This window comes from Tyto alba, unplaced genomic scaffold, assembly GCF_018691265.1.
Source record: "Tyto alba isolate M040663 unplaced genomic scaffold, T.alba_DEE_v4.0 Super-Scaffold_6, whole genome shotgun sequence".
Lineage (NCBI taxonomy): Eukaryota > Metazoa > Chordata > Aves > Strigiformes > Tytonidae > Tyto > Tyto alba.
In genome coordinates, this window is record NW_024881327.1 from 20908466 (window position 1) to 20980554 (window position 72089).

General features: G+C 39.7%; 2 protein-coding genes across 2 annotated transcripts; both read left to right on the forward strand.

The window, feature by feature from the left end:
- The first annotated feature begins 553 nt into the window (after positions 1 to 553).
- LOC104358687 (cytochrome P450 4V2) lies at positions 554 to 18389 on the forward strand. The gene is made up of 11 exons (XM_009964324.3): positions 554 to 930; positions 3868 to 3980; positions 4846 to 4931; positions 6718 to 6908; positions 7316 to 7385; positions 8624 to 8750; positions 10584 to 10775; positions 13591 to 13693; positions 14038 to 14172; positions 15230 to 15409; positions 17520 to 18389. The coding sequence occupies exons 1-11, from the start codon at positions 720 to 722 to the stop codon at positions 17693 to 17695; spliced, it is 1584 nt and encodes a 527-aa protein (XP_009962626.3). The 5' UTR covers positions 554 to 719; the 3' UTR covers positions 17696 to 18389.
- A 5713-nt stretch (positions 18390 to 24102) lies between these two features.
- Positions 24103 to 38856, forward strand: LOC104364370 (coagulation factor XI-like). The gene is made up of 14 exons (XM_042808076.1): positions 24103 to 24160; positions 26856 to 27018; positions 27694 to 27800; positions 29383 to 29542; positions 30123 to 30232; positions 31204 to 31363; positions 32151 to 32260; positions 32349 to 32508; positions 32641 to 32747; positions 33107 to 33281; positions 35195 to 35370; positions 35681 to 35776; positions 37134 to 37273; positions 38701 to 38856. The coding sequence occupies exons 1-14, from the start codon at positions 24103 to 24105 to the stop codon at positions 38854 to 38856; spliced, it is 1878 nt and encodes a 625-aa protein (XP_042664010.1).
- The last annotated feature ends 33233 nt before the right edge of the window (positions 38857 to 72089 follow it).

A 72089-nucleotide genomic window follows, 5' to 3' on the forward strand; every position in this document is an offset into this window, starting at 1 on the left:
TCAGTAAAGGCCATTTGACCTGAGAAGCATCGGTGTGCTTTGCAGTGCTGCTCTTAATCCTGGATCTGGATGTATTCTGGTATGTGTAACCCCTTGAAGCCATCATTCCAACTGATGAAAGCTACTGCTCATCTGAAGCACTTGAAATCCTTCAGGCATTGTGTTGGAGAGCATTAGAACAGTTCTGTGTTGCAAAATAGTGTTCCCTGAGCACCTGAAAACAGATGGAGGAAGACGATGTGGAGAAAACCTATCCTTCCCAAATGAGCAAAAAAGTGGTTTTTCTCTTGACAGCGGTTTGTGTCTTTCCCTCCTGAGGTACTTCATGGGCCTGCGAAGAACTTCCTCACTCTTCACTCAAGTAAGAGGAGCCAAATGGGGGCAGGGAAATGGCACTGTTCCCCCTGGCTGCTCTGCCCTCACTAAGTGCTTGCAGGCAGCCTTTCCACGTGTGTGTGTTTTTTATATCTTTGTTTATTTCCCTGGCAGGAAGCTGTGCCTTGGGGCCTGTGTGACAGCTCCGCCTCCTGCTCTCATGGCCTGGGTTCCAGCACACACAGCTCCTGGCAGAGGAGCTGGGTACAGGCAGAGGAGCTGGGTACAGGCAGAGGAGCCGGGTACAGGCAGAGGAGCTGGGTACAGGCAGAGGAGCCGGGTACAGGCAGTGCCAGTTTGCCGGTAGGGATCAAGGCTTTGGAGCAGGAGGCTGGGAGGTGGCGATGGAAGCCATGCAAGGAGCTGCAGGGGAATCCCAGCTGCTGCACTTGGGGGCTGGGGTTATCACCCTGCTGCTGACGGTTGTGGCTGTGTGCTCCCTGCCCTCCCTGATGGGTTACTGGAGGCGATGGTGGGTGATGAAGCCGATCCCGGGTATCAGCCCCTGCTATCCTGTGCTGGGAAATGCTCTGCTCTTGGAGCGGGATGGACAAGGTAAGGGCAGCTCAGGCTGTAGCCCAGCTGTGAGGTCCCTGCATTGTGTGGGGCTTTGCTTGAGGAGCCAGAGCACTGGTGGAGGTGCTTGGGTGGTCCAGCTGTGGCTGGGAGGGGCGGTAAGGGGTGCCATTGCCTTTAGGTCTCTCTGGGGCGGTGGGCAACCTTGCAGAGGGGAACTGTGTGAGATGTGGGTAGTGGAGGGGAAAGGATAACTGCATAAATATGGGGTTATCATCAGACAAAGATTAGCTAGAGGTTCAGTCTGACAGTGGCTTCTGAATGCTGATGCTGGACTCAGACCCATTTCCAGCTGTTGGTGAGGCGGAGCTCAAACACTGTGGAACATGTTTTTGCAACAGGCAGATATATTGGGGGCTCTTGCAGGAAGTGCTGTTTCACAATGCTGTTGACTCTGATCCAAACAAAGCTTTTAGCTTGTGAAGGAAAAATACTTCTTTAAACAATTATCTTCCCCCAAGTGAGCATGTGTGAAGAACTTTAGCATGCTGAGTTGCTCAATTATTTTCAGAATTAGCTGTCCCTTAGATTTATGTGTTAGATGTGGAAGAACTTGCTGCATATTTGCAATACATCTCTCAAAAACAAACCTTTCTGTTCTCACATTGATCAATGGTACCTTCTTTTCAACAGGTGCCTGAGACAGCACTAGCATGCTACATGTTCCTTTTCCATTTGGTACTCGGTTTTGCACAGGAGCATATTTCTTGAGGAGTCTGCGGTGTGAAAGTGTCTCTGGCTGTGCTGTCAGTGGACCAGCAGTCTCTTCTGGGCATGTTTGGGATGCCTGTGTATGCCAGTCTGCTCTGTCCATGTGCGTTCCTGGCTGTGCTGCCAGAAGGGAGTGTGTCTGGGTCATGGGAGCACAGTGAAGCCAAGGACAAGTACAGCACGGGCGCGTACATTGCCCAGCGCTGACACACGCTGAGACACAGTCTCTCTGTTCGCGAGGGTACACGCTCACATCTTTCCTCTGGATCCAACCCCATAACCAAATACAGATATGAGAGATCTTTCTTTGGTGGAAGCAAGGGCAGGCAGATTTCCCTGAAGTAGACTTTGGGGAAGCAGTGGCAGGATCATAGTTAGGATGTGTATATGAGCCTGACGGAGAGCCAAATCTTCTTTTTTTTCCCTTTTCCTTTTCTTCTTTTTAAATCTTCTTAAACAAACAAACCAAAACAAACCAGAACATTGATGGTCTCTCCAGAAAGCAATTTGATGGAGACTTATGTTCTATGGAGTCTCTAATCTCCTTTGTTAGCAGGAGTCACATAGCCTCCATTCTTTCTTTAAGTCCATGACCATCCATCTTTGTTCTTTTTTATTTATGTAAAAATGAGTGAGGTTTGTTTTTTTATTTATGTAAAAATGAGTGAGGTTTTTAATGTGACAATTAAAAAAGTATAGTTTTTAGAAAAAAGGTTAAGATTTTATAGCAATAAGAAAAATTACTTTTAATCTGTTGGTGATTTTATTTATTGATATTGGTAGACAAATGTTATTTTAATCATGGTGATGTTAGGAGAAAAAATATTTTAAAAACAAGCAAAATAATCTGACACTTTTAAGCCTTTTGGATGAGATGTCATTAGAACTTTGCCTAAGACTAAGGAATGTTGTATTTGGGTATCTATTAGGAAACTAGGTTTTTCCTTTTTTTTTTTTTTTTCCCCTTTGATTTGGGGAATTTGAATTTTCAACTCTGCCGAGGCCTTGGAGGGTATAATTTATTGTTTAATCTGGTTTCTGAAAGGGCAAAAGCATATTTAATCCTTAAACATCCTGATAGCAGCCATGTCCTCTAGAATTGCAGAATGAATCTAATTGCCCTCTATGATGAGATAGCTGGATCTGTGAGCAAGGGAAGAGGAATAGATGGTGTTTAATTTGATTCAGTGAGATCTTTGATACCATCTCCCATGCTTTCTGTATAGCTGAACTGACAAAATGTGGACTGGATAAGTGGATAATAATGTGGGTGGAGAATTGGCTGGATTGTTGAGCTCAGTGGTATGAAGTCCAACTGGCAGCTGGAAAATAGTGGTATCTGTCAGGTGATCTGTGGCATAAATGATCCTGTGAGTCTTTGTGCCCTTATTAGTGGGGACATCTGAACTGCCAAATCCACAGTGGCCCTGTAAGTGGCCACTTACCCTTCAGTAAGGTTTATAAAAGGACAAGAGTAGAGTTTAATCCTGGAGCAGCCAGCTGTCAAGAGCCCCTGCTAGAATTGCAAACCATCACTGCTGGTTAGGGCTGCATGAGAGTGAGAGGATTTAAGCATGTTGGAGTTAGAACCAATTCGTTTGCTGAAAAACAGTAACGGTGTAAGGACTCCAAAGATTTTCTCAGCAGTCCAGCTATTAGAAACTAGACATTTCAAGTGATACTGGTTCCTGCGCAATTCTCTGCCATTACTGTGCATGACATCACTTGTGTGTGCACCACAAGTGTAGTACCTGTCAATGAGGTCTCAGGTGGGAAAAGGCTTGATGTTGTACTTTGAAAGTAACAAAGCCTCTCTAGAGCATTTTTGCTTGTGTCAGATAAGCTGAATTGTAAGCATAGCCTTGATAAAGTTTGATTTGGCTCTAATTGTTACAAAGAGCATTGCAATACAGAAGGCTCATGCTGCAGTGCTTTGAGACTGCTTAAATCAAACTGCCTTATCTACAGCTAGGAGGGGTTTCTCTAGAATAGACTGCCTTCAAGAGTGCAGCCATAAAGAAATGCTCCTGCAGTACAGTTAATAGCTAGGTGCAATATATGCTGTTTGGTCATAGCAGCAAGATAAAACTACAGCAAAAAGATAATTACAGGGCATATGGTGATAAAGAGTTCATTACAGAAGTCATGCTTATTCAGCAAAACACCATTTTTTTTTAAAATTCTAATCTACTTTTTTCATTACAGGTTTTTTTAAACAACTACAAACTTACGTCGAAGAGCTCAGGAGTTGGCCATTGTTCAAACTTTGGATAGGACCATTGCCTGTCATGGTTTTATATCACCCTGAAAGTGTGGAGGTGGGTGTGCTCATCTCCTGTCTACTGTCATGCAAAGCAGTGTCCAACCTGTTAGTTCTATTCTGTTAATGTAATATTTGTGAAAAAGGGCTTGGATTGATTTTACTTGAGATTGTCCTCTGACCCAGTGCTAAAGAAAGGCTGAAAGTGGAATAATATAAAAAGCCTCATCTTGGAAAAAAATAAATACTGAAGATGGCCAGCAAATGAAAGCACCAACTCAGTATGTTCTATACAGACATCATCTCTTTTAGCTTTCTTTTAACATATGCAAAAGCTTCTGCTCCCAAGACCAGAATAGACAAGCAGATAGCAGGGAAGATGGGACCACTGAAATAGGGATAGAACATCATGAAATGCAGGTTTCAATGCTTGTGCCTGTCTGACTGACTTCTGCATTAGAACTCGGTGGGTCTGTCTTGATGCCATGAAATGTAGTCTTCAGTATTGCTATTGGCAGTGATTGTCCTTGAACTGGGAAAGTAGAGTTGCTTCTTTGTTGAAGTGTTTATTGAAGAGGTGGTACTTTTTGTGAGTTTGGTTAAAGCTGGAAACCATTGGATTTTTTCTGAGCTCTGCCAATGACTTCGTAATACAGGTTTTTCTTTTTCAGGAAGATAAGGGGAGTGGTAGTAAACAGTTTTTGAGTATTTCATTGTTTCTCATGATTGGGATATTTACTGAAGGACTTGAGGGTCTGAAATCAACTTTCCCCCTGTCTACCAGCTTGTACTGAAATACTGTGCATTTTACTGAGGCTTGGGACATTTTTTGTGGAGGAACTGAGGTAGTGCGAAGTAATCTCAGCTGAAGAAATCTCCCTCCATCTAAGAAGTGATTTTTCCTCTCTCATTTTTTCTGACAGGTTATTCTGAACAGTTCAAAACATATAGAAAAATCGTACCTGTACAAATTCCTGCAGCCATGGCTGGGCACTGGACTTCTGACGAGGTATAGTGGAATGCACGTGGCAGGTGCATTGCTGTCTTTTTGAAATTTTCAGCGTATATTGTAGGAAGAGGACTTGGTGGCAGGATTGTTGTGTGTATCTTTGGACAGAGATGTAGATGATAGCTGTAGAAATCTTACTCGTTGTGATGGTCTTGGTTGCTCTTTAGCAGCTAGTGTCTGATAAAAGTCTTTTGTCGTTGTCTGTTTCTTGGCAAATTTGGCTTTTGTTACTTTTTTTTGTCCAGAGGCTTGAAATGAATGTGAGTTTTGGGAAGTTGTATCCTATGGCAAGCGGTGTCTCTTAGTCTGCAGTGTGGCACACTGAATGTTTTGAATGTTGTGATGTGTGTCGAGCGGTCAGACCATGGCAGAACTGTGACTGTGTGCATTGCCTATCTTGGTGGTGCTGCAAACCAGTAGGATGGACCTGGAGTTGATGATGCTTTGGAGTAGGATGGGAGAGTATCTCTACCCTGTCCACCATTTGCCTCATGAAGTGGAGACTTATAAGCAGTGAGCCTGGGTAAGAGTGCAAATCAGAAGTGGAAAGGTGGAGAAGCAGTGATGTAAGGGCTTGGAGTCCTCCAGTCTTGGGAGGGTCAAGGAAGGTTTGGTCTGGATGATGCAGGTATTCAAGAGTCAGAGCAAGAGTGACTCTGGTGCCTTTGTGCTTCTTCTGTGTTTGTGCGAGAAGGTCAAGGTCCCCCTCTTAGCTGTGAAGTTTTCTTTCTGGTTTGGAGCCCTCAGAGGTGAACTCCTCGTGCTTTGTGGTGTGACCATAGTGTCGTAAAAGCTAGCTATCATCACACAGTGTGGGAGATGCAAGTTTATGGGCGAGGATGAGGAATGCCCTTTATCCTGAGGTTCATTTGTGGCCCTTAAGAAGGCAGTAATGAATATCAAAGTGCAGAGAGTTGAGGTCTGTGGGTGTCAGGCATGGTGTATCCTCACTGTTAGTTGTCTTCCTTACTGGTTGTTTTGTCTCCGGTAGACTTTTAGAGGTGTTCTCACTTCCCTGTGCTTGCAAAAACATAATGGAGGAGAATGTTCTAGTCTTTGTTGATTAAGGGCAGTAGTGGTAGGCAGCAAACAGATAAGATGTCCTGAGGAGTGCTCCAACAGAAGGTTAACAGGAGAAGTGGTGGGATGGTTCACCTTGTAAGCAGAGCTACCAGTTGTGTGTCTGTGGGGTATGTGATTCAGAAAAAGCAAACAACCCCCAGGAAGCTGGTGTCACCTGCTCTGGATCCATGCTCTTTCACTGACATGTGGGAGTTGGTTGCCTATCTCCAAGGAAGTACTTTGTAGCCAGACCTTGAGGCAATAATTTGTTAAGTCTGTATACCCTAGTTCTCTGCAATTCTCATTTCCTATTCAGTGGATGAAGGCAAGCACGGGTGGTGATTCACAGAGACAGTGGGATGACTGGAGGCCTAGATGCTGAATAGCTGGTTTGTCCTATAGATGGATTCTGCTTGATCCCTCTGAGCCTGTGCACTGAGCAACCACGAGGCTGCATTGCCTAAAGGCTTGTTGGCATCTTTTTTTTTTTTTTTTTTTTTGTCAAGGGCAGCTATAGAAATGGTGGCTTGTTCTTTGAAGAGAGCTGGAGCAAGAAATACTTCCGTTTTGCTCCTTCTGGGGAGTGCTATGTAAAACCTGAAGAGTCATCTACAGCATGTCCATTTGTGAAGGTGTTCCAGGCTGTAGTTTTTACTGTGTACTTCCTGTGATGGTGAGGGTTTAATTTTTCACTTGGAGTTTTTAACCCTGTTAAATTTTGCAGCACCGGAGACAAGTGGCGGTTGCGGAGGAAGATGATAACTCCCACATTCCACTTCACAATCTTAACTGACTTTCTAGAGGTTATGAATGAACAAGGAGGTATTTTATTGGAGAAACTTGAGAAGCATGTTGACAAGGAACCATTTGATGTCATTCTAGACATCACTCTGTGTGCCCTTGATATCATCTGTGGTAAGTCCTCTTCAGTTACTGTGGCGGGGCTGTGAATGATGCAGAGACTCATGAGTACAACTGTGCCGTGTTGTGTGAGGAGACAGTTGAAGAGGAATGTCCCTGCATATTGTGTGAATGCATTTCCATCCTCCCAAGGCCATCCTTTCTCCTAGGGTGTTTGAGCAGGTGAGTTTGTGGGACGGGCAGGGCAGAGGTAATCTGAATTGAGGTTGTGTTGAGGAGCAGGGTTCCTGGGCATGAAAATATAAAGCAAGTTCATCACCTGGAAAGGGATGTGTGTATTTACCTGTTGAAGGGGCTGTGTGGTGACAGTCAGAGTCTGGGAGCAGTCGTAACCTATCGTATACAAGGGCCTCTGCATTTTACTTGGCACTCATGAACTGTTGATTATTTCCTCCTCCTAGAAACAGCGATGGGGAAGAATGTAGGTGCTCAGGAGAATCAGGATTCTGAGTATGTTCGTGCTGTCTACAGGTAAATGGACATTTTCCTTGGCTACTTTGTAGTGGGGCTGAGTTGATGCTGCTGGCGTCAGGCATTCATCTGCTGTGAGCCAGGAGGGAGGGCTGGGAAATCACAGATGGAGGAAGAAAGCCAAAAAGGCAGGAAAAACTCCTGCAGATTTTGATGCATTTTCTGGTATGTGTATCTACAATGGGAGGCTGAGGCTTTGAAGAGGTGTCAGCTGCCATTCAGTTAATCCATTGGTACAAGAAGTTAAAAAAAAAAAAAAATGGAGCTGCAACATTTCATATCGGCATGACAAGCAGAATTGGGAGGGTGCTGTTTTAGACAGCATGTAAAAGCTGAGGTACTGCTGCTCTGCAGTTCATGGCAGTATTTACACCATTCAAATTGTATGTGACTGTCCAGTGCATTAGGAGAAGCATGGTCTATATTCCTACCACACTAGTGTGTCAGCCTAGATGAGATGTAGCTGCTTGTGGCACCTTACCCCTAGCCTTTGATGGGGCTCATTGAGATAGGTGTGTTACAAAAAAGGAGTGGAATTAGAGGATTTGATTGTCATGGGTTCCTTGGCCTTTCCCAAATGGTACTACAAGTGGGCTGGGCCAAAGTCAGTCTAAATGTAGTAATTGCTCCTCAGAGTCTCTTTCTGCAGCCAAAAGCATGTGCAGGAGCTGAATAGAAATGACAATCAGCCCTTCCAGATGTACTCCAGTTGTGTTTTGAGCATACTCGAGGTTTCATAATCTTTATTTCAAATACTTTTCCTATGCTCTCTGGCATATATGGTATCTGGACAGTCAGGTAGGAATGTAATGCTTTTAGATGACTGAAATCATGGAGCAGATACTTTGGAGCCCTGACATGAGTAGTGTTGTCAGGTTGTACATACCTTTTCAGCATGATCAGTACTTTACTCATGTGGAGTGTGACTGGACTGGATGACTTAATATGTCTGTTTCAAGAGTATTCCCACTAAGTGAGAGTATGCTTTCCTTGAGATCAGTGCTTAAAGACATAAATTGGTGATGCTGGGACAGGTTACAGAAATTTTGAGATGGTTTAAAATCAGGAAACAAATATGAACAGCCTTCCTTTCAGATGAATGGGTTTAAACCCACACAGTATTTTAAGTTAAATTTCATTGTAGGAGGTAGAACGTTTTTTTTTTTGGTTCTTGAAAGTATGTTGTAGGTTTACTTTTTGTCAAGAAATGTTACATTATGTAATTGTTGTGCCCTTAGGATGAGCGATCTAATTCACGAGCGACAGAAGAGCCCTTGGCTTTGGCCTGATCTTGTATACATGCTGTTCAAGGAAGGAAGAGAGCATGACAGGAACCTCAAGATCCTTCATAATTTTACAGATACAGTATACATTTTTTTTTTTTTCTTTAATGGTACATTCTAGTTGTTGGAGAGAATCTTGCACTCAGTACAGAACTTCTAAATAGGGGTGAGGTTCAGCCCCCTTGATATGCATCTGTTAAAAGGAGAGCTACCTCTCTGTTGTGATGCTGAGGAATTCCCGGAAAAGAAGACAAGAGCTGACTTCTCTGTCAGGAGCTCTGTTGTATTCAAACAAGGGAGTATACTACTCCAGGGGAGTAACAGCACCTACGAGTCCTTGACAACTGAAACAAACAACAGGCGTTCACTGAACTCTTGTTCTGCCCCAGATACTCCACATCTGAATCACCTGCAGCAGCTCACTGCCAAGTTTGTAGCAGTGAGCACAGGGCTTTCTGTTTGGTAGTGTCACTTGGTGCAGCCCTCAGAAATGGAAGCCTGTACTCATTTTTTCCTATTCAGAGCAGAACTGCTGAGATGAGCAAACACATGCAGGTCCCCACATCAGCAGTAAGACACTTTGACACAGAAACCATTAAGCATATATCACTGACTTGGCATAAAATGCAGTGTTCTCTCACTATGTTAGACTGTGCAAGTAACACCCGTTTCTTTCACCATATAGCCTCTGTGCTGTTCTTGCCAGTGGTTGCCCTCCCAAATCTACCGTTAGGATGTTACCAGGGAGGCTGCTTTCCCTGAAATAGGTGTATGTACCCCATGATGTCATTGTATCAAGGCCCACAACAAAGAAAATAATCTCTGAACTTTCACTACATATAATGAGCCACATTGACTCTGTGTTGTTTTTAAGTAGTTCATGTTTTGATTCCTTTTATTGGGAATTGCAGCAGTGAGGCATGAGAGAGACTCTTAAAGGGACCAAGGTAACACTCGCTCTCTTTCCATGCTGGTCTGCTGCACTGGATATGAGAAGTCAAATCTTAGAAGATGACAAAGGATCAGTAATTAATAATAATAATTTCACCCAGTGTAGGTGCTGACAGAATGCACTGAGGTAAAAGGTGGTTCAATATGTGTTTTTATGTATGTATGTTTGGTGAGGAAAACTCGTCTGTGTGTGTATAACTAATTTTTTTCCCATTCAGTGCTTCTTCTGAAAAGAATTGCATACTCTACAGCCTTTATTTTTAATGATTTTGTTGTTGTTGAGAGCAATACCAATTTATTGAAGGATTCTGTTTTGCTGTTATGACAACAGTGGTGACAGCAGGAAATCTCTGTCTGTCTCTGGGGCTGTGCTTTGACCTAAAAAAGGGAAGTTCAACCATTGTTGTCATACTGAAGAACATTTGGGAAGCTTTAGTGTAATGGCTACAGTTGTGGTATTTGTAGTCCTGATGCAGAGTTGTGGGGTGCCCTGGCTTTTCTTCAATCTTCTGGGTTCCCCCAAAATTGGAGAAGTCATCCTTTCCTTAGTTATCGGATAGAGTAGCGAATATCTTCTTGCTGATGAACCTGTTCAAATTGTAGTGATGTTTTTTGATTTGCTGTTGTTATTGTTGACATTCACAATTGGCTTGTTCTGGATGTGTTTACACTTCTTGATGATCAGCAATAGTTTGCATAGTTTGGCTATCTATTTTCATGATCACACAAAGGCTATTCAAGCTTCATTTTAGTGCTTGGAACGAGAGAGGTTGTTCATATTTCACCTACTAACACAAAAAGTCAGTTAAAGCTCATGAGCTAATTTTGACAGCTCTGCTAACTAGCTCATGCAGACTGCTACAGATGGTTATTTTTGTTTTAATACTTTGGGACAAACCTGTGTGATGTAGACTGTGCGCATGTGCTATGTGTGTCATATCTAATATAATGGTTCTAATCTCAGGTGATTGCAGAAAAAGCTGCAGAATTTGAAAACTCCAAACACACAAAATGTAATACTGATGGCAACTATGAAGAAAGTGGCTCCAAAAAGAGGAGGGCTTTCCTGGACATGCTGCTGAATGCAACAGATGATGAAGGGAATAAATTGAGCTACAGGGACATACGTGAGGAAGTGGATACTTTCATGTTTGAGGTACCCAAGGAACCCATTGGTTTCTTGTTTTTTTGTTTTGTTCTGTTTTTTTCCAGAACCTGAGATTGACCATTTGCAGGTAATGACTCTTCCTTTTATTAGTTCAGGAGGTTGCTTCTAGTATGAAGTTATTTTAGCCCCGGAAGCCTAAGAGGAAATATCTGTAGGATAGAAACATTTGATCCAGGATTGTGTGCCCTGGCAAAATGTTAGGCAATACATATGTGGTAGGCCCTGCCTATGTGAGCAGGCCCTACTTATGAAAGCAGGTGAGTAATAAGAGCTTAAGGGATGACATGGGCTATGGGCTCACAGGTCCTGTTGCAAACTTCATTAATGAGAGCTCTAAATGGTTTCAGTGTTTTGCTATGCATTTTGTCAGCTCCTCACATTTTGTCCCTTGCCACACTGACTATAACCTCACAGCTTTGTCCACAACTGGGCATTGGTACTGTCTTGTCATGTGTTGTGTTTTGAACCTGGTGTTCATGCAGCTGCCACAACTCCTCCTCACAAACCCGACTCCTTCTCACCATGTCCCTTCTTAAATACATTATCGCAGAGGTGCAGCCGATTGGCTCAGTTTGGTGCAGAGGCAGAGTTGACTTGGAGCTAGGAGAGCTTTGAGAAGCTTCTCCCAGGGGGCCACCCCTATACCCCCCTCCCCTGCTACCAAAAGACCCCACCACTCACTCAAACCCAGGACATCATGTCAGGTTACCTGTCCAATGAATTATCTAAACAAGACTTCCACAAATTTTCCACACACCTTCATTAAGTGAACCTGAATTGTATCTCAGAAGAGCTTAATTCAGAGTTATATTACTGCGGTTGTAACCTAGAGAAACTATCTTCCCATTTTATCACACCTGTACTATTTCATAGCTGGATTTTGAAGAGGTGCATCATCCCGAACTTCACAAATGTACCTTTTTTAGTACCAAAATCCATTGGTGGTCAACTTTTCCCTTTTCTCTTTTTTTTTTTTTTTCTTTTGGTTCCCCTTCCCTTTATTTCCTTTCCAAGTTTTTATGTGGTGCTGAGAACTGTAGTAGCTGTTCGCCTTATCATAGGAAACCAAGAAGTATTCCCTCCTGTGGCCACTGTCTGTGTCTCATTACATGCTTTTTTGGACAGTTTTGTAAAGGTTTCAGATTGTGTCTGTTGTAGCTCTCCTGTGGTAGATATTGGCCCCCTGGATGTTCCATTATTGGCTGGACAGTAACCAAAAAGATGAATACATATCTCTTTCATTGTGTAGATACTGGTAGTTCATGCAGCTTCTGGGAGGCTGAGGAGAGAGGGATGTTTGCTTCATTTATTTCAACACTTTTCCCTTTTGGTCAGTTTTCAGGGACCTAACAGATTCATGGGTCATCTTATATTCTGATAATCAGCATGTTAGATAAAGTTCTTCACTCTTGATTTTTGTTTTTCATAGAATCATAGAATGGTTTGGGTTGGAAGGAACTTTAACTATCATCTAGTTCCAACCCCCCTGCCACGGGCAGGGACACCTTCCACTAGACCAGGTTGCTCCCAGCCCCGTCCAACCTGGCCTTGAACCCTTCCAGGGAGGGGGCAGCCACAGCTTTTATAGGCAACCTGTGTCACTGTCTCACCACCCTCACAGTAAAGTATTTATTCGTTATAGCTAATATAAATCGACCCTCTTTCCGTTTAAAACTGTTAACCCTTCGTCCTATCACTGCACTTCCTGATAGAGTCCCTCCCCACCCTCCCTGTAGGTCTGCCTTAAGTACTGGAAGGCCACTCCAGGTCTCCCTGGAGCCTTCTATTCTCCAGGATGAACAACCCTAACTTTCTCAGCCTGTCCTCCTAAGGGAGGTGCTCCAGCCCCCTGATCATCTTTGTGGCCTCCTCTGGACCTGCTTGAGTGGGTCCATGTCATTCTGATGGTGGGGGCCCCTGAGCTGAACACAGCACTGCAGGTGGGGTCTCATGTGAGCAGAGCAGAGGGGGAGAATCCCCTCCCTGGACCTGCTGGCCACACTTCTCTTGATACTGCCCAGGATATGTTTGGCTTTCTAGGTTGTGAGCACACATTAATAGCTCATCTTCAGTTTTCCATCCACTAATACCCCCAAGTCCTTTTCCAACAGGTATTGGAGTGGTTGAAGTCCCCCATGAGGACCAGGGCTTGTGAACATGAGGCTGCTCCTATCTGTATATAGGGAACTTCATCCACTTGGTCTTCCTGGTCAGGAGGCCTGTAGCAGACCCCCACTATAATGCCACCTGTCCCTGCCCTCCCTTTAACCCTGACCCGTAAGCTCTTAGTTGGCTCCTCATCCATCCCCAGCCAGAGCTCCATGCACTCCACCTGGTCATTGACATAGAGGGTGACACCCCCTCCTTGTCTCCTCTCCCTGTCCTTCCTGAAGAGCCTGTATCCTTCCATTCCAACGCTCCAGTCTTAGGAGTCATCCCACCATGTCTCCATGATGCCAGTAAGATCACAGACCTGCAGACATGCTCACGTCTCTAACTCTTCTTGTGTATCTCCCATGCTACATGCATTTGCCTAGAGGCATTTAAATTGGGCTCCCAGTGAAGCCGACTTACTGTCTGGAATTCCTTTGTGCTGCTCTTCAGGTGCTCTCCTGCTGACCTGTGACCCCTCTCCAGGCTCTGGGCATCTATTGCTGACACTGGCATCAAACTGGTCATTCTTGTGGTCATGGGACTAATAAGTCTCACTTTTCATACTATGTGCACACCTAAGTATTTATGAAGCCTACTTGTGCACAGGAATGGTGTTGAAGTGAATGTCTTTGTAAATCTGGACCTCTAGGGCCATGATACAACAGCAGCTGCTATGAACTGGGCCCTGTACTTACTTGGACATAATCCTGAAGCCCAGAAGAAGGTTCACAGAGAACTGGATGAGGTGTTTGGTACGTTTCCATTCCCTCTTCATTGGGGTTGTGGTGGTGGTTGTGTTTGTGAGTGGGGATGTGGTATATTATAAGCCTAGATGTAGAAGGGGAGGTGGGAATGTGCCTAGTGGCCCTTCTGGAGCTTTCAGTAGCTAGAGGTGTTTGGGACAGGTATGGGAAGGGTTGTAGGAGAGTACAGCCAATCTTTGGAGCAAGGCATGCATGTTCAGTGTATGTGTAGCACCTTCTCCTATGTCATCTTGGTACGTGATAAGAGTTCCTGGAGGGAGTTGGGATGAGTTTCTTTAACCAACGATGCAGAGTTTTGGTCTTGCTTATCCCCCTATTTTTTTTCTGGATAGGCAACACAGAGCGTCCTGTTACAATGGACGATTTGAAGAAGCTTCGATACCTTGAGTGTGTTGTGAAAGAAGCCCTCCGGCTCTTCCCTTCAGTTCCACTGTTTGCCCGTGCCTTAAGAGAGGATTGCTGTATTAGTAAGTAGTGTCCTGCGTTTGCCACTTCCTATCTGTTACTGTTTCAGTCCAGAGGGCAACTGAGCATCATGCAGCCACTTGCTTATTCCTTTCCCCTCAGGAACGGGAAGGAGAAAATAAAACAAAAGGCTGGGGGGCTGAGATAAGGAGAGGGAGGTTTGTCTCACCCATTTTAGTCATGGGCAAAAGGCTTTGCTCCCTATTTTTCTACCTTCCCCACCTTAGTGGAGCAGGGGATGGGGGTTGCAGTCAGTTCATCACCTGTTGCCTCTGCTGCTCCTTGCTCCTAAGGGGAGGACTGCAAGGAGTCCTCCCCAGCTCCAGCGTGGGGTCCTCACGGGAGACAGTCCTCCATGAACTTCTCCAACGTGAGTCCTTCCCACAAGCTCCAGCTCTTCCAGAGATGCTCTGATGTGGGTCCCTCCTGCGTGTCACAGTCCTCCCAGCGCTGAACTATAAAAGTAGGGGCTTCTTCTTCCCCCAGACTCCTGTCCTCCTTCAGGCACAGACACCTGCTCTTGTGCGGGGTCCTCCACGGGCTGCAGGTCAGCATCTGATGCAACATGGACCTCCATGGATGGCAGGAGTTGGCCCTGCCGTCTTACCATGGGCTGAAAGGGAGTCTCTGCTCTGGCACACCTTCCCCCCTGCTCCACCTTCCTTCTACTGACCTCAGTGTTCACATAGGTGTCTCCCTCACTACTCCTCACAACTCCAACTCCCCTTCCCAGGTTCCCCTTCTTAAATTCGTTATTGCAGAGGCGCAGCCACTGTCACTAATTGGCTCAGCCATGGCCAGAAGTGGGTCTGACTTGGAGCTGAAGGAGCTTTGAGAAGCTTCTTACAGGTGGCCACCACTGTAGCTCCTCCCCTGCTACCAAAACCCGCTGCTACACACACAGAAACCCAACACACTATCCTGCTAGCATCTCCTCACAGACAGTGTTTCCCAAGTAAAGGGCAGCATTGTTTTATTTTTTATTGTGTTGTTGTGTATAGAAAATCACTTACCTACTGTTGTTCTGACCCTTCTTCTCCCTTTCCCTTTTCTTTTTAGGAGGGTATCAGGTACCAAAAGGAACAAATGTCATTGTCATAACTTACGCTCTGCATAGAAACCCTGAGATCTTCCCTGACCCAGAGGAGTTCAGACCCGAGAGATTCTTCCCTGAAAATTGTAAGGGAAGGCACCCATATGCTTACGTGCCCTTCTCAGCTGGTCCCAGGAACTGCATTGGTAGGTAGCTGAAGAGGAAGAGCTTGTAATGTGACAGTGCTGATTTTGTTGTGGTAAGTGTGGCAGCAGTGAGTGTATGAGAAATTTAAGTCTTGACGTGCCTGCTTGTCTTTTTCCCCTCATCTCCCCCCTTTCCCATCCCCAACAAATTCTGGGTGCTGTCTTTCCTGCAAGTCTCGTGCTTGAGCTGCTGTTGGAGAATGGCTCAGAGACAAGGGTCCTGAGCCCACCGAGCAATTGTATGATCAGAGCCTGTTCTAGGGGCTGATGCTGCCTCGCTGATGCTGGGCCTCACTAGGGTTTGCCTGCAGCTGCTCGCAGCTGCTGATACATGAGGAATGTCAAGGATGCTTGGGCCTTGTGTACCGTGGTGTCTTGAAAACAGGTTAAGAGGAATTAGAAATAGTGGCATGAGAAACTTAGTGTTATGAGAAGCTTGTGCTGTAAGCTAACTGCAAGTAGGTGGACCGTGCGAATACGACCCTTAGAGCTTAAGCCAATCAGCTAGTGACTAGTAGGCATAATAATTAGTGTTGTCTGTATAAATATATGTACCCTGGACCAATAAAGAGATACGATACAATATGATAAATGATGCTTTATCACCCACATTGAATCCGTCTCGGCGTGTCGTTCTTCCGCGCCTCCGCAAGCTGCCACATTTTGTTTCTTCCCAAGGGCTTCCTTTCTTCCCAGGGGCCAATGTCTATCATGTTGGTGTTTCCTCCTCACTACCTGGCAGCATGTTAAGGGGCTCCTGTGCTAGGACAGGATTGCTTCCAAATTTCTGATCCTCAGTGTCAGCAAGACAGAGTGAGAGAAGGCAAATGTCCTGCCCTTGTTTTGCTTTAGAAGCTTCTCTTCTGTCTGTCTCGTGATCTCAGCTGGGTGTCCCAAACATGCAGTCTGCAACAGATGTCTTCCTTCCCTCTTTCTGACACCATTGTTGCTCTAGTGTTTTCACTGTCATACCAGGACTTGTTAGCTCATCAGGTGCCGCTGAGACACTTGACATTTTTCTCTACTCAGAGTAGAGGCATTGCTGTTTATGTTGTAGAACCTGTGAAAAGACTGTTCCCTGCACTGTTCTTAAGAGCAGATGGGGCACAATGAGTCATTGTCATGCTGTTTACAAGAATGGGAAATAGAATTTCTTCTGGGTGTTTGGTTTTGTTGTTTGGGTTTTCTTCTTTTTTTAGTTTGGTTTATTTGTTTTTAATTTGTCTCACTGGGAATAGGTGCCCTTCCCATAAGAACAGCAGACAAGGTCTTCTCATGTTCCAAAGAGGAATCTAATTTAGTATTACATATTTAGCCGCTTTCTGGATGTACAGGAACATGTGCAGGACAGGTGGTTCATTCATATCAGTGCAGAAATACATCACCATGTACAGACATCCATCTGTGCGTATTACTCAGAGGGGAGCACAGAAAAAGTTTTGAGCACTGTTTTTTTTGTTCTGTTCCATTTTCCAGTTCAGTTTGAGTGAACTGCCTGGATTGTGACACTTGGTTTGGCTTACATCATATTTCACTATTCTCCCCTTTCTTCCTCCACCATTCTCTGAAATGTAAATTGAACTTTGACCTCTGTGCTAGCAAAGCATCAGTGTGTATTCTCTGAAGGAAGGTCTATCTGTCATTCTGTTGCAGTTGTATCTCCTTTGCTCCTCCCTGCATATATGAAACAGTGAGATTGTCTCTCCTTGAGGTCCCTGTGCTGCATCTTCTCCCACTCTGGTCTGTCATCCATTCCACCGTGCCTACTCCATCCAACATACATGACAAGGCTGTGTTTTGCATTAGTTCCGTATAAAGTGTTGACTGTTTCTTCTTTGCTGTTTGAGTTCTGTGTACTGTGGGAAAGAGGACATGCTGTGGATTGTCCCAGAAAGTCCAGAGTTGTCATGCAGAGAAAAGTGCTAGTTTCAGTAGTATCCACATGACCTCAATTTTGGCCTAAAGCCAGTTTTGTTCTCAAGGCAGAGTCACAGTACTTGCCATCCTGTGTTTCTAGGGGTATCACTGTGAGCATGCAAATACAGCAACTGTTGATGCAACCTGACAATAACATCTTTTTTGGGTTTTTTTGCTGCCCTGTAACTCGTAGGTCAGCGCTTTGCACAAATGGAGGAGAAAGCTCTTCTAGCCATCATCCTGCGGCGTTTTTGGGTGGACTCATGTCAAAAGCCAGAGGAGCTTGGTATAACTGGAGAACTGATTCTTCGTCCAAATAATGGCATCTGGATTAAGCTGAAGAGGAGGCCAAACGCTGGATCAGAATGAAAGGATATTCAAGATTTTATTTTTCCAAAAACTTCCAAGCTATTTATGCTGAGATAGGTTTTAAAATCAGATATTTTAATGGTAGTTCAGCAATTTGTTGAAACTAAAGGTGTTACTGGTTGTTTCGTTAATGAAGATGTGTAATAGCCCTAAATTGCTCTACTTTTCTGATACCTCTGAACTTCACGATAATCTTTGAAGTGCAAGTCTTTAAACATCAAATCTGAGTGCCTTATCTGCTTGGATGAAACTATTCTATTGCAACAGTGCAAAAAAACTTAAATTATGGTAGTAGCAACAGTAATGTCCGTGATGGAGTTATCTGGATATATTCCATAGCATCTGGAAGATAACAGCTAGTCTCAAATCTTTGTAGGTTTCAGGTTTCCTTGATTCTGAAAGGTACAAATGATCAATTCTTCTACATGGCACAGATTTTTTTCTGTTTTGATGATGACTGCATCTATGAAGACAAAGCAAAAATCTCTGATAATTTCACTCCTCCTTTGTAAGCATTTACAGTAGTTCCTAAGTAGTGAGTGCTCTGAATTATTGTTTAACAAAGTGTACCATAAACATTAATCTGTATAATCATTCCATGAACTAGATAGTGTGCAAATTACCACAGGATTTCATAATGTTGGAAACATTGTATTATTACAAATTTTGAGAATAAACTTCTACTGTGCCTCAATATGGAATGAAATTTTATCTGTAAAAATTACATGCCTGGGTGCAGGTAAATTACTGATGGATAATTATTTCTTGTCACGAATTCCTCTGGGAATCAATCAACTAGATTTTACTGTTAGTCAGAGCTGAAACAAGCCAGTCTGCTCTTGCCTTCTAGGGTCCTGAAGACACCATAGAGAATTTCTTGCTAATTGATGTTAAAGGGGAGTTACAGCGATGGAATGAAGCACCTGTGAAAGTTTCTGACTGTACCTTCAGGACAGGTCAAAATCTGCAACAAGCCACACAGCTGAAGAACAGACTCTCCATGAATTTGTAAACACTGAAGAAAAAGCTGCTGCTAGACCAAACTGAGGTCCTCTAGCTGGTCTGCCCTTTGCTTCTACCCTATGTTTTGGCACTTCATTTGACTGGTGTGTGTTACCCCAGCATGATCCTGGCACTGTGTGAAGAAAGGTGCACGCTGATAACCACACCTCTGCCTTTATCTACTGCTGCACAGTTGAGCTTTCCACTGTGGGTGGTGGTGGGGGTTTTAGGGGTGCTATTGCCTTTAGGTTGTTCTGGGGCTGTAGACAACCTGCAGAGGGGAACTAGATGCGAAGCTGGAAGTCAGAGCTGATATGGCTAATATGGACTGGTTCATCTCTAATGATTAATGTGTTACAGAGTAAAAAATGAGTAATCTGTCCCTATTGGTTTTGTGACATTTACAGATTCTTTTATTTTGTCTGTTTCCATGTACCCTTTTAACACTTAGTGGTTTAATACCTGGGATACTGCTCTGCTTTGTAGAACATCAGAATAGAGAGAAAATAATTCCTGTGTTTTCCAAGTTAAATTAGTGGTTTCCTTCAACCTGCTGAATTCCTTATATTGTGATAAACCTAGGTTTTACCATTTTTCTGAGGATCTTTGTGCTGGGTTTGTGTGTGTGGCAGGGGGTTCTAGTAGTGGAGGAGGTGGCCACCTGTGAGAAGCCTCTTGAACCTCCCCTGGCTCCAAGCTGAACCCGCCTCTGGCCAAGGCCAAGCCAATTAGTGGTGGTGGCTGCACCTCTGCAATAACATTTTTAAGAAGGGGAACCTGGAAGAAGGAGGTGGAGTTGTGAGGAGGAGTTGCAAGGAGGACACCTATGCAAACACTGAGATCAGTGGAAGAAAAGAGGAGGAAGCAGGGGAGGTGTGCCAGTGCAGAGACCCCCTTTCAGCCCATGATGAGACAGCAGGGCCAATTTCTGCCATCCATAGAGGTCCATGGTGCATCAGATGCTGACCTGCAGCCCATGAAGGACCCCACACCAGAGCAGGTGCCTGTTTTTAAGATGTGGTAATGATTTGCACTGTCCTACTCTGTCTGTTAGGTGGTGTTGTTGTTAGTATCTGAATTAAATTGATGCTCTTTTTCTTCCCTTAAGGAGTCTGTCTTTTGCCTGTGGCCATAATGGGTGAGTTATCTCTCCCTGTCCTTACCTCGATTCCTGAGCCTTTTGCTTTGTTTCCTCCTTCCCATTCCTGAGGGCTAAGGGGTGAGTGAGCGCCGTTGCATGGTGCTCAGTTGACCTCTGGGCTCAAACCATGACAGTCTTATAAAAAGAAAGGTTTAACTGCTTAGTTTACAGAAATGAAATCACAGACCTTGAGAAATAGTTCATAGTAATTGCTATCTTTCTTTGGCCATTAAGAAAGCAAAAGTCATGTAACAATTATTATATGGTTACATTCTTCAGCCTTCATTTTCAAAGACAGGTTTCATTGCTAGATAATGACAAAATTTAAGTTTACAGGCCTGATTGTAAAAAGCCTGATTGCAAAAAGCCTGATTGTAAAAACAACTGGGTTGTTGTGGTTTAAACCCAGCTGGCAGCCAAACACCATGCAGCCACTTGCACATCCTCCCCCACCCCGGGGAATGGGGGAAGGAATTGGATTGGTAAAAGTAAGGAGACTCATAGGTTGAGATAAAAACAATTTAATAATTGAAATAAAATTAAAATAATAATTATAATAATAGTAATAATAGAAATTACAAATGAGTAATGCACAATGTAATTGCTCACCACCTGCCAACTGATGTCCAGCCCATTTCCAGCTAGAGATCCCAGAGAAACCAAGATCCCAAAGCCACAATCCCAGAAGCAAGAGAGAGCCCTCCCCCTTTTCAGCCAACCTGATTCTATACACTGAGCGTGACATTACATGATATGGAATATTTCATGGGCTAATTTGGGTCTGGTGCTCTGGCCGTGCTCCCTCCCAGCTCCTTGTATACTTGTGCACGGGCAGGACACAGGGAGTTGGAAACTCCTCGATCTCTCAGCAACAACTGAAAACAGCTGTGCATTATCAGCATTCTTCTCATACCAAATCCTATACCGAATCCAAAACACAGCACTATTCTAGCTACTAAAAAGGGGAAAAAATACCTAAATAAAGGAATGTTAGATGGTTTTGTATTCTATGCACTTTCAATTTCTAGCTCTTCTAGTTTATATCATGTAATCTCTTTGGATTTCAGTGAAGCTCAGTAAACTGGTCCCAGATGAGAATTTGTCTCAGCGTATTTTTATAATTTGTCCTATAATAAATGTGTCCTATTATATAATAAACAAGAATCCATTCAGGAACATAGTTTGTAACACATTATTTTCTCTGTACAGAAGTACAACTCTGCTGATTTGAGCAATAGTGCAGCAGTGTAAACAGGGGAGCATTTGTCACGTGAGTAGCAGGTCCACTGAAAGAAAATGCATTTTCCGAAGTGAGCATGCTCATTATGATTCTCTTTGAATAGCATTGCTGCCTTATTTCTTAGCTTAACCAGCAAATCCAATTGATGCCCATATAGATGTAGTTAAAATAATGGTTTTGGAAGGAGTGTGATATCTACATTTGAGAACTGCTGCTTCAAGAAAGTTTTTTGTTTGTCTTGGTTGGGTTTTTTTTGTTTTTTTTTTTTTTTTTTACTAGTTTGCTTATGAAACAGACAGCCATTACCAAAATATTCCTTGTCCTGAGACAAGTTTCTAAAATAGACGTAGTGTACTGTAGAAATGAAATCTTACAGAAGTTTCTGATAAATGGGTATGACTACATGTTGTATGACCTTGGTGAATTTTGTGATAAATCTACCCTGTTTTTTCTGTGGATTTGAACTGTATCCCTTATTTTTCCAAAAGTGTAGGGTTGGATTTTTTATGTTTTTGTTTTGGTTTGGTTTGGGTTTTTTGTTTTGTTTCATTTTTTTAATAAGACAGTAATGAATTAGAATAACATTGCCCAATATCTGAGCTGGAAAGCCCAGATGAGAAGTGAAAAGTGAAGAAATTAAAAGTTCTTGGAGAAAAGTTCTAATCCTTTTGTGCCACTGTGTGAAATGCACACACCCAAAAAAGCAGGGGCAGGTGAGAAATAATTATTTTAATTGATTACTAATGCAGGCTGAGCAACACAAAATCTTCTAAGTTCAGTTTGCTTTATTTATAAATATTCAGATACATGATAGGTTTTGTTATTGCTTTCAGGATTATGAAAATTCTGTAATTTGAAGTAAAGGTGATAATTTTTCCAGAGGTGTAAAAGATTATAATAATTTTATAGGTGAGAAAAGAGAGACCAAGTGACATACCTGTGGTTACACAGAAAGGCTTCAGTGATGTTGGCTGGAGATGGTGTGCTATGCTTTCCCAGAGCCGTACTCCCATGACACCTCTACACCCCGTGGCTGATGGAAAATTTCTTCTGAGTTGAAGGTCAGAGCTGTACAGACATCTTAGTCTCAAAACACTTTGTGTTACAGGAATAAACTATCAATGTGTTTTGCAGTAAAGCCTTCCAGCACTCTCCCTTGTCACTGTTACACACTTAAAACAGAAGAAAGCACATAAAAATGAAAGCTGCTGTACTGAAAACATTTGAGTCCCCTCCTACAAGCTTGTTGGGGCAAAGCAAATCGATACACAGGAGAATATGAAGACTTTCTCTGAGACAGTTATTCCCCTCTAAGGAGGAGTTGGGAGATCTTGCTGACCCATAAGTCACAGAGAAGTCATTTCAATCATCAGGATGCTCAAAAGGGTCACAGGTGGGTGAAGTGTTTTGATTTAGGTATTTTTTGAGTAGAGCATATGTATTTGTCTTTCCAGCATATTCAGTCTGAAAGAAAAGGGGACAAAGAGTGGAGAGGAGACAAGAGTTGTCCCTTTGGCAGTTTCACTGTGAAATGAAACACCTTTTATTTTTTAAGATTTTTTGTTTGTTTGCTTGTTTGAAATGTATTTTGCTTTGGTTACACATGTTAAAAAGAATTGTAGAAATCAAGCCAAGTGATTCAGATCACTTGTTGTTGTGTTTACATTTCATATATTGGCAGAGGATTGTTTTTTTTTCTGGTTTCTGGCAAACTGAAGATGCTCTTAGTTGCATCTGACAACAAAATAGAAGTGTGGAAGGGGCCACAGTAAAACTACTTGGAAGACATAGACAGAATAATTTCTGCGGAGTATTAAAAAGGAGAAATAAAAATTTGAACTGGTGTTAAAGAAAACAGAGCACAGAATACATAGTTGAAGAGTATAGCTGTCTCTATTTGCCAAGGGAATGCCTCAAGAAAATGGTGTAACAGTAAGAAAGCAGAGGAGACAATTCTATCTTCAGTTACAGGAGTTTCATAATGGTGCTGTTTACTTGGGTCTGAGTCACTAGTCTTACTGATTTCATGTGGATTTCCCCACCTACCCCAGCTCAGGATTTACTCTGGAGGTGAATTTCATTCCCTATTTATGTAGGTTCTGGTGCTCGTAACAGATACTCTGGCTGTTCTGAACCAGGGATTCACCTTTTATTTTAAAATGTCATCAAGAGGCAGATGCTCAGATGGTGTAAAACCTGGACATCGATTTCAGTGTGGTCTAGATGATGTATGCTCTGAAATTGTGGCCCAAGGTCAGTAACAATATTGACAGAAAGAGTACCCGATCAAAGTAAATATAAAAGATAAGTTAGCACTGCACTGCAGGCACAGTAATATTTAACACAAACTGTTGACTTATTTTTTTCCCTTTTTTTTTTTTTTTTTTAGTAGAGCATAAGCCTTATCCATTCATCCAGACCTACTGTGTGTTCAGGTATGTAATCATTGCAACTGATATTTAGTGAAAGTTGTTCATAGCAACAAGAATGTGTATGTTGATTTATTTATGGATTGTGTCATGTGGTTAATTTATTTGATTCTTTCACAGCTTAAGTTGTAGCACGTGGAAAAAAAAAAAAAAAAGAGAAATGGTTTAAAATTCATGTAACATATACCAGAAGCAGTAAATGCGAGTCATTTGTTTGCTAGGTTGATAATAGTATCCACTTAACTACCAGGACAGAGTCAGTATTAATAATAATGCTTTGATGGAATATTGCTCCCAGTCTTATCAATAATAAATATTCTGCTGTAAAATGAAACAGAAATTCTCTAAGTGCTTGTAAGCTTTATTGTTTCTTGCAATCATAATTAAAGGAAAAACTTTCTTTTGTCGCTTTTATGCTACTTCATATATGCCATAACTGCGTATAACAGCTGTAATTTCTAATTCTAAATGTCATTTTGAATTAATGGTGTAACAGTACAAGTGTAAATCAGTGATATGCCTTGTGGTACTTTATAAAACTAATTATACATCCTTTATAAAACATATCCTAAAGAATGATTTTGTGTTTTTTAGGATGATTTGGATTTATCAGACTTTTAATTTCATTTTCTTACTTGCTTCCGTTTACAGTGGTAAGTGAATATGTAATTCCTAAGAGAGGCACGCTGAGTAATGCAACTCTTCTAGAAGGGGAGACGATTAGTAGCTTCGGTCTGGTCCTCAGAGACCTGACTTGATTCTGCTGGGTTACGTTTCGTTAAGTTTGGGTAACTCACGTAACCCTGTTGCCTGAGATGGAACTTCCTAACGGGGCTCCACTGACATTGTCCTGCCCCCCCCCCCCCCCCCCCCCGCCACGCTGTCACCTTGCCCAGCGCACACAGGACCATGCTACGGGCAGTTTTCTCTATTGGACTGAGGCAACATCCAGCTCGTAACTGTGAAATCGGGGCTGTGGTCAGTGCCTCACACCCACCAGCGAGGTTAGCGGCCTTAGCAGCGGCTCGGGAAGGGAGGGAGCCCTTTGGGGTCGGTGCGGGGTGCAGGAGGTGCAGTGGCTCCCCGTGCTTCTCGGCTGGCTTTGCTCTAACCTAGTTCCCCCCGGCACGAGTTAGAGCTCTCAAGTTTGCCGTGAGGCTCGCTCGGGCAGTGCCAGGGCAGGCTGGCTGCCTCTCCCCGGCCCCAGAGGAGCCTCAGCCCCTTCCCCGAGCTCTGCCCAGCAGCCTCGCTGGGGGACGGCAGCTGAGCTGCAGAGCCAACATCCTTTTTTTTTATTTATTTTTTTTAATAAGTAAACCCTGCCAACCTTCAGTCTCATTCGCGCATTGCCTTTGAGTGAAGTTACTAATTCAAAAAGTGGCTGTGTAACACCTACGTATCATCATGCTTGAAAGATGATTACAATAAGTGTGAGTAACTCCAGAACCAATTGTTTTACTGTAAATTATTTTCTAGAATTCTCTTGATACGTTGGAAAATTAGTGATTGTGTATGTTTTTCAGTGTTAGTCTGTGTTAATGATTCACCTTGTTCAGCTAGCCAAAGTCAAATTACACTGCATTTCCCTGAAGCTGCCTGTGCTGATAAATTATAACTAAGTCCTCAGACAGGTTTATATTCGGTAATGTATTAACTCTTTTCTCAGAGGACAATTAGGTAACTGAGATTTTTAGCAAAATCAGTTTGATAAATGTAGTATTATTTAAGGATATCTTTTACATTAATTGAAATATCAACAAAACTAATATGTCGTAACATTTCCAAGGCCTGGAAACATATTTTTATTAAATTAATAATTTAATAAAATATTCAGAACTGGCATAGTTTTGCAGCATAAATAATTTTTTTGTCTGTGTTAATTTACACTAGAAGAAGGTAAGTAAGATCCAAAATGTCTGATACAACAAATAATTGCAATATTATTTTCTTTTGTCTTTAGAATTTGCTTAGTGTGTTCTAAGAAATAGAAAATGCTTTTCTGTTCATGACAAAGCTGGGCAAACTACTGAGAATAATAAATATAAATTTTTAGAAAAAGATCTTGAAAGTATATATACAAGTATTAACAAGAATTTAATCTTTAGGAGATATTGACATATCTTGCACATATATCTAATAATTCTTTACTGTTTCCTTTTTTTTCGAGTAAATTATGTATTTCACCCATGGGCAAGAAACATAGAATTACCTAAGTATAGTATATAATCACATTAACAAATAAAATTGGCTTGTAATATTTTAAAACTGTAAAATCCAACATGATTAGTTCAATTTGTTTTGATTTTAAATAGCTTTTGATACAGTATGATTGCTCTACAGTAATAGACTAAGCTGCTAGGTAAAATGTTTTCAGTTGGGGTCCCTCCCATTCTGTAAAAATACAGTATTTTTTCTTTATCTTTTAGCTAAGAAAAATCACTGTTTTTTAGATACGGGAATAAAAATCAGCATATTTGCTACCCCTTTGGAGGGAAAAAGACAAGAAGAGAGTGGGCTCCTCTGTGAAGCCAGTCCTCTTGTAAGCTTTAACACTGAGATCTTACAAATGCCTTCATTTTGAAAGATGGGAACAGGTTGCTGCTTAGGTATCTTCATTGCACAGCTCTGCAGCAGGAATGTGTTTCATTACAGAGTCCAATGTGGGATTGATGATGATTCCTGCAGACACAGGTTGATAGTTGAGCTCATTTTTCTTTGGGACAGTTCCTGAGACACTACCTCTGTAGCTGTATTTTCTTCATTGTGAAGCAAGTCAGAGGGAGTTCAGGGTGGAGTATGAGGGAGCAGAAGGTTTATAAAATGCTGGGAGCCATTGATGCTATGCACGGTGGCACCACCTGTGTCTCTGGCCTCAGAGCATCCCTAAAGAAAATAGGACAGTCTTCATATACACCTTTATAACTTTTTGGTCTCTGCACTTCCTTCTTCTGGTTTCCCTCTTAATGGAGCTCCGTCCTGGTCTCAGAAGAGGCATCTGCTCCTGAGATCTGACATGAGAAGGTCCTTCCCTCTCTGCCGTGCAGATTCTACCTTGTGGCCCATCCTGCTGCTCAGGCTTCTGCCTCGGCTCAAGCTGCCCGGCTCCAGCACTGGGTACGAGGCAGGGAATGATGGGGGGACACCCCAGAGAGTTTTATTTCTGCTGGAGAGCAAAGATGAGACTCTCAGAGGAACTGTGCTACTCGTCCCCCTCACCCACTTCTCCTGCCGAAGGGCTGTCTTGAAAGCGTAGTCAATGGTAAAGAGGAGCGGTGGCTTCACCTTCTCCTGGTGAACTGTGCATGCTCCCATCTCTAATAACTTTCACATTTTGTTATTCTGTGTCAGAGTGTGTGACTCAGATCTATGAAAATACATACTTCCAAGGAGGAGACCTCGCTACGGTTTTTACACCGAGTGCCAATTACTGCCAAGTAGTGTGTACTTACCATCCTACCTGTCTGCTCTTCACCTATTTGCCAGAGGCATGGACTAAAGATCCTGCAAAAAGGTAAAATGTTCATGTTCATGTGTCTTTTCCTGGTCTCCTGTGATAATTTTAGTAACTTGGTAACCTTTTAACAGAACACAGGCACAGGGGGAAAGCTACAAGGTTGCCATGGAAAGCAATGTCATGTATCTTTAAAACTGGTGATCTAAAAGAGTATTTGCTTAAATTCAAAAGACGGACTTTGTCAATGTCCAATCTTTTGGACTTGCATACCAATCCTTTTGAGGAAACAGAACTGATTGTGTACTGTCTTCTCTGTGCCACATATTTATTGTTGAGGGACAATGTCAGCAATTTCACATCTTCAGTGGTCCCTTCTACTGTCCCCCTGCCTTTCTCTTAAGCAGATTTTTCTCACAGTTAAGAACTTCAATAGCCAGAGAGGACGAGGTTGTCCTCCCTCTCTATGCCCAGTACATTTCTGTCCTTGAAATCCTGGTCTCTGCTTCTCACTTTAATGAGACCTCTTGGAGCTCCCACATACACTGAGTAATCTCATCTGTCACCAGTGCCAACAAAGCAGATGCAGCTCTACCCTATCTTTCTCCAAATTGCACTTCTTAACTAAATTTTAATGTTGAGGGATATTGGACAGCCGGCATTATGCCTGAGAAATAATTATGAAAGTCTGTGCTGTACTGCAAAAGCTGTGAATTGCTGCATTTTAAAACACAGGTTTTCGTGCTACTTAAAAGACAGTGATACAGAAATGCTGCCGAAAGTGCATATGGAAGGAGCTATCTCTGGACATTCTTTAAAACAGTGTAACATCCAAATTAGTGGTAAGATTATTCACATATATGCATTTTATGTTCTGTATCATGTAGCAGATATTAGAAAATTAGCATTTCAAAACCAGGAACAGAATCAGGGAAGCAGTCAAGCAGTGATTTGTATGTTCTTTGTCAGGTTTCCTTCAAACACAGATTACAAAATCTTCTACTGGTTTCACCCTTCAGCCCCAACTATCCACCACAGAGGGTCCCCCAGGTGAGGTAACAGGGAAATCATGCTCCTGCAGCCACTATCTAATTTGCTAGAGGCAGATGAGAGCTCCTGCTTTAACTGGGAGCTCCAGTTCTAAAGATTAATTCACTACTACAATTCCATTCCAGCAAGCTGCTGGTAGGGTGTGTATGACCCTACTTTGTAACTTTGTAGAACAGATGCCCAGAAAAGCGAAGTACATGGTCACAAAGTAATGTTGCTACCTTCATGATTCTGTGTAATAATTTACTATCAGCTCCATCCTTTAGTGTATGTGTGCTGTGCACAGTCTTAGTGCCAGCATGCCATACCTGCGAGATACCAGTGGGCATATTTAAAGCCTATCAAATGTGTTGTTTTACATGTTTTAAAATTGTACCATCATAATGATGTCATTAAGAGGAGATCAGCTTTAAGCGTAGCATGGTACTGCAGAAAAACAGAATAAGCAAGAATATATTCACTTCCTGACTTTGAGGCCAAATAGTGTCTTATGAATGTCAGGCTGATTCTTTAGTTTCATTGGTATAACACCTCAGTATGCCAGGCTAAATGAGTCTTTATGCAAGTTCTCTACTGCAGCTAATGACAAACCAGTTGTGCTTGCTTCTGCTTGCCACTTCCCTTTCAGGGCAGCCAGGACTTCTAAAGGTCCTTTCCTCCCAACATCCTGTAGCACTTACATTTCTGAGTAGCTTTGTCCCAGCAAAATAGATTTCAGTGGGATGTTATCCTTTATTCTATATGTACTAACTGATATCACTGGAGTTACTCTAGAATCAGACTAATGTCACTAACGTGAAAACCTATCCATATATGTTTTAAAAACCTCACCAGTGGTTGTCTGACTTGTGTTCTGTGAAGAGACCTCACTGACCATGAGGCAAAACCTGCATCCTGCCTGGGGGAAAAGCTGTTTCAAACTCCACAGCCCCAGTCCTCCCTCTGTGGAACGTAAATTAAATCTTCTGACTCAAATGGGAGATGTCTGTTCCTTATGAGGACAGAATTTGTCTTTTAAACTGCTCTATGAATTTGGAATCGGGAAAGTATGTTTTAGTATTAATCCTGAGTTCTTGCTTTGATTAATGTCATCATGGTCTCAGTCATAGTAGCTAGAGCTCCTCTCTTGTGTAGGCAGAGGCACTGTCAAAGTCTGTCGTCTTTTTCCTCTGCCATGCAGTAGTATACCTACATTTCTGATTTTGTTACTAGAAGTATACGTGAAGTATGATGTAACTGAAGTGAGCATGGGATGTGGAACCTGGATTATGGGGACTGGGGTATATGAACTGCTATTGTTTGGGCAGTTTGGGGTGTTGGTTGGGGAAAAGAACAGAAGCATGTTTTCAGAACTCGGTCTCTCTTTTTTTACAGCTTGCAACCCAGATGTCCACAGAGGACTGGATATGGAAGGGAAAATTTATGATGTTACTATGGCTGACAGCTATCAACAGTGTCAAAAAAGATGTACCAATGACAACCATTGTCAGTTTTTTACATATGCCTCAGAAACATTTCACAATGCAAGTTTTTGGTAAACACAGGTTTGATCCCTTTCCTTGGACAGTGCTGTGCTTTAGTAGAGCAAGTCTCAGAGCACTCTAAGGTGTGAGAATTTATTCAAGGATATGATTTTTTCTTGACTTGTTATCCTTGCCATGTTTATACAGATTTACAGATAAGAAATTGTCTGTAGTAAAATATCTTTAATTTGTCCAATAGCAAGAAGGGCAAACTTGATTACCATAGCACTGAAAATAATAAAAACTCTCTAGAGATATTGAAATGCAAATTATTTTGGTAGGTGTGCAGCATTATTGCTCTGTTAAATCTTGCTCTGCTTACTGCTCTGAAAATAACATCAGCAGAGCAGCCAGAGAAATTATTTCTTTTTTATCAGGCCTATTTTTAAGATGTTAATCTGCTCAAATTTACAAGTTAAACATCGTTCAGCTGGCTCTGTTCCTCATTTGATGATTGTTATGGAGACTGGGGATTGGTCTGGCCTATGGCCAGAACATGCATCATGGTAGGAATTATGGGGCCAGAAGGATGGTGTAGACCAAGGAACATGGCCTGTTTTCTTACCACTTTCTTTATTCTTTGTCACTCAGTAGAAAATGCTTCTTGAAATATACCAGTGTAGGAACTCCAACCAGCATAAAGGTGCTTGATGAGGTTGTGTCTGGATTCTCTTTAAGGCCATGCCAGCTTTCTGAAACAGGTAACTATTTAAAATCTCTGATTCAGTTTAGTTTTAAGGGTTATGGATGATGAGCTGCAGTCTATCTCTGACATGTATAAATGTTTCTGTAGTAAGATGTTCCCAGTATTTCTATAACTCATTGGGTAGTGCCAACTTGGCTGCTCTACTTTCTCAACAGCTGAAGTTCTCTGCTGCCACCAGGTCCTGTGTTTTGGTTCATTTCATTGTTTTTACTGTCTTTACAGCTTGATAGTTTCAAGAAACATTCTCCATGCTGGTGGTTCCTTTTTTCCTCTTTTTGTTGTTGCACTGGGATTTTAACTAGGACTTCAAGTATATCTTTGCAGAAGGCAACTCATTCTTCTCTTTCTAAAGATGCTAGTACTTGTAACTTCTGTATCAATATTCTCGTTGTGTGAGTTATCCTGCCAAGCCTCTGTTATGTTATTTTGGTCATGTTAAAGGGCAGACAGTACATTACTCCTGCTTATTCTGCCTATTTTTCAAATAACATTTAATGAAGTGTTAAGAGGATCACCCCACTATTTTTCTTCTGGTCTTCCCATGATCCTCTTAGATATACCCCTTTTCTTTATTTTAGGCTTTGCCTAGACTACCATGATTTATTCCTAACTGTGGATTTGTACACTGATCTCCACTGTTCCTAGTTAAAGTATTCCCTATTAGATTAGCAAATCTAAATTCTAACATTTAATTTATCCTCCTTTCTATAAGAACTTTATCCCTGTTCAATAGTCCTCTCCATGAGTTTACACACTCAGAAATGTTCTTGAGTGTATAATAGTGTGTCCTGGGTTGAGAAATGTAAGAAATAGTTTTTGGTTAAAATGTGGTGTTATCTTTCCACCTTATTAGTCACAAGTGAAGGAAAATGTGAATAGGGATAGAAATTAATAATCTTTAAACCTTAATATGCTGATGTCAATAAAATCTTTGGAATTTTGATATTTTGTTCTTGTTTTATACAGATTGTCAAATGGACATTTTTGAAGATCAAGAATTTTCAGGAATAAACATTACAAGTTTTTTCACTCCTGATATCTCTGTCTGCCAAACTATTTGTACATATTTTCCAAAGTGCTTATTCTTTACATTCTTTACCAGGGAATGGCAAATAGAATCCCAAAGGTGAATATGACAACTAACTTTAATTCTCTGAGTAGATCTTTTTTTTTTTTTTTTAAAAAAACACACAGTCTTTTTTTAACTACTGTTTCTTGTACTCATGGAAATTTTTGTTAAAAAAGTTATTTTCTGTAAAGCACAGACTTTTATGTTTTGTATTCATAAGTTTATAATTTCCTGCGGGTGTTTCATCTGTTCTCCAGTGTGATCAGGGGTTTTGTATTGCAATTGAGTATTTGGTGTTAATCTGAAGTTATATACATCAAAGAGACAGTGATCCTCCAGATTGCTGTAATGATTTCAAGCTTAATTTTATGAAATTATCAAAAGAGTCATCTGGCTTCCTAGCAGTATTAAGTTATTTACTTGAAAATATTTTTGTTAAAATTGTCAGGTTTAAAAATGTTTCTGTTGAGCATCCTTTTTTCATACATAGTAGTAAGAATAGTTAAAAATCTACATTCCACACAAAACGGAAGAATAAAGTGTCAAAGGAATGTCAGACACAAGCAAAGCTGAGATGGCATATATCATCTAAAGTCACCTCTTCTATGTATGTATAAATACAACCTTTAGTAGTACAGTCATATGCCATTTCACAAAACTACAAAAGCTCCCTCAATTTAGTGTGAACTAGTGAATTTAGTGAATGAATTTTCATATGAAATACAGATAGAGACTTGGGAGAAAAAACACATTTAAGAATGAACCTTCCCTTATGAGTTTCTAAACACTGATTTTTAGAATGTGAGAACAGATTTAGTTAGAGCAAAAAAATGTTTTATTTTAGAAATCTTTGCCTTCTGAAGACATCAACAAGTGGGATACCAGAGGCACTTACATCACGAGAAAATGCTGTATCAGGCTTTGGTCTCCTAAATTGCAGAAGATCTTTTCCTGGTAAGCAATAAATTACAATAAAAATACTAACTTTGAATTAATCAAATTAATAGGCTTTCTGATGCTTTGAATGCACTCATTCTTACAGCCTGCAATTCTCGCACTTATATGCACATGAATTTTTTGGGAGATGAGCTCAATGTCACTTACACTAAAGGACACAGAGCCTGTCAGCAGGTTTGCACAGATGTGATCCGCTGCCAATTTTTTACCTACTTTCCCCTCCAAGATTCATGCAATGAGGAAAGGTGAGATATATTTTTTAAAATGTTCAAAGATTGCTGACATAATCATTCCACAGACTCGGTGAGGGGATAATATATGTGTTCTGCTTAAAAAAACCCCATAAAAACTGAATCTTTGCATTAATTCATTGACAGAAAGTGTGAGTGTCACCTAAGAATGTCCTCGAATGGATCTCCAGTAGAAATAGTACATGGGCCAGGAAGGATCTCTGGATACTCACTAAGATTATGCAAAAAAAAAAGCCAGTACTGGTAAGTAAAACTTCTTTCATGTAAAAGAGACAATGCTTAATGGATTTCAGTACAGGAAGACAAAACCTCTTTTTTTTTTTTAATTTGGTTTCTTTGAATTGGCTGCATTGTCCCAGTGGGATGCCTTATGAAGTCTGAAAAAGTGAGGTTGGTCAGGTCTACACATTGTAAATGCCAACAGCAGCACTGTGAACTTGGTTTTCATAGGCTTTGTGATCATAAATCATAAAGGGATTAGAATGTATTTTGTATCACCTTCCTTACAGTAGATTGGTCCCTATTTAGGGATCAGCAGCAGTGTTATCTTCATTTTTTATTGGTGAGTGCCAGTTTTAAACTATTTCTATAGTATGTATGCAGCATTCTGCAAGAACTATTAGGATCGTTGGAGGGACAGACTCTTCCCCTGGTGAATGGCCGTGGCAAGTCAGCTTGCACGTGAAGTTGTCTCGTCAGAGACACCTCTGCGGGGGCTCTATCATCAGCAACCAGTGGATTCTTACAGCTGCTCACTGTGTCATGAGGTGAGGCCTAAATATAAATGTACAAATAAAACAAAAAAAAAAATTCATCCAGTGTGTGAGATAAGTTGAGATCTACCTTTCAGAAGAATAAAAGTGAGGGCTGGAATAAAATAAATTGTTCTAATGTAACCAAAAGGTGAACTTCTAAGGTAGACTATTCACATCCTTAATGTAACTGGAACTCCATACTCCGTCCCTTTGTAATATAGGAAAGTACTACTGATGCTAAATTATTTTAATGCATCTAGGAGATGAAATTCTAAAGCAGATACCAGATACCTACAGAAACTTAGACATTCTCATGCAGTATAAGAGTTTTCTTACTGTATCATCTATCAAGGAAAATCTGCTGCTATATTCCATTTCATGAACTTCAAGTTGCTTATCTCAGAGATTTCTCTCTGTCACTTAAGAAACGGTACTAATCTGATAGCTTCAGCAAAGGGTGCTCAGCAAATTGACTTATTTGACCAGGACACAAAGTAAATCTCTGTGGGTGTTCAATTAGGCTGCTTCTAGTACCTGAGCTGTTACCTATCTCTGCATTATGTGTAACATCCAGATCCTAGTTGTCCTAACTGCCCTGGTTTTCCTTTAATAGTCTTTTGTTGTTGTTGGGGTTTTTTGTTTGTTTGTTTGGTTGTTTTTTTTTAATAGAGTTTTCAGCTGTAAGAAAAAAATGTAAAGCAGGCAATACCTATCACATTGTTAATTTGCACTGACACATATAGTCTGTATTGTTAATAAAATTACCATCAGATTTGGGTCATGAAATTACTTGTATTGTGAAGAGCTGATTTAGTTGTTATATGGGTGATTCATTTCCTTTGTTAGATTGTCATCACCTTTAAAGCAGATTATCCTGTCACTTACAGAGTGAAAAGTGTGAGGCTCTAATGCAGTCTGATGGGAGAAAAAGGACAGGAAAGAGATAAAATGCTTCAAAGAAGAGGATTTTGACCCAGCAACATAGTCCAAAATTAGCCATTTTTACTCACACAGTGTAGTACGTTACTCATTATTCTTTTTGCAAGGAATAGTATTGTCAATATTTTGCCTTCAGTGGCAAACTTTAATAAAGTGGTTTAACTCCCTAAAAACCCTACATAAAAAGTATCTTTCTCTACCTGCTATCCAGTGTAGAAGTTACCAGTATTATAAAAGGCAAAGGGAGAAAATATCCTTGCAGAATAAAAATAAAATATAGACTTAGTTAATTGAAAATTATTAAGCCTAACTGATATTTATGAATTCATATATAAAATCTTTAAATTTTTTTGAAAGTTTTTTTAAAGACAAGTGTTTCATCTTCTTCATTGCATGTACCAAAACTTCTAGGTTGCCTTAATGGTAGAATATCACAATGAAATATCTCTTAAACTTACTCAAAGTAAAGTTGAAATTGTAAAGATTAACTGGAACTTTTCCCATAGGTCTATGATATACTTTCTAATCAATATTTATATGACTAGTGTCATTTTCCTAACAAATAAGTTTCAGGATAGACTACTTGAATTTATATTCCCAACCTTATTTTCATTAAAATTAAAAAAAAAAAAAAAAAAAAAAAAAAAAAATAAAAAAGAGAGAGAGAGAAAGAAAAAGAGTAAATAAAGGCAAAAGGGGAAGGAGGATGAAGAAGGATCACAATAATGAGAATCTGAACATAAAGGAGAAAGAAAACAGGTGTGGGGGTGAAAATATGAAAAGGGAGAGTAACAGAAAGAAGAAGTGGAGAAGATGGACAAAATGAACCTTTTTTTTGTTTTGAAAGTGTGAAAAAAAGATGGAAAGACAGACCTCAGTGCTACACTGTACACTCAATAGTAATGGCAGATGTTGGCATCTGCACACAAACTCTAAATCAGTGCAAATCTTTTGCCACAGACTGACTGTTTGTCTTTTTCCCTCAGTCTTGAGAATCCCAACATTTGGCGTGTTTATGCTGGTATTTTAAAACAATCAGAAATAAATGAGGATACACCCTTCTTCAAAGTGGAAGAGATTATTGTTCACCCTCAGTATAAATACGCACAGACTGGATATGACATTGCTTTAATGAAACTTGATAAGCCTATGAATTTTACTGGTATGTAGTGTATTTCAGAGGAATTCTGAAAATGTGCAGGATGGCACAGGGCTGGCATTGGTATGGCAGTGCATGACACCTGGGCTGGCTTCCATTAATATGCATTTATTGGGATTTGAAGAGAATCTCATTATGTTGGCTTTGAAAAGAAAATGGGTGGCTTTTATTTATGTGACTGGAACTATATGTAGTGTACATAGAGACAAAGCATAACATGGAGGCTATCATCAGGGGTTGTGTAGGTGCCCACAAAACCTTAATGCTGAAGTTGTCTCTGCTGGTCAAACTAATATTTTTGATTGTATTTTAGATCTTCAACTACCTATTTGCCTGCCATCGAAAGAAGACGCTAATATATTTTATACTGACTGTTGGGTAATTGGATGGGGTTACAGGAAAGAAAAAGGTACAGATAAATATTTAAACAGTAAGTTCTTGTATTTGCAAAATTCATGTAGTTAAAAAAAACATTCCCTCCTCCATTTTTTTTTTTTTTTCCTTTAATGAAAATCCCCTTCTTTTCTAAAAGAAAAATCTACTGTGTTCTTGGCTACCATTATTGCTATCTGGCCAGCACTGTAATATAATTGTTAATTAGAATCTACTTCTATTAAGACATCATAATACATATATGAAAGATGTATGAAATTATCATTAAATAACTTCATGCTTTGACATAAATATTCAATTTTATAAATTGTTTGATCCAATAATTTGAAATATATAACAGCAACCTTAAGTATATCCTGTACAGCCCTCAAATACTTTTCCGTAGTTTCTAGCTTAATCTACTGGCAAAACCCAGTATATATCTGGAATGCATATTCCTTTTCATGCTCCCAGCAGAAAAAACCCAGACTTATCACTGAACTGTGAGGTTTTGAATTACAATCTGCATATAACCCATGCCTTTTTTTTTTTTTTATGTGATTGTATTCCTATGACTTTAAAAATCAAAGATTGAAGTATGTTGCTTTTATGATTCTGAAGGTTGATTATAAACAATGTCAATTACTTTTGTGTTTTGATAGTAGATGGGATCTGAAATTCTCTGATTTTATATAGAGGTAGGCCATATGGCTGTTAATTATCAAAGTCTGTTTTTACATGTATTTATTTATATATTTTAGTGTATAATATTTGTGTGTTTATATATATATATACACACACCTATTTAAACAGTGTCCTTTCCTTTATACACCTTTCTATTTGAAGGTTAGAGTTCAATGTGAAATCTTAACAGATTTACGCAGACACTTTATAGGCTAATTTCTTCTGTTAAGTTCTAAGAAAAGGCTGCTCTCAAATACTCTTATTTATTCTATGTGCAAATTTCTCCATCCTGTAGACTACTAGGGCATAGAGCAGCACAGATTTGGCAACTGGAAGATCTGAAACCATTGTATTACATTATTAAGAAATAATTGTTCATAACACAAAGCAATGCTCTTAATGAGAGGACAGGTTCCAAGGGCCAATGTCCTGTGCTCATATGAGGATCCATTGCAGACCACAAGGGAGTTTTGAAGCTTACCCAGTCATGAGACATAAAATGACATTATAAAAACATTCAAATTAGCAGGCAATTCACATTGTTTACTAACACAGAAAAAGGAAAATCAGTGTCATGAACATCTAATAACACTCTAAAAGCAGTGGTCTCCAACTTCGTAATATCACTGTATAGGAATTTCTAGTGTTTAATTTTAACTTTTATTTTTCTAGAACCAAACATTTCTCTGTTCATACCACCTATTACATAGGTCGTGTAGAAGATATCCTTCAGAAGGCTACTGTTCCCCTTATGTCAAAAGAGGAATGCCAGGCAAGGTATCGGAAACGCAGAATAGGTGACAAAGTGATCTGTGCTGGCTATGATGAAGGTGGAAGGGATGCTTGTAAGGTAATGAGAAGAAGTAGTATATAGTCGTATGTTCCAACCATTTGTTTAAATATATAATTGAATGCTGTAATTATTTTTTAATTGCCATTAGAAAAATAGTTATCAACAGAGTTGGTGATTAATTTCTCACTTTTGCATGTCAAAAGCACTGAAAACTGAGGTATATACAACACATTTCTTATGTGACATTGAAATCCTTAGGGATAGATTCCATGGATAAGAAACTCTGAGTGTATGTCTGTGTGTATATATATATATAGATATATCTATATATATATCTATATATATCATCCATTTAGGGTACAAGCCAGTATTCCTTCAGAGTATCAGAAATCCACAGAGAGCAAGTGTAGTGTCTCAAAGCATTTCTCCAATAAAAGCAGATTTACTATGTGTTGTTTTTATTTCTTGGCATGAAATACAGTACGTGAAAGCTTATATTAAATCACCCACTGTGCACAAACCAGAAAGGAGTGTGCTAGCAATGTATTAAAATGCATGGCAAATGGAAGAGTAAAGACAACCTGAGCAGACTGGTGTGTTTATTATTAGAATTGAAAATGTCACAACAGCATGAGTTCAGTGAGCCAAATTCTCTGCTCGAGTGTAAACTCATGCACGCACATTAATCTAAATATTCTGAGTTAATTTATGCAAAAAGAAAATAGTCTGTTTAGTGAGATTAAATTCTCTAGCAAATACAATATTTTCACTTGAAACATTTAACAGTTAACATTTTTATGTTAAAATTTTACTATAATTGGTATTGAGTAATTAGGAATAAAAATGCTTGGAGATGGGAAGTAATTTTTTCCTCTATGCCAATTAAGCTTTCTGTATCTGATACAGTGTACCAGAACATGGAGATGCTGTTTTATAAAACTAACGCACTTGTTATTGTCTCAACAACTCATGACAGCTACACTAAAGAACCTTATGTTCAGGAAGATCAGTCAGGAATAGGAAAAGAAGAGAGAGATGTGTTTTGTCCAAGGGAGGACAGTGTCACTCAAACAAGATAAATTGTGAAGAGAAATGAGGTTTGCATACGAAAACTGAGGTCATAAGAGAAAACATTGGCAAATTTACTATTTTTTTCACTTGCACATGTCATCTTCCTTGGGTTTTAAATAATGTGTCTGTAGATAAATTAAAACAAAACAGACCAAAATACAGTAGTTTTGAACCTTAATAGGAAGTGGAAAGTATTTGCAATGACTGGAAAGTATTTAGAAGTCAGTTTACTAGAAAAACAGAAAACCAGCTTCAATGCTCTGTTAATTAACCAAAGAAAAAAGCAATTGAAATCTAAGCAGTTATGCTGATGTTAACGCTGAATGATGCTAATTTTCATCAAGGCTTTCTTTGAGAGAGAAATACTGACAAGAGCTCTTCCTTGCTTGCTCTGTCTTTCTCCTGTGACACAGGGAGATTCAGGAGGGCCGCTGTCATGCAGGCACGAGGAGGTGTGGTATCTGGTGGGCATCACCAGCTGGGGCGAAGGCTGCGCTCGCCCCAGGCAGCCGGGTGTCTACACAAAAGTTGCTGAGTATTCAGACTGGATTCTAGAAAAAACTACATAGCATGAGAGTTACCTACTGGCTCCAAGTGATGTCATGGAATAATAACGCTAGGAGCAATGCGATGAAGTGTATTAGCGTTTTTTAAATGGTCTTTCTTGCTAGTCTGGAATGTAAAAGACTTGATTAAAAAGGTAGATCAGTGGAAATTAATGAACTTTTCCATTACTAAATGAAAAACAGTAATAAAAATAAAATCTGTGGTCACTGATATGGCAGAAAAAAAAAAGATGATGTCTGAACCATTGATTTCTTTCTGTCCTTGCTAGCATAAAATGGGACTGGATGACGTTGCAGGGCATGTATGGACCTGGGAGCTGGAAACTGCTTCTGAATTCTGAGGTTTTGGACACAGGAACAGATATTTCCCTCCCTTGTCCAAAATAGGTTGAAATGGGCCAACCAGTTGCAAACTTATTAAAGGGCTTGGGGAAGGGAAGGTGAGGCAGGAAGAATCCTACACAGTTATACAAACCCTTTTTTCTTAGGGAATTAGCCAAAAAAGTGGGAATACTAATTGAGAAAACAAAACTAGAGGCCTTGGAAAGCTCTTCAGTAACAATTTTGCAAGTATGGTAACAGCACTGTCTTTCACTTATGTTATTCTAATTTCTGTGGAAAGATTTGTGATAAGAATGATAATGTGGGTCTACTTCCCTTGAAACAGAATATCCAGAAAGTCGATAAAAGAATCATCCCCTTAAGACGAATGCCATATGATGTCTCTATGGCACAATATATTTTAATTTTCCAAATACCTAGCTCTCACAGAACGAAGAAACAGCTTTCTCCTTTTCCTTTTTCTCATTTTTTTCATAGAATCATAGAATGGTTTGGGTTGGAAGTGACCTTAAAGATCATCTTATTCCAACCCCCCTGCCATGGGCGGGGACACCTTCCACCAGACCAGGTTGCTCCCAGCCCCGTCCAACCTGGCCTTGAACCCTTCCAGGGAGGGGGCAGCCACAGCTGCTCTGGGCAACCTGTGCCAGTGCCTCACCACCCTCACAGTAAAGAATTTCTTCCTTATATCCAATCTAAATCTATCCTCTTTCAGTTTAAAGCCATTACCCCTTGTCTTGTCCCTACAATCCCTGATAAAGAGTCCCTCTCCATCTTTCCTGTATGCCTCTTTTAAGTACTGGAAAGCTGCTATAAAGTCTCATCAGAGCCTTCTCTTCTCTAGGCTGAACAATCCCAACTCTCTCAGCCTGTCCTCATAAGGGAGGTGCTCCAGCCCCCGATCATCTTCACGGCCTCCTTTGGACCTGCTCGAGCAGGTCCATGCCCTTCTTATGTTGGGGGCCCCAGATCTGGACACAGCACTGCAGGTGGGGTCTCAAAAGAGTGGAGCAGAGAGGGAGAATCACTTCCTTTGACCTGCTGGATATACTTCTCTTGATACAGCCCAGGATGTGATTGGCTTTTTGGGTTGTGAACTCACATTGTTGGCTCATAGTGAGTTTTCCATTCACTAATACTCCCAAGTCCTTCTCCACAGGGCTTCTCTCAATCCACTCATTGTCCAGCCTGTATCTGTGCATGGGATTGCCTTGACCCATGTGCAGGACTTTGTACTTGGTCTTGTGGAACGTCTTGAGATTTGCACAGGTCTGCCTCTTAAGCCTGTCCAGGTCCCCCTGGATGGCATCCCTTCCCTCCAGCGCGTTGAGCAGTCACCTTCCCTGGGCCCTAGCATAGTTTCCAGGAGAATCCACTCCATGATCTTGCTGAGCAGAGGTGAGACTGACTGGCCTGTAGTTCCCTGGGTCTTCTTTTTTTCCGTTTTTAAAAACAGGGGTTATGTTTCCCCTTTTCCAGTCACCAGGAACTTTACCAGACTGCCACAACTTCTCAAATGTGATGGATAGTGGCTTAGCTACTTCATCTGCCAGTTCCCTCAGGATCTACAGATGCATCTCATCAGGTCCCATGGACTTGTACACCTTCAGGTTCCTTAGATGGTCTCAAACCTGATCTTCTCCTACAGTGGGCAGATCTGCATTCTCCTAGTCCTTGTCTTTGCTTTCTGTGTCTTGGGTGATGTGGCTGGAACACTTGCCAGCAAAGACTGAGGGGAAAAAAGTCATTGAGTACCTCAGCCTTCTCCATGTTGTGGATAACCAGGTCTCCTGTTTCATTCTGGAGAGGGCACACATTTTTCCTAGTCTTTCTTTTTTCACTGACACACTTATAGAAGCTTTTCTTGTTGCCCTTGACATCCCTGGCCAGATTTAATTCTGCCAGGGTTTTGGCCTTCATATCCTAATCCATGGCTCCTCAGACAGTTTCTCAGTATTCCTCCCAGGCTACCTGTCCTTGCTTCCACCCTCTGTAGGCTTCCTTTTTGTCTTTGAGCTTGTCCAGGATCTCCTTGTTCAGCCATGCAGGCCTCCTGGAGTTCTTACCTGACTTCTTCTTTGTTGGGATGCGTCACTCCTGAGCTTGGAGGAGGTGATCCTTGAATATTAACCAGATTTCTTGGGCCCCTCTTCCCTCCAGGGCTTTATCCCATGCTATTCTACCAAGCAGATCCCTGAAGAGGCCAAATTCTGCTTCCTGAAGTCCAGGGTAGTGAGTTTGCTGTATGCTCTCCTTGCTGCCCTAAGGATCTTGAGCTCCACCATTTCATGGTCACTGCAGCCAAGGCTGCCCTTGAGCTTTACACTCCCCACCAGCCCCTCCTTCTTGATGAGAACAAGGTCCAGCATAGCACCTCTCCTTGTTGGCTCCTCTGTCACTTGGAGGAGGAAGTTATCATCAATACATTATGGGAACCTCCTGGATTGCTTATGGTCTGTTGTGTTGTCCATCCAATAGATAGCGGGGTGGTTGAATTGCTCCATGAGGACCAGGGCTTGTGAACGTGAGGCTGTCCCTATCTGTCCATAGAGGACCTCATCCGCTTGGTCTTCCTGGTTGGGTGGCTTGTAGCAGGCATCCACTATACTGTCTCCTGTCCCTGACTTCCCTTTAATTGTGACCCTTAAGCTCTCAGATGGCTCCTCATCCTTTCTCCTTATTTTGTATCAGGTAGCAAATATGTTTCGTGGCCAAAATTAACATTCATGTGAGGAACAGCAGTCAAAAATTTATTACTTTCCCACAGTAGGAGTCAACATTTCACACTAAGTCAGAAAGAAAGGTGCAGGACTTAGCATTGTCTTTGCCAAACTTTGTGAGCTTGTTTCCTAATCATCTACATTACCTTAATTGCTGAAAATGTGTTCTAGAATGCTACTCATAATTGTCACACACCCACACTGGGTATGTTGTGGAGGTGAGGTAAACAGCAGGAGTGGCTTTACAAGTAATTGAGGTTGTGAAAACTACAAATTAAACGTGTCAAATTTACAAGAGTATCAAGCTACTGAAAATGACTTCTGTGTTTAATTTTTTGATACTTTATTTACAAATATCACTGAGATAAAATGTAATTCCACAGGCACAAGCTTACAAACAGTTGTATCTGTGTCTAAAAGTCCAAAGACCCCCTGTGGTCAGATTGCTTCTCAGGGTTGCCGTTCTAAGCTGACTGCAGTGAACACACCTGAAATTCCAACTCTGTATTCAAAGGCTGGGAGTTTGGTTTTGGTTGTTTTTAAAGAATCAAAATTCAAAGAAAGGATGAAAACAGTCCAAATGTAATAGGAGAGAGGGAATGGTGTTGCTGCAGGCACATCTTAGGAAAGGACTCTGCCTTCCCTTCACCCTGTGGAGGATTCCCTGGGCCAGGAACTTGCATTGCTGGGGGGGATGGTGCTGAAGGTCTCCTGCTTTGGGAATCCCTGTGCTGGCTGTGTGTGTTCAGAGAGTCTACAGGCAAAGTCTGGCATGCAGTGGGAGGATTGGTTCAAGGGGGAGATGGAAGGCATATCACTGTGCTGGGACTTTTTGCCAACACTGCAGAAGCAGAAAAGGTGGGGGCTGATGTCCTTTTCGTGCTCTGTTTAATCCACAACTGGTTTAAAATATCAGCAAACCTCAGACATGCTGTCAAAACCCTAGAGAATTAAATAAGGCAGCGAGAGTAGAAAAAAATAGAAAACACAGCACAAAAAGAAAGATTCCTGGCATTCAAATGTGGTACTATCCTCATGGGGAAGGAATGAGACAGCTGGAAAATTGCTGCTGAAGAAACAAAGGAATCACTTCCGTATGAAAAGAGAGACTGAAACTCTCCAAAGAAGAATCATCAAGAGACCATCTGAAATACCCATCTGCCAATACTCAAGCTGTGTATTTGCTAAAGAGCATATGCAATGTCAAACTGATAACCTTTAATTCTTTCTCATAATAATGCTATCATCAGCTTCTTTTTCAAATACACATGTGCTTTTTTTTTTTTTTTTTTTTTTTTTTTTTTTGGTGTTTGTGTGTTTTGCTTTGTTTTCTGCTATGAGACTTTCCAAATTGTGGTTATTGGAGTAATGAAGAGGAATGGCAGCTTTGTAGACCTCTGGAGCTCCATGTTTTTGTTCTCAGAGGTATGCCTGGTGACAGCAATATACCAAAGGAAATTTAGCTGTTTCAACAGAAAGGATAAGGGATCTCAGTGATTGCATACATCCTTCATGAGCAGTTGTTGGCCAGATAAGATATCTTATTCCAATATATTTTCACCTAGAGCAGATATTCTTCAGTGAAGTTTTGCATTTGTTGTCTGTTCATCCATGACAAATTCCTGATAGCTAAAAGTGAGTAACAGGAACAGATATTATGTGGACAATACAGGAGTTTCTGGTAGCTATATAAAGTCCTTATGACTTCATTTAAGAAGAATTACTTGATGGAAACTCTGACCTTTTTGTGGATTTATACACCAGCATAATATGTAATTCACTGAGACCTTTAGACTCATAGATAGAAATATATTGGTGGTATTATTATGTTGCTTAGGCTTTTTGGTATCAATAAGTAACTTGCACTAGATGAGAGGCAGTTTATGACCTTTATTTATTCTCCCTTCTTCTCTGCCTCCCTGGGGAAAAATAATTTTTAAAAACGAACAACCACAAAACCTATCTCAATCTCATTAAAGAGAAGCCTGGCTTTATAGTTTAAATCTTTCTCTGTTTATGCTGGTACAGAATATAAACATCAATGCTTTAGTTGCTCTTTTGATTAATGGTAAGTGTCAAGTGTCTCTGGCCATGTCTTATATTCAGCTCTAGTTACACTGAAAATCAATAAAGCTCTTAATTTTACTTACTCTAGATGGGCAGAAATCTTGTAGGGGGAAAGCACCACCGTTGATGTATTGAATGACAATATTCATCTGTCCTGAGATTTTGTACAAATAATGTCCCTGATCCCAGAAAATTACAGTTTCATTTGGGCACAGATGAATCACTTTATATGTGCCGTGATAGTCTGGATAGCAATTAGTTCAACATAAAGTAAGGCATACTGTGGTGCTGCTCAAGTGGAATCTAGCTTGTAATAGCCTTCTCTGTAGTCATTTTAATAGAATTGTAAACTTAACAAAACCAGCTTCCTATTAAACCAGGATTGCACTGTGTTTCCTACCACTGGTGGTGCTTTGCCTAATTTCTGAGACTAAAGTATGTCCTCTTGAAAGTGGCCTGAGTGGAGAATAAGATGATAGGAAGCCTCTCATTTCTCTGCCTAGGAGAAGTAAAAAGTCTTACAGTGAAGATGTACAGAGATCACCAAGTATGCCCATTTCCCCTGCTTTCCCAGCAGAGGGCAAGGGAACAATTTGGTCTAAGCTTTTAGTATGAATTTATTTGTTCTGTGAAAAATTATTTTTCTGCTGTGATGAAAAATGCATCTCAGATGCTGAAAAATAAGGAACTGGATGGAATGAAAATAATTCATGGCGGCGGTCTTCATAGTAGGAGAACTCAGTTAAATTAAAGTGTAGATTCTTATTCTCTGCCAAATTTCCAGTATATATGGAGGATTTTTTTGAAAACTATTGCTAGCTCATTTTGTTTATGAAATACCTGCATTATATGATATATTAAAATATATTAAATATATTAAAAATGCATTTCCACTTCAAATGGAGAGCAACATTTACTTGCCTCTTTGAACAATAATAGCAGATATGAAGTATTACATATTTATAGTCGAGCATTTCTTGGAATAGTAAATTAATTGTTTTTCCTGTGGTCTTTGTGTTGTAAATCATGTTATTGATATTGATGGATGTATTAGAGTTACTGTGAAGTGTTGTAAAACAGTTGTTTTGCATCTTCTTAATGTTTCTTAATTTTCATAGGATCCTAGAAAAGAGAGCTGGAAAAGGTGTTTAGAGATTAAGTAGTACACCATCCTGCCCTCATGCACAGTCAAAACCCCCTGTATCATTCATGACTAGAGTTTCTCTAGCCTTTAGCAGCAGAGGTTCTGCAGTCACCTTGTACAAGCCATTGCATTGCTCAACAATCTTTACTGCTACAAAGTTTTTCCTTGTCATTGGCTAAAATAATCTTTCCTGCAGTTTAATTCTAGTACTTCTTGTGCTACCTGCCATGGAAATGGAAAATGGGGAGGGATGAGGTTGGGTTTTTGTTGTTGTTGATTTTTGTTCTTTTTTTTTTTTTTTTTTTCCCTGTAGTCATCCTTCATACATTTGATACTCTTTTCATGTCACAATGTGATATTAGCCAGTGTTGAGTCAGTTCCTACATTTTTATTAGCTGGTTTCTGTGTAAAGACCAGGAAGGGGGGATGGAAACACTGAATAAAGAGGACTATATGCACGGGGCATGCAAGAAGAGATTAAAAGGAACTGATAGGAACTAAAGCTGAAGTTACTGAGAGAGGAGTTGAACAAAACAAGAATCAGTGCAAGATGAAGAAAGACCGGCCCAAACAGTAAGTACTCATCTAGAAACCTGGAACTGAAAACATGATGGAGCACCTAGATCCCTTCCAGGTCCACGCAACCATACTCCAGGACCTGAAGATTAATGACATATGGTGCAGAAATGGGCTAATTAACTCTTTGTGTGGTAGGAAGCTGTAGAGCTGGCTGAAGTGCAGTGCTGCTCTAACATGACTGTGCTCTACTTGGACCTGAGCTTATTGCCATGCACTGTGATTTGCTACACTGCTGTGATTTGCTCCTCTACATGTGTGTAGTGGCCCAAATTATGTCTGTACTTCCACACCTTTCTCCACTGATGTTACCATCTGGTAGATTTTGTCCCCTGATGATCTCTTCACTCATTTTTGTCCCCAAAGGTCACGTATGGTGATGTGAAAAGTGGTCTGATTTTAAATATCATAGGAGACCTGGAGAAATCACTATTCTGGGGTGTTAATGGATGATGTGGTCTCCCTGATGGTTATTGCATTACATGTCCCTAGTACAGCATCACTTTTTCAATTATTCCTATTGGCTGAGTGCTGCTTATGGAAAGGTGCTGCTTACGGAAACACCATGTATAGCACTCCTGTAGCTTTTGTGTTTCTGTGATGTGATTCCTTTTTCCTGTGCACAGTTCACCATTTAAGAACTTTAAGCATGAGTATTTTAGTTTTGAACTTGTGCCCAACACTGAGTAGGGAACAAGATGTATTCAACAGATGACCCAATGTGACTGTGGGAGGAGGGAGGAGCAGTGACATCCCATGGTGCGTGGGAGGAAGGTGTAGAAAGGAAAAGACAAAGGTATGTCAGCTTTAGGGCTGCTTCTCTCTTCTGGGCGTCCTAATTTGGATGTTTTGGCAGATGACTTGAAGCCATAAACCTGTGGGCGATCACTGAGTGCAGCTACTTTTCTGAATGCTTTTGTTGGAAGGACTAAAGTGAACAGTAAATAAACAGTTGATAAAAAATTTACATGGTTCATAGTGGATGAGTCCGAATAACCCAGAACTTTGGGCTTCAGAGGGTCCGAAATTAAGATAGGCATAATGGGTTGGTGGGAGCACTGAAATAACTACAAACATGAAAAAGAAATGGAATAAAGAAGTTGTATTTTTCTTTACAGCAAAAGTATTCTGATTATCTACAGGAAGGTTTTTATGTCTCTAAGCATGCCTTTATTTTCTTTAACATCCACTACATGTTCAACTAAAATTTCAGGGGATGTTAAAGAAAAAAAGGCATAATAAACGTGTTCACATATTTAAAATAACTTTCTGTGGTTTTGTCACTAGGTGGCACTTTTGCTCTATTTTGTCTTGTGTTTAATAGCTATCGTGAAAAAAGGAACTTGTATAGCTTTGGTAAGTGTGATTAGTAAATCTCAAAATGATATTTTAATCTCTCTAGCTGATAAATAATAGTAAATAATTAAATTAGTATCTTCATTTGTAGAACTTGGAGAGTTCAAAGACAGCAAATGTGTTTAGCTCCACTTTTCTGCACAGTACAGGGACATTAAGAGACAGTAGGATGTGAAGGCTGACAAAATCAAGCTAAGCAAGCACTATCTGCCCACAGCTCCCTGCCTGTGGAATCCCATAGTATTCCACATTTTAATAAATAGGCATCAAAGCCATTGAAAGCTATAATCAGGGCCCCAGGCACATCTGCTCACGCTGGGGGATTGGCTCAAGGTCAGCCTGGGCACAATGCAGTTCTCTGGCCCTGAACCAGGGAGCTGGAGGAGGCAGAGTTAGGGAAAACCTCAATTTGGGGAGCTGTTTGAGCCTGGCCCTCACACACTACTGAGCATTATAATCTTAAAGCAAATTTAAGCTGTACTTCAATAATATACGACTGGTTCTTACCACCAAAACTATACCTAGCTGTTAAGAATTCCTCTGTCAGATTTTTATGACTGGAAAAATCTATAGTGACATTGTCTGAAATGGATAAATTTTTCAGAATTGAGCAGAGATGAAAATCTGAATTGTTAGTCTCCAGCATTTGCTCTGGACACAACTGAAGGGGGACCATGCAGAACGATGTCCCAGGTGCTACAGGTTCTCGAGAAGCAGAAGGGTAAATTACATCTTGCTGTTCTACTGCAGATCTATCATTTCAAAGTGATTGTTGATTTTAGTGAAACTTGCACCTGTCAGGCAGAAGGAGAGAGATGCTTTTTATGGGCATCAGTTATCAAACCCAAGTTTTAGAGATATTTGTGGATTAAAAAAGAACTAATTACCCTAAGTTACAGCAGGAAGGATGCTGAGAAAAACTTTGCGGGGTAAAGAAAGTGAAGCAGTGGGTAGGGGGCAGTTGAGGATATTGTGGAACTTCTGTCACTAGAAGTATTTAGGGCTAGGTTACACCATGGTGTAACTGGCCCTGCCTTGCACAGGGGAGATGGACTGAACAACCTTCCTTCCAGCTGCTGCCTGTGATCACGAACAGCAATACAAAGTCATGGGTTTGTTTTTTTTTTTTTTTTTTCAATAATACATGTGGCTTTTTGAACTTGAAACATCATCAGAATAATATTTGTTCGTTTGTCTTCCTTACCCATTCTTTAGCTGGTCCATTCATTCTCCTGCAAATGGCAGAATTCTTTATTATGAGCTTATTTTCCTTCCCTACAGTTTTGTTTGCTTAGAAAACTGTCGTGGTTTAGGCCTGGTTGGCAGCCAACCACAATGCAGCAGCTCTCTCTCCCTTCCCCTCCGGCAATGAGAAGGGACAGAGAGCCAGGCTTGGGGTTCGAGATAGGACTGGGATGGGGAAAAATTCCCCTTTTATGATCATGAGCAAAAGGCAGACTCGTTAGGGGAAGGAAAAAAAAGAACATATGTTTATTACAGACACTAACAACACATAACAGAGTAGGACAGTGAGAAGCATTGCCACATCTTGAGAACACCTTCCCCCCACCCCTCCCTTCTTCCCGGGCTCAGTTCTGCTCCCGATATCTCTACCTCCTCCCCCAGTGGCGCAGGGGCAGGGAATGGGGGGTGCAGTCAGCGCTGCCACTTCCTTCATCTTCGGTGAGGGGAGTGTCCGGAACTTGTTCCTCCTGCTCCATCGTGGTCCCCCTCTCACAGGAGACAGTCCTCCACAATCTTTCTCCGACTTGAATTCCTCCCATGGGCCGCAGCGTTCCCCACACTGCTCCGTCATGGGTCACTAACTTCCTCCGACTGGATTCCCTCCCACAGCTGCAGCCCTTCCCGTGGCCTAAACTACGACAAAATCTCAAGTCCATTTAAAATCATAATAAAGTGAAAGGAATAAAGAAAAATGAGAAGATAAAATAGGTCTAAATATGAATAATATAAAGACATGAGTTAGTTGTGCCAGCCCAGTAAATGTGATTTCTGCCATTACCAGGAGAAAGCAGCAGGCTTTGCACTGACCTGGCTTGCAGGAACAGAGCATTTGTCTGGGCCTGGGCCTGAGCTGGTTGTGGCTTGGTTTAACAGTTGTGCAGTGGTCAGTGACTGCTGCCTGGCCCGTTTTAGCTTGAGTGATGGGAAATTGTGTATGGTAAAGGCCAAAGAGCCCCAGGGAACCAGTGTGCAGCAAACAGCAGCCCTCTGTGGTAACAGGGCTGGGGAGGCATCTTTCAAACTTCAGCTGAAAAACAATGAGTAAGAAGCAGACTGTGATAAAAAGCATAAAGAGGCAACTTCAAGTAGATCTTTGGGAACATGAACATCGTATTCCTCCCAGTGAAGGTCAGAGGATGCTGATGGTTGCTGTAAACACAATGCCTCTCCACTCCCCTCCCTCCAAGAACCTCTGAAGGAAGACAGAAACCATTGACTTTAGGACCCAAGGGGGCATGGAGAAGGGCAAAACACACACCAGAAAAATGGAATACATAGTAGGAAAGGCTATTTTCTTTCTATAGACTTTTTTCCTGCATTATTAATGAAGCTTTTCTGTGTTAATTGGACAACATGGATTATTAAACCATTAAAACTTTAGCTGGACTGGCAATATATTTTAAATGTACATGTGTGGTGTGTTTCCTTTTGTCCACAAGAAGATTTTTTCAGTGTGACATGAAATAAATGGAGATTTACCTTGGCTTATGGAGGCATGCAAGGAAAAAGTAGAAAACCCTCTCAAGGTGGTAGCAGAACTTTGGTTTGGAGTATTGCCATTGAATGAAAAACAAGAAAACCACTCCTTTTGCAACTCTTTCTGGTGCTTCTGAACTCTTATATTACTCTGCATAATACAATGGAAACTCATCTCAGTTAGCCTTCAGGCACTACCTAATGAAAAAACATTGGTAAAATAAATAACTCAGTGTCCTCATAAATACAGCTACTACTGATGTATAAAGATTTTGTACTTGGTTAGTATTGATTATTTTTAAATTTTCTACAGAATGTTCCGTATTTGATATTCTTTCTAAAGCTGCAGCTACTAGATTCATAGGACTGGGTAGGAAGGTCACCTTTATACGTAGAAAGTACATTTCTGTCTCTTGTGGTTGCAGGGAAAAAAGCTGAAAAGCATTACCTATGGCCATTCTAGAGGCTTACAAGCTACCATTAGTATTTGTAAGCAGTTCTTCTGAACAAAAATTCTCCTGATATTAAAGCTTTTTTCATTATTTTCAGAGACCTGACTCACAGCTGTCATGTGTGTGGCACTGACAATACTACGTAAATCTTCAGACAAGATGAAGGGTAAATCTCCTGAACCAAAAATGTAAGCCAACCTTTCCATCAGAAATTAAATTCAGCAAAATCTGACTGGAACTTCTTGCATTCCTTTTTACCTATAGCACAGACTTTTGTAAATGATTTAAGTCACTGACATTGGTTCCTCAAAGGTCAACACTGAAATACACCAAATTCTAGAGCAGCTTCAGTGGTCAGGCCACAGATGACACACCAGGACTTGGTGTTACTTTTTCATTGCAGAAGTGAACGCTCAGTATCAACACTATCCACACCTAGAGATATAGATAAAATTACCCTGGGAGAAGCACATTTGGAAAAGAGATGTGTAGGGTAATCTTGTAATTAAAACTGGGATTTGAGAGAGCCAATTATTTGGAGCATGTAACTTTTTTTTCTTCAAGACTATCACTTATGATGCCTGTCTGCACTTCGTTGTTCTGGCATGACTGAGGGTAGTTTCAAAAAAAAAAAATTGTTGTTGTTTGTTTATTATTATTATTTATTATTATTATTATTATTATTATTATTATTATTATTATTATTATTATTATTATTATTATTATTAATGTTTTATCATCAGGAAATAATAGCAAAGTTTTCAGCTGCTATTTCTGTGCTTCAATTGATGGAGAGTCTCCCAATTGCAGTGTTTCACAGGTGGACTTACAATGCTGTGATGGCCATCTACAATACTTGAGGGTAGACAAGATTGTAGAGAGATAACTCATGTTTCCTAAATGCGTTGTCTGAACAAAAGGGATAGCCATGGAAAAATGCCTCACACCTGCCTTGTGAGCTGTTTATTTTTCACTTCCTTTCAGAGCCTTATTACTTGCAGTCGTATGTGACATCAAAGCAACTTATATTTTGGTGTTTGTTTTATATATATATATATGTAGGTTACTTTATAAAACATCTAACACAAAACATTTGATTTATTCAACCAAAAATATAGATTCAACCAAAAATCTATGAACTTAATGGAAAGGATTTAGTATAGCTTTAAGAATGTAATTTCTCAGTAGTACTAAGCATTACAGGATAGCCAGTCATTATGAATTGACTAAGCTTAACTGTTGCACTTGAACTCATATGGGGGACATTCCCCTGCATCTGAAGAAATCTGTATCTGGACTTGACTTGGGTACTCCATGGGTAGAGCTCACTTCACTAACTCTTATCACTTTGATTCTTGTTTAGTTCATTTCTAGTTATAGCATTGCAAATGATTTAATGTCAGCTGGATGGGCAGTGAAGGGCTTTTGATGAGTTAAAAATCACGTTTCAAATAGAGGTGCAATTATATTTTTTTAAGATAGATTGCAGGAACAAAATAAATTTTCTAGACTGTCATAAAATAGGTATTTCTATAGTGAAATTGATTATTTCTATGTAGATGAGAGGGAACTGACAGGTGAATGTAGAGGATAAATGAACAAGTTTTTCATGTACACATGTTGGTTTCTTTTTTAGAAAATAAAATAGTCTATTTTTTTTGTATTATTTTTTAGGAAATAGGTTAAGAATGGGCAGTAAAATATCAGTATTCAAACCAGGTGCTGGCATTTTACTGAAGTATACTGCTGTGATGGATAGTGGACTTGTGTTTCAGATGTTATGATCAGTTTTGTAAGTAATAGGTCTGTTGTTTTGTTCAGTGTTGCTTATGCATCTTCTTTGTTATGTACAGTCACCAGATATTTTTGACTGATTGGGGTCATTCCATTTTCCATTTCATTAACGTTTAGTGTATGAAATGTTCCCCATGAATCAAAGGCTTTTCTAAGCATGGTAGAGATGGCAAAAGGGGTTACGGCAATTTGTAGAGTGAATGCATAGCCCAGACAGCTTTATAATAGCTATGGACCAATTTTGCTTTGAGAGACTATCTATTGAATTTATAAGCACATGAGAATCACAAAGAAAAAAAATCTCTAAGTAAAGACTAAGTACCCAGAGAGATATTAGTCAAATTAGTGTAACTGGTAAGTCTTCTAGATACGGCATTGTAAGAGCTTTTACTGTTGTTTTCTGCAGTTATGATAGCAAGGCAGAAAGTAAATAAACATAAAACAAAGTGGATTTTTGCATTTTCTTTATTTTTAGACTGGAAACATTTCTAATGAAGATTATGACGTTTTCAATAAGTATGTTAAGAAAGTATCTGTTTGTTACGGAGTTGGCTGTCTTACCACTTGAGGTCAGTTTTATTTTAACTAGTTTTAATTTTTCAGGCTACTGGGCAAATCAAACCATGGAAAAAATCACCATATTATTTTACTATATTAATTATTTTGTAAAATTTTGATGACACTCATTCATTTCTCATGATTAAATATAAATTTATTTGTAAAAAGACTCCAAGTAAAAAGAAATTGGAATGTTTTGGTTCATAAGTATGATTTTTTTTTTTTTTTAATTTTGTCTGTTGTACTCTAGGTTTTTTTTGGCTGAAACAATTGGATGGATTTGACCCTCCGATTCTTTAAAAAAGAAAAAAGGAGCACCTGGCTGTGCTTTCTAGTGTAAGAAATATCTGACATTTTGAAAATGCCATCCAAATCTTGTTTTGAATAGACCTTTATAAATTTCCATTACTACTTGAATGTTTGTTTTTATGGTTGTATCCATAATTCTCAGGTGAGCACATGTGGCATACCTATGAGCCCTCTAAGGGGTAAAAAGAAATGCTGAATTTTCATTGACAACATGGTTGTTATAAATGCCCCAAATTTCCAAATGCCATACCGTGAAGCAGCTACCCATTGATGGTGGTAGACTTCTTTCTTGCCTGTTATCTCACAGCCAGCTTGAGAACAGCTCTCACCCGAGGCACAGAAGGTGCAAATGGTGATGCTTTTCATAGCTGACTTCTAGAAAAAGAAAAAAACCCCGACACCTGCGTGATGTAAGTGGAAAGTCAGTTTTTCAGTGTGTTTATCAGGTCTCAGCTTTGACTATATAATCTTTATCTGGTAAATAGTATTCTTAAGGCATTGTGGTCTCTGGTAAACTCCACTCTATATTGCATGCAGTTGTAAGGATACAAGCCTGGATAACTACATTAAATAACCTTTCGATCTTCCACACTTTTATTCATCATCACGTTGTCTCCTGGCATCAACACCCGCACCTCAAAGACCATTTTTTGTGTTATCAGAAATGTTCTTTCTATCAGAAAGGCTAAGTTTCTTTCCCACCATCATACGAGTTTTAAAGAGAAAGTAAAGTGTAGCAAAAATTTCTATGTGAGAGGATTAAATAATTATCTACTGGAATAATTATTTTTTTTAAAGATAGAAGGTCAGCAGACCTCTGACATCAGGGAAGGAGTTAGAAACTGGAGGATGTGCTGGTGCTAAGCAGTACATGTAGAAAGACTGGCCCTTCCAGTGCAATTTTATACCATAGAAAAGATCAAAATTTATGGCTCAAAGAAAGATTGATGAAAGACCTTACGCAAAAAAATTACTGTTGAGAAAAAAGAATGGGGATAGACTGGGAGAGCTAAATATACTTCATCAGCTGAAGCATGCTGTTGTGGTTTGAGCCTGGTCAGCAGCCAAACACCCCGCAGCTGCTCACCCACCCTCCCCCCCTGCCTGGGAATGGGGGAGGAATTGGAAGGTTAAAGGGAGACTTGCATGTTGAGATAGAAACAGAGAAAGCCCCTTCCTGACCACCCCTCCTCTATATAGTAAGCATGACAATATATGATATGGAATATTTCATTGGCCAATTTGGGTCTGGTGCTTTGGCTGTTCTCCCTCCCTGCTTCTTGTGCACTTGCACACGGGCAAGACATGGGGAGTTTGAGAGTCCTTGAAATCTCAGCAGCAGCCGAAAACACCAGTGTGCTGTCAGCATTCTTCTCATACCAAACGCAATGTTGAATCCAAAACACAGCACTATTCTAGTTACCAAAAAGAAACATTAACTCTATTCCAGCCCAAACCAGGACACATGCAAACATACAATAAGGCAAGGAAGAGGAGAAAATTATGTACTACTGACTTTTGGGCATTTAACTACTCCATAAGCATGAGAAAAAGCCATAGTTTAAAAAGAGAGGAAATGCAAAGGGCTGATTCTGTTCTCAGTACTATAAGGTAATATATATAAATATATAACACAGAGAGAAAATTAAGCAGTATCAGTTTGTCTTGGTTTCAGATGGGTTAGAGATAATTTTTTTTCCTAGTAAACAGTACAATGATGTGTTTTGGATTCAGTGTGAGAATAATGTTGATAACACACCGATGTTTCAGCTGCTAAGTAGCACTTATCCTAAATTAAGGATTTTCAGTTTTCCATGCTCTAGCCAGCAGGCTATTCTGTACAATAGAATGTCATGCTCAGTATATAAACTGGGAGGGAGTTGGCTGGGAGGGGCGGGTCACTGCTCAGGCATTGGTCAGAGGGTGGTGAGCAATTGCGCTGTTCATCACTTGTCTTTTCTTGGGTTTTATTTCTCTCTCTGTTGTATTCCTTTTAATTACTATTATTATTTTATTTTTATTATATTTTAGATTTTTTTTATTTTAGTTATTAAACTGATCTTATCTCCACCCATGAATTTTACTTTTTTTTTTTTTAATTCTTCTTCCCATCCTGCTGGCATGGGGGAGGAGTGAGTGGGCAGCCGCATGCTGCTTAGTTGCTGGCTGGGGTTAAACCACAACATAGTACAAATTATACTTTGCTGATGGATATTCAGAGTTCAAGAAAGCACAATAAGAAGCATCGTTGTTTGTGATTACTCTGGCACTTTTTCGAAATATACAGATGCTTACTTGGAACTGTCCTGGCTATATTTCAGCTGGGGCAACATTTACATTCTCCTCATCTACCTTTTACTTGCAGTTTCTTCTGAAGAATTTTCCTTTTCATTCCTATCTGAAAAACAGGCTTGAGATGTCGCAAGACTGAAATGGATGTCATGGCCTCTCAACCCCGAGCATCAGAGCATTTCAGACGTGGCTGAGATGATCCATATACATCAAGGAAAATGTTCCAGCTGGGGTGAGCTCATAGGTAAAGTCTTATGACTATGAAATTAGCTGATGCTGAGTTGAACAGCTTGGGACTCACTACAGGGAAAGGGAAATTCTGGCCCTATTCAAATCGGCAAGTAGTTCACCTCTCCCTTGAGCGAGGCCAGAGCTTCTCTCTGCAGGATGTCATCCTGTATCTTCTCTAGGTTGTACCTTCATGGATGCAAAGTGGTGTCAACAGAATGTCTTGTAAAAGCTCTGCTGTATCACTGGAGAGGGCTGCGGGCTGTGTTCCTGTAAGTGATCCCTGAGCCAGGTCTGTGTGAGCTGCCATGCCCAAGTGGTGCCGTGGGCTGTCCACATGCTGCAACAGCCTGCCTGTGGGCTGGGAGCAGCTCACTGCTCTTCCAGAGTGAATTGGCTCTGCTGACTAGCAAGGTTAATTAGCCTGGGTTCGGCATAGTCCTGGTGCAACAGAGTTTTTACTCCTTTTGTTTTGTTTTGGTGCTTATTCGGAGCTTGGGTGCTTACTCATGGTGCTAAATTTCACCATACAGGCATGCCTACAAAGCAGAACCTTCCGCACTGCCTACACAAGTAATCAGGAGCTGCGTTTGGTAAGTGTCTCTCTTCATTCTTCAGTGGTTTTATCAGTTGTCTTTCCCTGCACATGAACTTTCATCATTACTTATTCAGCAGAGCTTCTGTCTTTCATCTGACCTTGTCTGTTTTGGCTGAGGATGTTGGATGCTCATTTAGCTGAGTGAGAATTTGTTAGCTGTTACAGTACATTTAAGTGCAAGCAACATTTTGAAGAATTCAGAGGGGCATGAATTAAATCTGTTCCTGGGTGATACAGCATATGTCCTCAGATACACATTTTTTATATCTTCTGTTCTTGATAGCCTAACTTGCCTTTGGAAACTAAAAAATTTATATCAACGACCAAGTACCTGACTACAGAGGAGCTAGTTCTATTTCACCAGGATAGATTAATAGTTCTCTAAAGTAAGCTTTAGAAGTCTATGCTAGAGTAAACACTTCACTAGATATGGTATAACTTTTATTTAAAGGGTATTAGCTCAAAGTCTCCACATCTTGTCAAGATATTTTATATACCTGACCTAGGAAGGTATTTTATATATCTGACCTAGGACAGCCATCTTTGCTGAAAACCATATGCCAGAGGTTTTCCTTTGTGGGTGGGATGACTGTTAACAGTTTTTATGAGATTTAATGCATCATTACTTTGAGTATGTCAAGACTACCTCATCGTCAAAAGCATGAAGAAACCGAATAAGACAGAGTCTTGTGCACTGGAGATAAGCAAGCAAAAAACATAATTATGAGACTTGTGATAATTTTTTATTTTTTAACTTGTGATACGAGATTTAGCAGTGCTGAAATTAGTTTTAGCACATAAGATTATGAAACATGGATGGTTTTGAGGGCTTTTTGGTGAATTTATTTGACTACACCTGCTTAAATGTAATTAATAAAATTCAGAAATTTAACATTTATAGCACTAGACTAGAAGGAACTCCTAAAGATTTATTTGGTTACAAGACTATGTGAGTTATCAGGTGATTACTTTTTAAACTTCACTGGAACAGTGGCTTACTCTGGAAAAACTCATCACATGAATGTTCTCATTCTGTATTCTTAAAAACTGCATGTTCATTAATGTTTTTAGCACTGCTGCAATGTCTTGTTTAAAACTATCTTCCATTGATAGGTGCCCTGGAAATAAACACCTCAGTAAAAAGACCTGAAGCTTAAATAATTGGTCTTTAAACTATTTGAATCTAGGGATCTTTCTTAAATACATTATATATTAATACCAGACTGAGTTTTAAATACCTACCAATTTTTCATGTCCTATTTATTCCTGTTTACTTTTTGAGAGATTTTCAAAGGCTTTTTGAAGCTTTTGGGTACCCTAATTACTTTTCACAGCAAATAATAGTAAATACTTGGGTAAAAGTAGCAACAACCATGTGACATATGATACAAGTTGTAACTTCAAGGTATGCTACATATTACAGCTGTTTAGTTTTCTCAGAGAAAGTACTTGTCTCCCTTTCCCCCACTTTTATTTTATGAGGGCCACACCCTTAACATCACCTATCCCCATCTCTGTCTTATTTATTCCCCCCATCCTCCCCAGAAACCAACCAGTTCTGTCTGCACATTTCAGCTTTGGAAGTTGCTTCATAATTTTAAACAAAAATTGTGTTTTTTTGTCAAACAGTACCCATCTTTTCTTAGTCCTCCAAAGAGTTTTTTTTTTTTTTTTTAAGAAAGCTCTACCACTGTAGTGCTAAAAAAGAAAATCCTTTTGAGTAACTTCTCTCCCAGAAGAATTGCAGAGGCAATCACATGAACACTGGGAATTTTCCCTCCTCTGCACAATCCTGTGACTTGCAGCATGTCTGACATCCTGGTGACATTTGTACAGGCACACAGGACCCAGCAGCTTAAGCACTGAGTTCCCTTTCCTTCTCTAGCATCAACACAATAATAAGAGATATGAATGATAATACAAAAACTGTTGGATGCCAGTACTGGAAATCAAAGTGATTTCAAAGTATGTATTTGGTTTACTTTGTTATCTTTACACAAATCTACACTTACCAAAAAATACATAAAATCCAAACCCAAGGTTTTTCAGAAGAAGCAATGGATTATATGTGTGTTGGCTGTTGTTCTTTCCGTCACCTAATACCTGTGGAAAACAGCAGCTGTAAGAAGCAGTATAAAAGAGGTCCTGTATGGGTATGGGTTTTTGGTTTTGTGTTTGCTCGCAGGAATCTTTGGTTTTGTAAATGAAGTCAGATGTCTTGCATCTGCCAGCCTTGAGTTAAGCAGCCTGATTTTTGCCACAGTCTTTCTGATCACGATAGGAACCCAGATGATAATTCTTAGTGTGATCATTTAATTCTCACTACTTAGATATGTTTCCCTTACAAATCCCTGGAATTATAGATTGTGCAGTTTGAACCTCACCCAGCTAGATGGTACAAAAATCTGTCCTTCCATTAATGAATTCACATTTTATTTGCCAAATGTGGGATCATATCTCAATTGCAATTAAGCGTGTTTACTTAGAAAAGAGTAGTTATATTCATCCAGCTATCCAATTGCATGTACATCCAGGAAAACACAGACTTCCTTTCCTTTTTGCTGTCTATTGCTCCCTGGGTTCCCAGGTTTCTTTCTTTTATAGTGGAAGAAGCAGGCAGTTACAAATCTAAAATATCAGAGTTGTTTGATTTTTTCTTGATCAAATTTAATTGAAAATGATAGGGATAAAATATATGAAGAACTGCCCTTTTTCAGCCTTCCTTGATTTCTTTGATGTTTCTGGAATCTGATTTAGCTTGAAAGCACCAAATTTCTTGGAGACACTCTTGGGGATGTAGGAAGTCCTTGACTACTTAGAGTGGAAAATTTAAGCTCGGATAAGCATGATTTTCAAGGCTTAAAATAATGTACTTTTTCATAATCCTACAGAATGGCAGATTAGGACAGGCTAAAAATAGGACAAATGATTCTTTCATTCTTAGCCCAAAGGAAAAACAATGTCAAAATACTGAGGTTGACTTTAAAATCAAATACTACTTTTTTTCTTCATTTTGAATTTGGTTAATTTGCAATCTTTTAAATGTTTCTGTGCATGTGTTTACCTGGTAACTCTAAATGCTAGACAGTACTTTTGCATTGTTTTGATGGAAGCAATTCTCACACCAGGACTCCACATTTCAGAGGAACACCAAATACTGAGACACCTGCAATTCAGGCTATGAGAACAGCCATTAGTAGATTACAATTGCTCTGTGATGCAACCTGTGCACTTATTAATAGACATCTGTTTGACTATAATTAAGATTATAATTTATATAAACAATCCTAAAAAATCAGACTCTGATTCTGCAGTCTCAAATTCAGTTGGATTTAATTTGTGTGGCTGGAACTGTGTTAAGTATAGTAATTAACTTCAGCTAAGTATTAGTAATCTAAACCGCTTAATCAGTCCACCTTGATTGCCCTAATCAGTAAATACCTTCTTGAAAGTGTAAGAGGCATAGGAAATATGTATTCTTTTGCAGTTCACTGAGAAACAAAAATTTCCTACTATTTATCACAATAAAAAAGGTCACTGGAATGTTTGTGAAAGATGTTGATGAGCTGCAAAGACAGCTCATAATTAATTAAAATTCTGAGCACCCAGTAAAATGCTCTACAGGGAAAAAAATATCACACTGAGAAGCTCAAACTGTGAGGTTGAACATACAGGAAAACTGTCCAAGTGCACCCTCTGCAAGTTTGCCGACGACACCAAGCTGTGTGGTGCAGTTGACATGCTGGAGGGAAGGGATGCCACCCAGAGGGACCCGGACAGGCTTGAGAGGTGGGCCTGGGAAAACGTCACCTCATGAAGTTCAACAAGGCCACGTGCAAAGTCCTGCACATGGGTCGGGGCAATCCCAAGCACAAATACAGGCTGGGTGATGAATGGATTGAGAGAAGCCCTGTGGAGAAGGACTTGGGAGTATTAGTGGATGGAAGACTCACTATGAGCCAACAATGTGAGTTCACAACCCAAAAAGCCAATCACATCCTGGGCTGTATCAAGAGAAGTATATCCAGCAGGTCAAAGGAGGGGATTCTCCCCCTGTGCTCCGCTCTCTTGAGACCCCACCGGCAGTGCTGTGTCCAGATCTGGGGCCCCCAACATAAGAAGGTCATGGACCTGCTCGAGCGGGTCCAGAGGAGGCCACGAAGATGATCAGGGGGCTGGAGCACCTCCCTTATGAGGACAGGCTGAGAGAGTTGGGGTTGTTCAGCTTGGAGAAAAGAAGGCTCCAAGGAGACCTTATAGTGGCCTTCCAGTACTTAAAGGGGTTTACAGGAAAGGTGGGGAGGGACTCTTTGTCAGGGGGGTGTAGAGATAGGACAAGGGATGATGGTTTTAAAATGAAAGAGAATAGATTTATATTGGATATAAGGAAGAAATTCTTTACTGTGAGGATGGTGAGACACTGGCACAGGTTGCCCAGAGCAGCTGTGGCTGCCCCTTCCCTGAAAGGGTTCAAGGCCAGGTTGGTTGGGGCTTTGAACAACCTGGTCCAGTGAAAGGTGTCCCTGCCCATGGCAGGGGAGCTGGAACTAGCTGATCTTTAAGGTGCCTTCCAACCCAAACCATTCTATGATTCTATGATTCTGTCACATACAAAGGGATGGATAAAACTAGTTTCCCATTACTTATGCCTTGATAAAAAAAAAAAAAAAAGAGGAATGCTTTGCAAGTCCTTTTGTCTTGACTGAAGCTGAGAGCCCCTCAGCAAGTCTTAGGTTTAACAACAAGTCTAGCCATATGCAACAAAACTTACATGTGCGTGAGGAACATAAAGAACCGTGAAAAATTCACACCTAAAGAGCCTGCCTGTGGAGACAAACTCCCATTGGAAATTCCCTGGTCACAAACTTCATTTGCTGCTGTTTATTCTATTATTAGTGATGGGTAAGAATCTTGTGATCAGAGCACCCATCTGGAAAATGGGAAATGGGATCCTTGTCTGCCTAGTCAGAAGGTGTTCGAAATCATGTGTCCTGCTTCTGTGAGGAACATCCTAAACATGTGACAGGAGAAATACTGTCTCTTTCTCATTGCAACTGGTCACTATGAAGCAAAGACTGTGAAGGAGAAGAGAAGTCTCTCTCCCTAGGCTAGTGGAAATAAGTTTTTAGTTCCTGCCCCTGTCTCTTTTTTACATATTGTCCATGATGATGGGATAATGTAAAAGAGGTGAGATCCGTAAGGTGATCTGATAGACATTGTTGGACAAACAGATGCACCTGAAAAATCTGGACAGACTTTCAGGTACATAAGCCCTTTGTAATATGATGCAGAGAAACCAAATACCAAGCGAAGTAGGACCAAATGTCTTGGTTATAACTAAATTGTGTTAAACATATGTGCAATTTAAGGTAGGACAAAGAATTTAGGATAGTGAGAGAAGGGGGTGGGTTAGTAGAATTGAAAGAAAATGTGATGGGCACAAAACATAGTTTGTGGTATTAATTTAGAAATTTTTGCTTCTTGACTTGTCTTTAAAAGTTCTGGTAAATGTCTGTGGAAGCCTAGTTCTGCAGCTCTGGTTCAAGGTCCTGCTCTGGCTGTGCAGTCCCATCTCCATGATGGAGGCTACTGTGAGCAGTATCTAGGGATAGTGGTGAGATGGAAACAAGACAGAGGTGAGAAAAAAAGGTAACGGTGTCTGGGTGGCTTCAGGGTTGTGTAAGGGAACTGAGATCTGAGAGGTCAGAGGTAGGGTGGCTGTTGTCTGAAGATTGTTCTGGTAACTGGCTGTTACTCTGGTTGCTTCAGTGAGCTGAAACTTATTTATAGTACTTAGTCACTGTGTAAAACAGATGTATCTTCTTATCCTGGGAATCACTCAGGAATCAAATATGTGCATGTTTCTCATAAAATGTGGGGGGTTATGTCAGGTCTTTGGAACTGAGGGAAAAAGATACTAATTTTTTTTATTTTTGGAAAGTTAATAATGCATTTGGGTGACAACAGAACTGCTTTCAGTAAAGCTGTATGAATATTTGATTTTATCCCTTGGCAGATGAACTAAATTTAAGAGAATAGCCAGGTCAAACTTCATTGAAAATTTAGCAAGTTTCTTTGTTAAATCAAGTATATTTCATTTTCAATCAAATATGGAAAAAAGTCAGTTGGATCCAAAAGGATAAGTCCTGAGGGAAGATGCTGACCTTTCACAGAACAGGGAGAATCAGAGACATGATTTTCTTGGAAGGGCTTCTGTATCATTAAACAGCATCAGAGTAGGGCTGTCTGTCAACTCAAGCTATATGATATAAATAAAGACATTGCAGGGATGAGTTAGAAAACTTGATTAAGGATCTTGCCTGTGGTCTCACCTGCTATGCCTTTTACATTCTTATCTCTGAGTTTAAATAGATAACAACACTACAATCACATCTTGTGTTATGTCAATATCCCCGATTGACTTCTGTGCAAGTGTCTTATTCCAGTGAATGAAGCTTAGTGAGATATTGAATATAAGCAAGGGAGGAGTTTAGGGGAAGATTTTTTTCTGGCTTATGGCATTTCTGGCTTATAGTGTTCCTGCTTGATTTTTAGTTCCATTTTAATAAATTTTTAAGCATTTCTACAGGCACTTAAACTCCTATATCTGTAGAATTTATAACTTCTTTTAATGAAACTGAGGAAACTTTGTTCTTACAGTCTCAAATATTTTATTTTTCAATGTCTTCCTGAAGTGAAAGAAACATGGTGTTATTTTTCACAAGCATGTAATTGTTATAGATGCATTCACCTTAAAGTGTGCCATCTTCAAATTTATTTTGTGATCATTTTCAATTCCCTGGGAATCATGCATTCAGTATAATATCAAGTTTCATAATTTGTGAAGTCTTTAGTTAGTATTTGAACAGAGATAAAACATTTCATTTTGTAATAAGTTTTTTCTTACTGGGAATTTTCTTACTTCTTATTTTCTTTGTGGGAAAAAAATCCAATGTCCTGTTAATCCTGGAAATCCTGTTTCTGATGAAACAGCTTCAAATTTATTTCATAGCTCACAGGGACAGCTGAAGTGTTCAGTCCAGAACTACCGTTTTATTCAATTGGACTCAGCCTGTCTCAGCTGTTCCACCAGGGATGTGAAGTGGCTGCCACTTGGACTGGTTGTGTTGGGACTGAGCAAGTAACGCATTTTCTCAAGCAACTGCAGTAGTTTGGATAACGAACTGCTCCATTTTTGAGAATCAGCAAGGAAATTTTACAGTAGTTTTTAGTAGAGCTTTTATGGCAAGGAAAGGTGACTGTAAAAACTTACATTGACTCCTTTCTCAGATTTTAGATGGAACTCCAGATTCTGTGTCATATTGCATCTTTCATTTTTCTCACCACAAAGAACATGAGAGGAATAAGTGAATCCTGCAGCCTTTACTTTAGCAGTTTTGAGGAGCCATGGACTGGAGATTTTAAGAAAAAGCAGTTTCTAAGACTCAGACACTCAGCCTAGCAAATCTAAAATTGTCTGGACTAACATCACACTTTTCAGTTTAGTTGCTTTCAGGACTGACCGCACAATTGAGTTTCAAAGGGAGTGTATCTTAGACTTTTGTAAGCATCATAGCTGACAGCACAAAGATCTCTGAACTTTTCCTTGTTACATTAAATGCTCTTTCTCACCTGCTCTCCATGGCTCTGGATTCAGCATCTTTCTGCTCTATTTTATTCCTTGCTATTTCTCTGTCTGCTTCATAACAGAAAAGAGAGAGACCTAACCTTTGAGGTCACCTTTGTGCTACTATGTGGTATTAATAAAATAGATGTTAAATATTGCAAAATTGCATATTGATTGCATCTGAATTGCTGGTCACCGACTGGAAAAAGTATTACACAAAAGGTTGCAGAGGAAGTACATTTGTACAGAGCTTGAAGTATTAAAAAATATTTAAGCTGTGGGGGTGATTGACTTGAAATACTGAACCATTAACATGTATAGGATTTCTTCTGCGACAAGGGAGAGAGAAGACAGCCGTGTGAAGAGATGAAATCTTACCTTTTACTGGAGCTGGGATTTTGACTCAGGACTTTATCTGGGGAAATAGAGCACTCTGTGTTGCAGCTTCCTCTCTCTAACACCAGGTCAAGTTGTGCTCTGGCTTCCAGCTGGATAGAGAGGGGGGAGGATCAAAGGAAACAGAAGGACTTACAGCAAAGTTGGACAGTGTCTGGCAGATAAAGCTTTCACAAAGCCAGGATCAAGAAGAACCTTAAACTTGAGGTTTTGAAATTCTTGTCTTATCTGACTGTTTTTAAGCCTTGCATGGTCTAAAACCAGCTTTAGTTGACTTTCTTGGAAAAAGAAGCTTCTTGGTTTGATCCCTAGGTGGCTAGAGTGCTACTTGCTGGATATCAGGGAGGAAAGCAAATGTGACATTTTGCTGGGAAGCTCAAAGCATGTTCTGTATATAACCCATCACTGACAAAAGCTGGCAGAATGCATCGCTTTCTAGCCAGAATTTTTTCTGTCCCTGCATCAGAGAGAAAAATAATGGAAAAATTTAATGGTAGTGCCTCTTTTCCTTATATGAGAACTGTCTGAAACCTCCTCCATGAAGAAACATTGTGTTGTTTTCTCAGTTATAGGCACAATGCATGAAGGATTTAACAGTGACACATTTAGCCCTCTTGATCGTTTCTGGTATGAATTCTCTAACATTCATAAAGTGCCAGTGAAGACTTTGACTTAGGTCTAATTTGAACCATCAATAGATGAAATATTCAAAATATGTGTAACACTTAAGACTGTGTTGACCTGAATGATTAAAAAACCTAAACCAACTGTAATTAAAGTTTAATAATTAAAAGGCTGCAATATAAAATGTCAAATAGTTTCATTTTGTAATTTTCCATTAAATTAATTGTGGTAAGAAATGGCAGTTCCTCAAAAGGTAAGTAGATGCAATTTCAGCCAGTACTGATACATGCACTTGTAATTCACCTCAAGTAATTAAGAATATTTATGCAAGAGTAGGACAGTGAGGAATCAATTTAAGTAAAGCACTTTGTTGGAAAACTGTGGGTTTAAGGTTAAGCAGGTATCTAAATGTTTGCTGCAGCCAGAGCAAAAGACATAAGGAGATATTTGATGCTGATTTTCAGCATAGAATCTAAGAAAGTAACTTTTGCTGCAGGAAGAAGAGAGGCAATTTCTGCACTCCCCTTCCCCAGCAAATAGATTTTATTCAGTGCAAGTCATTTCTCAGTGCAGACTCTTCTCTGCAGGTTCTGTGGAAATGCAATGTTCATGCTCTGTATTCTGATTAAAAAGTGGCAGGGCCACCCGAAGTTTAAATCAGGGGAGAGTCTGGTCAGTGACAGTTATCCCAAAAGAATAGAAGACAATGGAAAGGGAAAAAGACTGGAAAGAGGAAGAGACAAATATAAAAAGAGTGAAGAGAGAAAGATGGGATTGGTGTGGGTTTTGTAAATGGCTATTTGAGAAATAGAAAAATGCTTTGTAAAAGATTACAAGAGAAAATACTATTTCTTTACACCTGTTTTGGGGTTGTTTTTTTAAACACAAATATTGCTACAATTTTCAGTCAGTGCTTGAATGGAGGTAATCGATGGGAAATTTTTTTAAAGGTGCATAACAGATATTAATGCCACAGATGTTTATCCTATTTTCTGGGGAATTGGAAATGAACATGACTCTAAGATTTTAGACATTAGATATATATATATATATATATAGTTGCATGGCTCTGACCACAAAGAAGAAATTTTATTCTATGTTCAGACGAATAATTTTATACAGTAAGATACAGATAATGAAAAAAAAAAAAGAGATTAATAGCCTTTAATCCTGGTGAATGAACAAATGAGGTTATGTCTTGCAAGGCAAAGACTGACAACAGAGTACATCCACAGTATTTCCTGAGTGAATGGAGACACTTCAGTCCTTGGTAACACTGTGTTGTTTGTTTTTCATTTGTTTTTGCGTTAAAAATGCAACTGAATACTAAAGAGCTTTGTAATGAAAAAAAGGACTAATATCTGTGAGAAAGATTAGAGGAATTACATTTTAGTGTATTATACTGGATAAATGCTCAGTAAAATAGGGCTGTAATCACTGACTGAGACCTTTGTGTGGAAGTGCAATGAAAGTCAACATCATAGAGACAGGAAACACAACTGATTATTCCCTTGTACTTCCATTCTAGAACCTAGAGCTGGGTTATCCTAGAGAGGCAGAAGGAAAAAGTCACTTGTAGAATGACTCATTGAAGAGTCACTTAGATGTTTCAAGTAAATATCATATTCTGATCCACTCAGAGGTTTGCAAGCTAAATAAACCCCTGACAAACAGGAGATTGTAAAGTCTCTGATGGTGCCAATGGAGTCAACCAAATTCTTAAGACAAAGCCCCCATTTCAAGTTGGAAATACCCACTACAAAATGGAACTTTTCAATAGCTCTGTTTCCTCAGTGGAAAATTATGGAGAGTAGCGTAAGCATATGTGTAAGAGCTCTGTGTGTGTGTGCACGTGTGTAGCAGTCTGTTTTCCCACACATGATTAACATAGGTCTTAATTACCATGTTTCCCAGACCTGACAGACAAGCTGGTTTAGTTCATTGTGTATCTGTCTGAAGAATGTTCTTAGGCAGTTGATTTTGTCATTAAAGCTCAATTTTCAATTTTACTTATACATTTTTATAGTCTTTTGCCTTTCAAATACTGTTAGAGTCAATACTGTACATTGTGGGTAGCACTGCAGTTGTAACTCCAAATTATGAATGTTCCTTATGGACGTAGTTTTAAAGTCTGCAACATTTTACTTATTTACTGTGATTTTAAAAAATAATGTATTAATTGACATTCAAGAATAAGCACATCCTTATTCTTATGAAAAGCTTCCTAAGTTTTGATATATTTTCATGCAACATATGTTTTGAGGCATGCCTACATATAGATATATATAAATTAATAAATATATTTATTATTTTAAAGTGTATGTTTATGTAATGATTTTTATTATGTTATCCAGAAGATTTATATATAATTAACTACATGGAGTGTTCAATTTCTCCTCTGAAGCAGATCAAAAGAGGACTGATTTATGTACAAGTGGCACAGTGGGCACAAGGAGTTAAGGTGCACTAACCCTTCCAGGAAATATCACAGAGAACAGAATTAATATGGGCAGTCAAACAGGATTTTTCACTTATTTCATTGATACAACAGGTAAAAAGTAATATGCAGCTGTGGTTTTCTAATTTGTATCTGAATTGTTACAAAGGTATGGATTGTATAAAGAAGAAAAATCAGATGACGTTACTTTCCTTTTTATTACAGTAAAAAACACAAGAAAAGATCAATTCAGTAAAAAAGTGACGATTTAAAACAAATAAATACACAGGTTAACTACACTTTAGAATTTATTGCCCCACCTGAGCTAGAAAGAAGTTAATAGAAAGCAGACATTTGAATTTTGACTACTTCATCATTCACGTTTGCTTAGGAGACAGTTATTTTACACGAGAAGTCTCCATTTAATACAGTATCCAGCAAAGAGCAGGATCTGGATTTTCAGATGAAGGAAACAGATATCCCAAAGTGAACATTTATTCCTGTTCAAAGTGACTTGGTTAGCTGATGCCCTGAAGAGCAATGGTTTGTATTAGATAACAATAATTGGTTTTAACAGGTCATTCTTTATTATTATTATTTTTTAAAATCTTCTTGCCAGAGAACAGCATCCAATATATCCCAGTCTGGCAGCAGACCTTAAAATGAAGTGTGGCCAAGTTAAGTTTTATGCTTTGAAAATCTAGTTTATGAGATACAAGGAAAAGAAACTGCTTGTAGCTCTTGACATTTAGAAATTAGCTCAACCATCAGAAATGTAAGTCATGGATAGGTTGCATGTTTCACTGGACTATCATCCTATTGGTTGCAGCATTCAACTTTTGTGTTTAGATGCCATTGTGAAACAGCTATATGTTTTGAGAAATTGCTAATGTTTGGTGTAATTTGGTCTTGGTTTGCTAACAAAAATGCAGGAGAGTGAGAATGACAGCTGGGTAGGAGATAGTTATAGCCGAAACAACTTGCTTGAAAATTTCTTAGGGCTTTGATCTGTAGGAAAGTCCCTTTCTAGAGCAGAAGTAATTTCAAATACATTAACAGCAACAGAGATTCCAAATGAGCAGTACTGAGACTCTAATCTGTGTATTCAAAGCACAAGTATGTTTATGTGGAAATTCTGGCCCCAGATGGTATAAAGAAAAGAAACACTGAAATAATTACAAGAATATTTCATTTGTAATACAGATATGCTTATCAATATGTGAAATGCATTGCAAATAGAGATTTGGAGAGAGATCTTGGATCAAAGAAATATGGCTATTAATTTTCTGTTAAGAATTACATTGACACCCCTATGCCAAACCCCACAGCCTTTGATCTAAGAAGGTCACAAGTTTGCCAGAACAGCAAATTATGATTTTTATTTTTAGTTCTGAGCATACATACAAGATACATATTCATAATTAATAGTAGAAAAATGCAGTATAACTTACAGATGTGTGGCATTCTGTTTTTGAGTTCTATCGCTGATACTTTCCCTCTTAAAATTAAAATGATATGTTCACATCAATACAGAACGTCTTTTATGCTTTGATGCTCCAAACATGGAGCTGAAATTGTAGCTGTCTCCTCCCCTTCTCCTCCCATCCTCCATTTTCCTCTCCTCCTCATCACTCTGGAAAGAAAAATGAGGCAGAAACCTTGGTTTAGGCTATTTAAGTCAGAATAGTTATATCACCATACACCTTACCACTAGGGTCAGATGTCAAACCCACATAAACTGTAGGATTTTCTCTGTTAACTTCATTATTTTTTGGAAAAGGCTCTGTAATTGGTATTTATCCGCACTTCTCGTTTCTGTTCATGTTTGAACTAGCACTAGCCCTTACCCACACTATTTGCTAGCACATGCATGCATGTGTACCTTCACAGTTCCTTTCCCATAGACTGATTACCTGTGGGAAATGTATGGGTCATTTACATTTTACCCTTATTATGTTTGAATAATTCCTATCCCAGTGCTTTAATGTGCTTGATGTAGTTCTTTTTTGATAGAAAGTGAAACATACCATCTGGTAGGGCTGTGGAGAAGATTATCTAGGACCCTTCAACAGTTTGACATCTGAAAACATTATTTTCTTTTAGTCATCTGCTGGGTATGGATTTTCACAGCCCTCACAATCTCAGCGCTTGCAACCAGAAACCTAAAGTTGGCCATTGTCATTTATGTTATGATTAATGTAGAGTTTTAGAGTTAGAATGTAAAACACAGTTGAAAGTTTATTTAGACCACCACAAACAACTTTTTGAGTGGAAAACATATTGAAAGTAGTTTTCATTCAGAACTGAACAAATAAAACATGGAAACTCTGGTATAGTAGCCAAGACCTTAAACTGATAATAAATTTGATACATGTGAATGATGTAAAGTTGCCTTACAAGTAATTCTAAGGGATCTTGACCTAAAAATTCAGCTGTTGTCTAGTGCTGAAAAGTACTTCATTTTTTTTTAATAGGGACCCAAACCAAATTCTCGTGCGTTTTTATCAAAGAAAGAGCAAATTATTTCTGATATGTAGTTACACTTTATGCAACTTCTGCAATCTTTTATTCCAGAAGAGCAAGCACCACATGCAACATGAAATATTTTTTTTTCTTTTTACACATTTTTAGTAATGCAAGTCACTTGAGGAAAAACCTTAACTATAATGGCACATCATCCACAGACTCTGAATGAGCACAGTATAACGAATGATTAAATGTGAGGGCTCACTACTATGGAGGAAAATTCAGCAAACATGATGTTAAAAATTATCCTCTTATTTTTGCAGATTTCTAATTAATAAATTAAATTTGTAAATCAAATACTTTTCCAGCACAAAAAACTCTTTGCAGTTTTTGGTAGGCAGGAGAAAAACAGAAGTAATGATTTCAAATTTACTTGAAGTCTGCACAACTCTGAGCAATGTAATAGTAGCATTTGTACCCCTACCTATCTTGAAGCTGATCTAACTAAACCTGTCACAAAAGGTCTCTCAAATCCGAACAGGCCTGGCGTTGAGTTTGTTGCTGGTGTAGCAGGGAGGCATGCACAGAAGAAACACTTGAGTATACCTGCACTTTCAAAAGAAAACACGGCTTTTAGTGCTGCTTAAGAAAACTACCCAGTGAAGTCATTGCAAGGCTGAGCATAAGGAGATTTTATGGGGAGGTTAGACAACACAGTTCATGTATCTTATAGCTGAAGACACCTAGAGCAGAACTCCAGGAGTCACACCCCTCCCCTCCACTATACATTGCTAGCAATTAGTCTGCTTTATTCAGAATAAATATATTTTATTAAAAATGAATATAAAATAACTTCCAATGCTACTGTGTGATTTTTCTGCGTTAATTCAATTGCAGGAAGAGACATAATATGTGATAAAATTTCCACTGTCATTCAAATATATCCTCTTTACTATTGTACCAATGGTGACCAAGGATTTTAATTACAATGGCTCTATTACTTTTTGTTTTCTCTGAATTTCAGTTATTAAGGTTGGATATTTTCTACTCAGAGACAGATATTTTTGTGTTTAGACTAGGATAAGACATTTTAGATGGTTTTCTGAAGGTGATGTCAGACATTTTTTGCATTGCAACATCTAATTTGACTCTTCAGACCTCATTCATAATCAACAGCACTGTATCTGCAGTCCCAGAAATATTTTATACTTGAAAGTACCCAGATTTTTTTCTTTTGGCCATCTGTCTACAACTGCTTACTTAAATCCATGTAGCTGAGGTCGTCCTACATTTCTTGTCTAAGGCTGTCAAATTTATTTTCAGCCTTGTCATGTTCAGCCTTTGCTTTTAAGCAAAGCATGGTGTGCTTCTGCTGGCATTTCCTTTTCTGTCCCCCTTTTGAAATATTGGTTTTGTGCAATTTATTGCTCTGTGACCATTCTTGGTTTATTTTAAAACACAGATTATTTTATTTCTCTTCATTGTGTCTTTTACAACCTCTGATGCAAACTTAAAACTCCTTACAGCAAAACTGATAGTCACGGTATTTGGTTTGTTCTTGTTTCATATGATCTGAACTCAGAAATCCAGTTGTAGTATCTTGAGAAGAAAATCATGTAATTCTGACTCAAGAGGTGAAAAAAGTTCTGTAACATCTCTGATGCTTGTTTAATCTCTGATTATTCTGATATTTTGAACAAAACCAAATCAATAAGAAAAAAAATCCTGTTCTGTTAAGCAATATAACTAAGATACTTAAAAACTGTCTAAGAAAAATACATCCAAACCAACACTTCGTGCCTCACAATGTATGTACATGTAATTTGTCATCTTTATGATCAAAATGCTTGTATTATGCCATTTGTGCTGGTTAGCTGCAGACAGACTGAGCACACTATCTATAGCACTCTGGAAGTGACTCAATGCATTTTTTTTCTATACTGTGGATGCAAAATAAGGTTGGGCCCAGGTACCCCATATGACTGCAATGACTAGCACCCAGACTTGTGTGATGCTTGGCTACTGCTTGGGTAACCCTTGAGAAAACAAGGTGATTGCAGCTGTTCAAGCCATGCGACAAGTAACTGATCAGAGAGTACTCAGTTTACTCCTCATTTCAGGGAATTTTTCAGGCACATCTTCACGGATGCTATTTCACCCTGAAAGTTTCAAATGCCACATTCAACACAAAAGTACTTAGCATTTGGTAAAGCTTATTGTGATAGATTTCAGTAGATGTATTATCCTTGTTTACATGGAGTGAATTGTGTATATTGCTACATATTTCTTTTTCACTTTGTTTTCATGAAATAGTACTTTGAAACTTCATGACTGACCTTGAAAATATGGTACTGCACTGAAGCATTATTCTTCTCCCCCAGAGAGCTTTTGTCTCTATCTTGACAGACCATTCAAGAGGTGAAAACGTGGAAGTGTTTCAACTACTCCCTCCCTGGTTTACACTGCCAGCAAGGTCAGATACCACTTACTGCTGATGCTGTTCCTATGCAAGACCATGAAATGGAGGAG

Bases quoted from the DNA above. Each gene is read 5' to 3' on its own strand.
- LOC104358687 (XM_009964324.3), top strand. From the start codon at position 720: ATGGAAGCCATGCAAGGAGCTGCAGGGGAATCCCAGCTGCTGCACTTG. The intron at 931-3,867 runs GTAAGGGCAGCT...TTTTCATTACAG, and splicing joins CTTGGAGCGGGATGGACAAG to GTTTTTTTAAACAACTACAA. The intron at 8,751-10,583 runs GTATACATTTTT...TTCTAATCTCAG, and splicing joins TTCATAATTTTACAGATACA to GTGATTGCAGAAAAAGCTGC.
- LOC104364370 (XM_042808076.1), top strand. From the start codon at position 24,103: ATGATTTGGATTTATCAGACTTTTAATTTCATTTTCTTACTTGCTTCC. The intron at 32,748-33,106 runs GCCAGTACTGGT...CTATTTCTATAG, and splicing joins AAGATTATGCAAAAAAAAAA to TATGTATGCAGCATTCTGCA. The intron at 37,274-38,700 runs GTAATGAGAAGA...CCTGTGACACAG, and splicing joins GTGGAAGGGATGCTTGTAAG to GGAGATTCAGGAGGGCCGCT.